Source organism: Polypterus senegalus, chromosome 10 (assembly GCF_016835505.1).
Source record: "Polypterus senegalus isolate Bchr_013 chromosome 10, ASM1683550v1, whole genome shotgun sequence".
In the NCBI taxonomy this organism is placed as follows: domain Eukaryota; kingdom Metazoa; phylum Chordata; class Cladistia; order Polypteriformes; family Polypteridae; genus Polypterus; species Polypterus senegalus.
The window spans coordinates 112372198-112435087 of NC_053163.1; the positions used below are offsets into that span (position 1 = coordinate 112372198).

Genomic DNA, 62890 nt, shown 5'->3' on the forward strand with positions numbered 1-62890 from the left:
ACAATGGGAATGACCCATTTTGAGATGAACCCAGGACTCTGCAGCTAGTAGGCAGCCCTGCTAACCACTGTGCCTCACTTTATATGTCAGAGTTAATGGAGAGAGGGATGTTGATTGGGGATGTACATCCATGCCTTCACAGATGCTGGTCTTAAGTCAGGCTGTTGAGGGCTACAAACAAGGCGTGACTCAGCAGCGTGTGCGCTGGAGAAACTTAAAGAGACTATCTGCAAAAGTCAACGCTCCTCCTGACTTCCCCTTCTAACTGAACAGAGTTTGAGCAAAAGCGGATGTGGGACACCCTGTGATCTGATAGCTAAATATGGCCATGTGTCAGAGTCAGCGATGGTTCCTGCAGATTGTGACACCCAAAAAGAGAAAATGCTGTCTATTAGCAGGATCGGCCATGATGTTAGGAGAAGTCTTATGGAGCTGCCTTACAAAAGTTGCAAAACGGAAGTGAAATTCCAAATTGGGTCCCCAACAAGCCACAACATGGGGAGATAGTGTGTATCTGAAACACCAGTAGGTAAAGGTCCACAAAAAAGGACAATCATTTTGGCGCTGGGGGTGGTCTCATTTCAAAGTGTGATTGTGTAACATGGACAGGAATCATTGAGTATGTGCAGCATGCAAATTGTTAGACGTAGTGAGCGTGCCATTTGTATGAGTGATGAGAAGGTATCCTAATTTGTAACCTGACGTCATTCTTTGGTCCTTGTGGTGGAGCGACAGGACCCTCGCAAACCCCCCCGGCCCCCTCCCTAATCAAGAGTTCTGTTTAAATTAGTCACTTCCTGTCTAATCTCTCATCTTAATCTGATAAGCAAAGCCATGTTTTGCTGAGAAAGCTAACACTTGCACACTCTAATTTTATTCACACTATGCTTTGACATTCAAAATGGTTATAAAAAAACCTTTACAAGAGAAATGGCTACTACTGAAGCTGCCCTGCTTATCCATCATGGTAGGTCCTTGAAGAATATAAAGACCTGACAAAGACTTTACTCTGAGATTGTGACCCCTTCCACTCACAACTTTTAAGAGTTTGGCCTAACAAAGCCAGTCCCATGACGGCACCTCATTTTAAATCACTGGTCAATGTATCATGAAGTAGACAGCTAAACCCATGTTATTGAACGAAACTTTTGTAAAGTAAGCTGCATATAGCGTGATATTTCAACACTGGATTCAGAACAGGGAGAACACACTTGTCCAACTTAACAACAATTTGCTAACTCTGAACTAGTGCCTTCTAGAAATGAGCACCCAAAGTGATGGCAAAGCAAACTCTCATGCACACACAAAATATCCTGCAAGTCTCCTGTTCGGCTTCAGCTTCAGAGGAGTCAGGATTTTCTTCAAATATTCAGGTTCTTAAGTTCAGCGGCATTGTCCAGGGGAGCGCTATTATACCTGCGGCCAAGCAAACAAAGAAAAGCACATTAGGAGTGTCAGTGGTCACTATTGTAGCTCTCCAAGGTGCTAGTGGGTGGATAATCAAAAGACACATCCTCAATAGCTTCCAATTTAGTTTTAGAAGAACGATTTGGGTATCAAAGAGGTCCTGATCTTTCATTGTCACTAACCTTCTGTCCAGATATCTCATTTATCAACCTCTTGATTTCCCGGTCAGCTCTTGATCCTCTGCTCTCTTCTGCTTTCATACTCGTGTCTCCCTTGTCTTCCATATACTGTGTGCACATTGTGTGCCTCACTCTCTTATACACATGTTATTTAAAGGAGTTCTTGCATACACTGTGCGAAAGATCCCACAATAATCATGGGGCTCAATTTGTGTTCCAGTGATGGCTGGACACTGGAATCTTACTCTGGTAGTTTGGAGTATATAATAAACTATCTATCAGTTAGGATGTGGATATCCTAAGTAGGTGAATCACAACATACAAGAATAAACAATTCTACAAACAAAATTCACAGCACCTTGTATGTCTCACAAGCACCACACAAGTCACTCTTCACAACATTTATTCATTGTGTGTTTATTGCTAAAATGGCTATTTGATTATGCGGATTAAGGTCATTGTACATCATGAACCAACTCGCCTGGTGCTGAAGCTCTAGCTAGTTAAGATCACAGAAGGCAGAATCAGGTCATTTCAAGGGTGCATTGTGAGCTCCTTCAGTATCAGCAGTCTCTGTCACTTTCTGCTATCCACCATCACACCCTTCAGTATCACTGAGATCAGGGCAAGCACCAATGGCTGTGTCGGGCTGCTGTTGATGTTTTTGCTCTTTTTTCTCGAATACTCTCAAGGTCCATCAAAGGACATACAGTATATCCTTTCTTTGCTGGATAGGCACCCACCACTCGAGTGTCTAGCCTGTGAAGCTGCATTCCCCCCCCAGCCTGTAAAGCCACTACAACATGTTTTTAAAATTCATTCAAGGAAATTCAAAGGGTTAATGAGGAGGTTCCCAGGTCCCCAAGTACTCTTTGTATTTTGAACCTTCCTTTCATGATCATTTATGGGGCATCTGGGTGATGTTTTCTTTAGGAGCTGCTATGGTTGAACACCTACTACCCCCTGGGGGCTATGAGGATTAAGATTTTTTGCAGACTGGAAGTGTTGCTATTATCATTCCATAACAGAGTAACATAACAAACGGTGTTACACTTATATTTGCTGTTCGCCTGCTCACCTAGTAATGGAGCCCTTTTTACGTTTCAGATTTGCTGGTATCCTATGCTTCCTCTGTAGATTTTGGTCTTTCTCTTTTGGATGTTTGCAGATATCTTGTTTTCTCGTCTTTCTGCTTTGTATTCTTTGATGTTCCCTTTACTTTACAGATTTATCCATCTCTTCCATTACAGAGTAACTTATCCCTTTGATTTGATTAGATGACCTTAAACTAATCTGACTTTTTTTGTTTCTGGCCAGATTCACATGCATTCACTTGTTCATTTTTCATAGCGATAAATTCCATTTCAGCATCTTCAGGCCCAGACAATTTACAGACAGCACTGAGTGCAAGGCCAGAACCAACTCTGGATGGGACGCCAATTCATCTACTCTGTGAATTTGCTTAATCCAGTTCAGGCAGGTGTCAGTCTTACCAGCAGCAGCAGTGTAAGAACCACCTCTCCAAAGGACAGTGGTCCAATGTAGTGGTCACTCTCAGACACAGGCATAGAGGAGCAATTTAGAGATGCTAGTCAACCTAACATGCACATTTCAGGAATGGAGGAGGAAATTCCTGAATATCCAGAGGAACCTTACACAGACATAGCAATAAAGTTGAACCTGAATACACAAACTCCACACAGATGGGACTGAGCAGGAAGTCAAGGCCAGGACATTTGGTTTTCGAGGTCGCAGAACTAACTGCTGAGCAGTTCACTCACAATGAAACAGTTTACCACCATCGAGTAACCTTAACACATTTTGGGATGTTTTGTAAAATGCACAGGAACGCAAGTAGAATCTGTAGTCCACAAACACACACACACAGCTGAGATTTGAACTCTGGATCAGTCATGCCACCTTACCACCCAGATTCCAACTAACAATTCCTTTTTAGTCTACCATAGTCAAAAGATTTATGGGCCTCTCACACTTTCCATTCAAGTCTCATCATACCTTGAAACAAAAATGTGATTTTCTTTTTGCTTACCCAAATTTCTTCTTCCCTGAAGAAACATAAAGAATAAAAAATATTAGCATTGCTGAAATCTCTGTGATCTGTGAGTGTTGATCATTTTTGTTATTACATGTCATCATTCTGTATTTATACCTTAAGCAGAGGAGATAAGAAGCAGAAGCAATACTGCTTTGTCGATCATGCAAGAGAAACAATACAATAGTGAGGCATGGCCTGCCAAGAATAAGAAATCAGCGTGTCTGGAACACTGGCAAGGGAAGATAGGCTTATACAGCATTACTACTGAAACATTTTTTTTATTTAATCATAAACCAGAGAACATTTGTACCTTTCTTCTTCCTCATGTAGATGCAGATAGCGAGGCTGATGAGAACAGCCAGCGCCACTGCACTGATCAAGGTGATAAAGATGACAGTCGCTAATGAAGAACGCAAGTGAGCTGCAAAAAGGCAAAAGAGAGACAACTTAGAGGCAGCCCTGTTAGCTGATTTCATTTTTTTTCTTACCACCCATCTTGCTAAGTTAAAACACCCACATTCTGGCTATGATGAACAAAGGCACTGTAGTAGCTTTTAATGTGCTTACACGTGCAAGGCACACTTCATTAAAATGGAATTTATGTACACTCTCCTCAACTCCAGAGTACAGAGTGTAAATCCCAATCCAGTTGCTGCCTTGGTGGGGTTTGATTGTCTTCTACGTGTCTGAGGGGGTTTTCTTCCAGGTGTGCCATGTAAGCTAACTGGTGACTCTAAACTTTATTTCATTTTATTTTTGTATAGCACTCTTCACTTGCTTGTTATGAGTGGGTGTAGGAGTCTGTGTGAGTGTGCTGGTTTGACGTCCCTGCCAGGATGTTTCCTGCCATATGCCAATGCGCTGGGCATAGATTACAGTCCACTTGATTTTGTATTAGAATTAGCATGTTAGGGCGGCACGGTGGCGCAGTGGTAGCGCTGCTGCCTCGCAGTAAGGAGTCCCAGGTTAGGGTTAGGGTTAGGGTTGTGTGGAGTTTGCATGTTCTCCCCATGTCTGCATGGGTTTCCTCCCACAATCCAAAGACATGCAGGTTAGGTGGATTGGTGATTCTAAATTGGCCCTAGTGTGTGCTTGGGGTGTGTCCTGTAGTGGGTTGGCACCCTGCCCGGATTGGCTCCTGCCTTGTGCCCTGTGTTGGCTGGGATTGGCTCCAACAGACCCCCGTGACCCTATGTTCGGATTCAGCGGGTTGGAAAATGGATGGATGGATAAGCATGTTAAGAAAATTAATGGAATGAAAAATTCCAGATGCCAGCCTATAATTTTTCATTCCATTTATTTTCTTAACATGCTTATTTTAATACAAAATCAAGTGGACTGTAATCTATGCCCAGCGCATTGGCATATGGCAGGTTGGAACCTGATGAAAAACCTGGTTAGACTAGGAAAGACCAGGATCCCCTCTGTCCTAAATTGCTTTGTGCAGGTTTCAAAATGGAAAAACTGATACATTCATTAAGGTCTGTTCTGGGAAGGCTTGTGTTCCTTCTCTATGAAGAGTTTACCAGGGGGCGCCTTTCTGAAATATTTTAGATAATGAAAAGAAACTGTGCCTTCATGCTGGATTCAGCTGCTGCTTTAGTGTGTGCGCAATTGCATTGTGTGTCAAAAAAAAAAAAGAAAGAAAACATAAAAGTGGTCTTCCAGATGATGCAACATGTGTTCAAACGTCCTGTTGCTTTTTGGAGAGGATTTTCACAAACTTCCTGTGAAATTGTGCTACAGAAATTTTTAAAAAGCAGAAGTAACCCATTTTACGGCTGGAGATGAGGAGGAGGAGGCTGACAGGATTTTTTAACATAATCACATTTTGACAGTCAATAATTACACAATGAGACTATGCCAAGAATGAGTGTCACCGTGATGGTTTGGACAATTTCACAAGTCAAGGCCTGAAGTGATTCCTGGAAATGTACTACATCACCTTATCTGTTAAAAAAATCTTGAGATTTAAAGATTCAGGGAAATAACATCTGAAAAAATCATTATTAATAATTAATTACATTTAGTCACGCGTCTCAAACCACTTTACATAGACAGAGGGGAAGCACTTCAAACACTAACAATGTGCAGCATCCACCTGGATGATGTGATGTCAGCCATTATTGTGTCAGTACGTTCACCATACATTAGCTATTAGGCGGTGAAGGGGTGAGAGAGATGGCCAATTAGGGGGTGGTGATTGGCAATTAAGCCAGGACATCAGGGTAAACCCTACTCTTTTTGGAAGATGTCCAGGGATCTTTAATGACCACAGAGAGTCAGGACCTCAGTTTTACATCTCATCTTAATGATGGCACCATATTTACAGCGCAATGCCCCTGTCACTGCACTGAGGCATTGGGATCCACACACAGACCACAGGGTAAGTACCCTCTGCTGGTCTCGTCAACTCCTCTCCCATCAGCAACTCAAGCTTTTCCTAGATGGTCTCCTACCCAAGTCCTGGCCAGGCCTGAACATGCTTAGCTTCAGGCGGATGACCCGTTCTGAAGTGCATGTGCTAAGGCTATAATTCATAAGTGTCTAAAGACACTTTATTAGGTACACACCAGCCTCACACAAGTTTATATTCCAACAAGGCATGCATCAAGCAGTATAAATCAGGCAGGCCAACATATATAGCATCAGTTAGTGTCAGCTAAGCTTTGGAATGGACAAAGTAAGTGACATTAGTGACTTTGAACATGGCATGGTAGTCAGTGCAAGCCATGTCAGCTTTAACATCTCCTAAACATATGTCATCATATGCTTGTCATGCACATCTGTTTCAAGAGTTTTACCAAGACAGGTGCAAAACCAAAAAGAAAACTTCAAGAGAGTGTGTGAAAATGTCAAAGGAGAATCATACAAACAGACCGATGGGCCACAACCAGCAGATCACATCCAGGTTCAACATACATCGGTGTGAAGAATGGCATCTCAGAACACACCACAACTTTGTCTCAGATTGGCTTCAGCAGAAGACCACCATGTTGGTTCCAATGTTCTCAATTAAAAAAAAAACAGTAAGTGTGTCCCCAGTGAGCACATAACCATCCAAATTGGACCACTGAAGAATGAAAAAAAGTTGTCTAGTTGGATGAGTTTAGGTTGGTTTTTCATCGTGCTCGCGGAATGATCAGAATTTGGTGCCATGAAGCCATCATGTTTGTTGTCCACAGATTAGGTCAACAGTGGTCATTTGATGGCGTGGAGAATGTTTTTCTGGCACACATTAGGATCTTAACTGAAGAACATCTGAATAGCAAAGTGTATCTGAACATCACTATCAACAAAGTTTACCCGTGTATTTCCAAAAGATACTGCACTATGTCATGTACAGTATCTGCACCAAATGGTTCCAGGAACATGATAGTGAATTTTCATTGCTTTTGTTCCCAGGGTGTCAACTCTATTAAGCATTAATGGGATGAGAAGAAAAGAGATGAGCAATGCAGTTATTTCTGCAGGGTACAACATACCTGCATGACACACCCAGCATCTGGTAGGATCAACCGCCAAAAAAATTCATGCTGTTCTGAAGGCCAAAGGAGATGCAGCATGCAACTAGATAGGTGTACTTAACAAGCTGACAACTCAGAGAATAAATATGCAATGACCTCAACCATTTCCAAAAACAGGAATGAAAGCCAATGTGTGATTTTTTGGAAGATTAACTACTTTCAAATTTCTGGGAATTATGTGAACTCTGAAATAAAAGAGTTCTTCTCTGTCTCTATTTGAGATGCATGTTTGGGGAGAGGTGATAGACTCACTAATATGCTACCTCAGTACAAAGATCCTGAATAAACACAATGGAGTGAGATAAAGGACTTCAGTTATAACCTATAGATTGCCCTTTGCAATGTCCTTAAGTCAGAGGGTTGGAGTCAGACAACTAACTGGTCATCTGTGTGTGATCAAGTGACCTCACTGAATTCCTGGGAAAACCATATTCTACCTGTGAAGGTAATTTAAGGGCAAAGGTCTAGAGGTTGGAACAGAAGGAAAGAGCAGAGTAAGCAGCTTTCTTAGTGAAGTTGTCTTTCTTGAAGCTCTCTGATATTATTTTGGGCCAGGCTAAGACAGCAGTACAATCTGGCAGTAATTCTTTGTAATTGGAGACAAAATCATGGCACCATGGGTCTGCTGAATATAAATATATTAGCATCAGAGCCAAAACTGTCTCTTTGGGCAAAAGTGATGCCTCTCTGGGCAATTAGAAACATCAAGACCAAGCAGAATTCACACATGGAATATTGACTATACCTTGGATGTTTAGTCTCATTCTTTGTTGCCTTTTGTATCTTTGATTTTTCTAAAAATGTTATGCTCTATCTCTCAGTGGTTTAGAACAGGGATAACTTTATGGGTTCAGGCTCATCCACACTTTAATATGTAATGCATATCAGTTGATATGATACCCATATATCCAATAGATATGGTAGAAGGAACAATTTCTGGCATAACGGTTCTTGTGCTCTAATGCCCCATTCACAGTTGACTTCTGCACTGCATCCATTGCTTCCCAGATAGGCTTATCCTGACCATATAATGAATAGATGGGTTCAAAAAGTGAACAGGTGGCTAGTTAGTGGAATTCCCATTAGGATGGGGGGATTAAGTAAGAGGAGTGGTGCAATCGTCAGGGTTGATAAGAAGCCTGTGCTCAAATAATTAATACTGGAGTTAGGTGGGTGAAAAGCTTATGAGGATATTAGAGAGTAGTTTGGTCTAGGATGCAACATAAGGATGTAGGTTCAGTTCTTTGTGTAAAACTGATATCTCCAAACAGTTAATGGATTTTTGATGCAAAGTTTTGGATTTTAACCAAGAACGTTGATATAACTATTCAGTATGACTAAGTGTGTGGCTGCTGTAATGGACGGGCATACCATCTAAAGTTTGTTGCTACCTTGCGCAGATGCCACAAGGATAGGCCCCCCCCCCCAATGATGAAAAATAAAACATTTTGAAAATGAATGGACAGATAGATACTTTAAAGATAATAGCAGTGTCTAGAAGAGAATTATCAAATGGTCGGGAAGCCAGAAGACCTCTTTGAAACGGGAATCTATAGCCAGCACATTCAGAGGCAAATGAAGTCTGCTAATACCTTTTGGAAGAAGACCAGTGAGGAGGAAGTTACAGTAATTCAGCTGAGAGGTAATGGATTCCTGAAAAAGTATTTCTACATCTGAGGTGGAGGGGTAATATCACGGTGCAGAGATGTTGCATAGATGAGATAATGAGATTTTAACGGCACTCAAGATACAGAAGTCAAAGTGTAAGCCGCTGTCAGAGATGATGTTGAATAGCAACCATTAATTAGCCTTTTATGTCCCCTTTTAGGGTGCATGCACTTTGGAAGAAAGTTGTAACTTGAGTGCATGGAGGTTATTCCATTTACTCAGGGATGCACAGTGGGTGTGCCAAGGGATCATCAAGTACAAACTCCTTAGGCACCTTGCCACACTGCAACATCTATCACACTTGGGCATCCTGCATATATACAGTACATATAACGAGGAGCTCATCCTCTCAGTACAAGAAGGGAAATCAGCTTCTTACTGGTAGCAGTCACAGCTCTGCTGGTGGAAGAGTACATGGTCACAGCTCCTTAACAAAAAAGAGCAAGTTAGTTAGTAACTGTCAAGCGTGTACTGCCGCTTAGAGGGTGTGTTCACAGGGCAGGGCAGAGCAGAGCTAACATGATACCTTTCTCGGCTGGGTTATGGTGTTCAAATATCTGGAATGGCACATTATACTGAACTGGTAGACAAAGAAAAAGAAACTGATAAGTTTGAGAGGGCTAGTCAGTGACAGGACACCTGAAAGTGAAGATCATTAGAAATGTTTACTCAAAATTAAATAAGTTTTCTGACAAGTGAATACATTTTAATACTGTCACTCCTACCCTGGCACCTATGACATTGAAAACACCATATATAACAGGCTTGGCATTTTATCCAGAATTATGGTACAAGAATTTTTAACACTGCATATCTGCCATAGGCAGGCCGTCTCAATGTGGAGGAGTTCATCCTCACATCCTCTCTGTTGAAATATAGAACAGAACATTTGCTTCTTACTGGTAATGGTGCTGGCTCTACTTAACAAAACATAGCCAGAAAAGATAATACTGTAACAGTCAAGTGTATACCGCCCCCTAGAGGGGTTTTACAGTTTAATGAGCCAAGATGATACCTTTGTCAGTTGCGGCATTTGTCTCAAATAACTGGGATGTTACATCGTACTGGGCTGGGAGAAAAGAAAAAAAGAAGTTGGTTAATTTGGAAGGGGCCCTCCATGGCAGAACACGCAAAAGTGGTGCTCAAAAAGAATGTTTATTCACAATTAAGCAAAGCCTTACAAGTATATACACTTTAATAATGGCTTCTACAATAGCACCCATGACACTGAAGAAACTTTATAAAACAGGTTTAGCAATACTTTCTTCTCATTTTAGTCTTCTATAGCAGGACACTTCAAACTGGTGATAAATATGAATTTTTATTCATAATCAAGCAAAATCTTCTAACGAGCAGACACCTTCTAATGCCACCACTCCTTCCCTAGCACCTATGACCCTGAAGACAAGGCCTATAAAAGATGAAGCTGGCCTTTTATGCAGTATAGGATCAAGTAAGACAGGTACTAGATCTTCACACTCCTGATACATTTCTGCACACTCCATTTTCTGCCATAGGCAGGCCTTCTTTTTGTAAAAAGGTTCACTCACACAAAGTGTCTCTTGAAGTGTAGGTAGGAAAGAAAACTTGTTTCTTACTGGTAATGATGCTGGCTCTACTTGAAGAAGGGTACACAGTCACAGCATCTTAACAAAACATAGCAAACAGAGTTAATATAACAGTCAAGTGTATACTGCCCTCTAGAGGTGTTATACAGGTAAATGAGCCAAGGTGATACCTTTGACAGTTGACTTATCCGTCTCAAATACCTGGGATGTTAAATCATACAGAGCTGGGAGAGAGAGAGAGAGAAAGAAAAAGAAGTTGGTTATTTTGGAAGGGGTACTCTATGCAGGGCACCCAAACAGGGTAATCAATTATAATGTTTATTCACAATTAACCAAGTACACTTTTATAATGCTGCTATTACTTTAGCACATATGACCCAAAAGAAACTTTATAAAACAGGCTTAGCAAGCCGTTCATCCAGTACATGTATGAGTGTGACATGAGTAGGTTCCTTAGACAGTGGTGCTGATTTTGCTTATGAAATGCAATGCAGTCACATTTCCTTAACGGAGCATAGCTATGGAGTAACACCAAGGCACATATTGCCCCCTAGAGGTGACTGGCAAAAATCAACCTTCTTTGTCAACCCGGTTATTATTTTCATATATTCTGGACAATTTATCATACCAGGCTGGGAGAAAAAAAGAAGGTTATTTTGAATGGTGGGTTAAGACATTTGAACTGGTAAGCAATGCTTTTAACACATAAACAAGGCCTTCTGGCAGGCAGACACAATTTAACAATGTCACCCTTATCCTATCCCCCTCTGAAGACCCAGAAGAAACTGCTTATAACAAACTACGGAGATTCTATCCCATGTAGGAATACAGCACTAGGTACGGTTCTCTTCTCTGTTCTTCTTGGAGATGGGGGACTTCCCCTTCTGTGCTTTTTACAGACAATGAAACATGGCAACGGAATCCATTTTGAATTCTGCTGTCCAAATTTACTTTGATTGCACTTTTATTGAATACTGCATAAAGTGTCTGAAAAATGGGAACAAACTTAACCAGTTTAGACATCCTGCTTATTGGAGTGCATTTACACAAATTTCCTTTGAAATTGTAACAAGAAATGTCCAAAAGAGAAAAGCACAAGTAGGCCCTTACCAGGTTTAGTGCTAGTTCTTGCTACAGAAGAGCAGAAGGAGGAGGAGGAGGAGGAGGAGGTGGTGGTCAGAGCTGCTCAATAAAACAAAATGAGGGCATTTAGTAACACTAAAGTATGCCTTCACGTTTCCAGGTGGTTGATCAGGACACACGGTACTGTACCTTTACTCTCATCCTCGAAGTCTGGAGATGTCGTTTCATGCCAAGCTCCAAGAAGAAAGGAAACTGGTCAGAAAACAGAGCTAAACTTAACACTTAATAAAGAAGCACATTAACACTGGCAAGGTTTTCTTCTATCCTGACAGTTTCATCTGGACACAGTGCCTTCACTCTCTTCAGTGGAGAAGCAACAAGTGAAGGTTTGTGGGTTACAAAACACATCTTTGTGGGTGTTTCTTATTGAGCTGTTATATCTACAGTACAATGAGTCTTCTCTTCCTGAAGTATAGCCACTTTCTCCATTTGGGTGGGTTTCTGTGTTTAAGTGGGAGCAGAGGACTTGTGCTGAGAATCCATGGAGATGATGTATAAAGTCAGATCTGATGTTGTGAGGTGAGCATCTGGAAAACACCAATCCATTTTCAGACAAGCTAAGGGCAGTTCAAAGATTACACAATGAGCCAAATAAGAGGAGCGGGGCCTGATGTAGTCAGGTAGACTGAAAATATACATCTAACAACAAATGACGCAGTGCAAAGTGGTAAATGCAAGAAATAAAAGAAGGAAAACTTGAGGCTGGACTCAGAAGCTACTCCATGAATCCTCAAGCAAGACCTAGGTGTCCACACGCTGATTGTTGTTGCTGACTAGTGTAACACTTTAGTTTAGGTATGGCTAAAATGCATGTCTTACTCATTTAAGTAACAAGACCTTAACAATGGCTTCTTTGGGGCTTAATTAAACTTGTAAAACATCAATAAAGTGGTTATACATCTCTTTGCAGTGTGATACATGAAAGCCTTTGATACGCTAGTAAAATGACTTATGAAGTTGAAGGATTCACAGGTCTTATACTGAAGTATCTAATTTTAAAAGGAATGTTCCACCTCTGAACGTTCCTTAACTGAAGCATTGTAAGGGTTATTAAATCCAAAAGAAGCCTTTGTTAAGGTCTTGTTTCATGAAAGTAAATCAAATTCATTGATTGTCTTATAACATTTAGTTTTATTGATAGGCGTTGCAATTTTGCGGAGTTTGCCTCGCTGTCTCCATGGAATTCTATCCAGGCGTTGCTTATGACATTATCAGGTTTACTAGTATAAAGGTCTTCCAAGTATCCAAGACTGGAGCAATTATATAGCGAATTTACTTTTCAACTTTGATTTTTGGTTTGTGTTTTGGCTCTGACAATTCTCTCTTTTGATTTATAATTTTGAGTTTTGTTTTGACTTTTACTTCAGTCTTTCTTCTGATCCTCAAACTCTCTTCTGGACACACTTGCCGTTTGCTGTTAGTACAACTACCTGCTTGTCTTTTAGTGTGTCATCTCAATAGGTGCTTTTTTGTACTGACTTGCTATATTTTATTATTTGTTTTCTTATTTTATCTCTCATGCTGATGATCTTCCAATGTCCAAGGTAGCAGCAATGTTAGACCTACTGTACATATGGGACTGACATCATTTTTCCCTGTGTAAAAGCAGACCTGAATGAATGGCAAGGTTGTCTTTTAAGATATAACATTTTTAAGTGTTTCATTTTTTATGCCAGTGGACGTTGTTATATTTCTCCCTTTTTTCTTTTGCTTGAGTCAGTTTTGTTTTGTTTTGTTGCTTTCCTTCTTTCTACACGTGTAATGATGTCTTGTTGCTCTTTAGGAGCTAGCTGATTTCAGACCATCATCTACCTATGTGTAGATAAGTGAGCGACACAAACACATACAAGTTTGTCTGAAAGGCCTTCTTAATTGGGTGGTTTTTATTCTTCATTTACTTGCCTGAATCTTTTATTGAAGATTAATTACAAGATCAGGACACATCACAGTGTTTACATATTTTATTGTAGAATTGAAGAATAAATGGGCTAAGTGATATGCTCAGCATCACACAATGAATCAGACGGAAGAACTGAACCAGTGACTTTGTCATTTTTAGACTTGCGTTAGGAGCTGTCATGGTTTTGAGCAGCTTGGTGTTGTTTCTGTTCTATCTTTTGCCTCACTGCTACTGCTAAAATCCTTTTGCAGCAATGACGAGCGAAACAGCAGATTCCTTTTTGCAGGCAGTTTTGCCAAATTGCCCCAAAATTTGTTTCACGTGTGATTTTACATTTGCAAAACGTAAAAATCATCAAAATGACATTTGGTGGTATTTTGCTTTTTTGGGGATCAAAGGCAAAGAGTAATGCTTCCTAATGGTTATTCCATGGCTGAAACTGCTAACTTTATCCTCAGCTGCCCTCCAGCGCCCCCACAACTCCTTCCAGTTGGTCCCATAATGGTCTCTTCTGTCTTGAGCACTGCCTGCCTGTACATTCACACTGGCAGCTCCTTCTCATAAAGCTCATTTGGGATCAGAAGAAGCACCATCTGAGTTAACATTCTCCAACTCCGTAAGTCAATCCAAGCCAAGAAACTTCTAGATGCTTGCCAGTGGCTACATAAGCAGGCCAATGGATTTTGAAGCAGAGAAGCACCTCTGGCGTTCTTGCAGGTACATGCACCCCAGCACCATCTCATATTCCACCATTTGCAGCTAAATATATTCTGCCATGCTATAGAACATGGAGAAAAAGCTTGCAGATGAGATGAAAATATATGTATTAATGGCACGACTTTTGCTTGTGACAATACCCTAGTTATTCTGAAAGTATTATCATGAAGCAAAACTCTAATTTCACTTCAATTTTCTGCAAACAGTTTTGTTCATTACTATTTGGAAGCTCATCAAAATTTGTCATGAATATTAATGTATATATTTTTTCATCAACCCATCTACCAATCTAACCCTTTATGACCTTATCCACCTAATCGTAGGTGTGAGAACAAAAGCCCAACTTAGGAGTTTCAGTCCAGCATGAGGTACCAATAAATGGCAGGTAACAATCAACCAGTGTGAAGCTAACATGCACATTTTTAGAATGTGGGAGGAAAACTGGATTTTTATTTACAGTACCTTCTGTGTGAACATACTGGTGTCGTTCTGCTAATCTCTTGGGTCACTGTGCTTTCCTCTTTTCCTAATTTGTTGCTTTTCTGATACTCATTTAGGTTTACAAAGTTAGGATATACATTGTGGTTTTTTGTGTGCTCTGAGTTGTACTTTCATTTTTAAATCCATTTGTCATCATTCTGTGGACTCCACTGTGGCCACAACCCTGCTGTTTGTAGCAACAGTGCTTGGTGCCATCACATGGTGCGGTGGCAGTGAAGCTCATGGTGTCAGTATGCTGATGCTTTAAATCTAGCATAGGGACAGAATGCAAGTAACGAATGCAGAAGTAACAAAAGAAGAAGAATGAAAGAGAAAAGAAGCAAGAGAGGAACAAGGAGAAGAAAGGAGAGGGGTTAGGGATTTTAAAAATCACCTCAAAGTTTTGGATAGTTTAGTAAGAAAAGGAAAAGAAAGAAGTTTAAAGTCTAATGAGCTTCAGGAATAGTTTGCTATTTAATAGAGAAAAGAACTAAAGAAAAGAAATTCATGGTTTATCATTTACTCTCGTGTTTAGCCCTTCAAACCATCCATGTTTAACTCAATCTCCAAAACTTTTCTCTTTTTGGACACTTAAACATAACGGCAAGGGTCTGCCACATTGGAGTTGCAGCAGATTTGTTGTTTCAGTTTTTTCCATTAGTGCAAATAGAACATTTCAGGATACCAAAGTGTCACACACTGAAGTATTTATTGAACATACTCTTTGCTGTATACTTGAGATACCCAATCAGAGTGTATGCTTTTTAAAACAGCTAAATCATTCAGGGTAGGACTCTTCATAAACAGTGGTGTCTACAGTCGTCATGTGTGTGCTGTTTAGGTGTCATCACCGAGGGTGCATTGTGTGTGCAGTGCAGCTTTTTAGTGCTGAGATTCCTGGAAAAGTCGAGCCACTGGACTGCACTATGATGTGTCACCTTAAAAAGTGCAGTTGTCAGTGTGACCATCCCATAATCTGGTGTACAAGCCAGAACAAGCAGAAAGGAAACCAAGATGAATTTTATTTTAAGTCCTAAATCCAAAAGATAATATCAAAAGACACGCAATAGGACAGAAAACAAGGTAGGGAAAAACAGGCAGCAGTATCCAAATCACTGGAGAAAAGGGAAAACTCGGAAAAAAATCCTGTTAAAGTCAAAATCACAAGAAACCATTGGTGAAAGGATTTCACCAAGGCAGGCAAGATGCTTCATTTGTCAGGAATGTATAAATACAATATATACTTAACGGTAACAGCAGTGAGATAACAGTAAAATCAAGTGAGATTTCTTTGAGCGGGGGTGAGAAACGTTGATATATATATTGTTTATCACTGCTTATTATTTTGGGTGCCACCATTGCAATGACTTATGGGCACTGCCATTTTATGTGTATGGTAACTATGATGCTATGCAGTTGCTAGGCATTTTAGTGCACGTGTAGCATGACATGTGACATGATGACTGCATAGTTAAAGCAGTGTCCAAATTTTGTTGGAAAAAAACAAAAGAAAAGAACTCATTGAAAGGCTGAACTAATATTTTGTATTAAGTTATGGTTATGACATTGATTTTGTATTCCAACTTTGATGTTAGTGTCCAAACCTTGTATGTGATGAACAATCCTTCTCTTTTCATGTTTTTGACCTTGGCAACAACTCTTCAGCTCTTTAATCTCTGCTACTCTAGTTGTTAAATTAGCCTGGCTAAATTCTCCTGCTATGTTCCACACAGGGTTCATTTTCTGGCTTGATTTTATTTTCCTTTGTATTTTTTATTCATTTTCATGTGTATTTTCTTGTTATGTAATTTTTTAAAATGTTGTTATGCATTGTGTATATGAGCATCAGGGCTACTGTATATTTTGTGCTTTGTGGGTTGAACCCCAGGAGGTGGGGCCACCATGACAACTGCTGAGGTACAGCCCTCCACTATTATATACTGGAGGAAGAGATGAGTCCCTTCATGGTTCATGGATTGTTGGAGAGTTAGCATCATTTTGTATTTATTGTTTTTAATTCTTAGTTTATTGGATTTTTGCTAATAGTTCTGGGATACTGGTTTGCACATTTTGATTTGTCAGCCTCGGGTTGCCATTTTAGGCATAACTATTTTGCCTTATATTTATTGTTTATTTTGCCATTTTGTGCTTCTTTTTGTTCATGTGGATGCATTCTTCATTTATATAGATTTATTACAATAAAGATACAGTGGTTAAGGTTTTGAAGTTCAAATCCTGAGGTTGTGGGATTAAATCCTGCTACTGACAATTTGTGACCACAATCAAGTCACTTCACCTGTCTGTGCTCCATTTGGAACCAATTGAATCTCAGATGTTGTAAGCTGCCTTGGATAAAGGTGTCAGCCAAATCAGAAGTAATTAAAATCTTTTACCTTGTCTTAACAAGCCATAAATATCATAGTTTACCCTCTCTTTTGAAAAGCATTGTTGTGTATTTGGGCTATTTAAAAGTATTTTGAATTTTTAAAGCCTGAGCTCTATTTTATACCTGAGAAGGCCTGGAAACCTTCTTCTTTAGATTGGGGTCTGGCTATCTGGGAAGTGGCCTATTTTGGGCAGACTAGTGAAGTCCTGGTCTGGCTTTGCATGTATTTTGTGGCCTGCAGCCCCTTTCACCATCCTGTGTGATTCATTTCAGACCAGCTCGCTTTTTAATCTCCCTTATCCTTCCCATTATGTAACTACCTCTTGATTAATTCACAGCAACAGGAAGGTCTGGGGGTAGAGACTAAGCCAACTGATAACACTAGTGTCTTTCAACTGCAAAGCCCATAAATTGCATGAGGGTGTTTTTTAATCTTTAGTCCCTTCTCTCTGTCTCCTGGTGGGGGCAGTTACTTCTATCTGTAAATATTTCAATTGGTAATTCACAGTGACCTGCATTCAGCATATATGAGTCTTGTAGTTTTTCTATACAATGACATATTTTGCTGCAAAAAAAAAATAGAATGTGTTTTACAACTTTTTCGTAACATCAACAGAACATCAGCTCTCTTTGTAAATAAGTGTCAAGAAGAAAATGAACAACACACAATGGAGTGGGCTTCACCCTAGGGGCCCTTTAAGAGTCAATAAGCTGTCCTTCTCTAAAGTGGAACAAATTATTATCCTTTTAGTGCAATTCCTAGGAGTAATTCTGAGATGCTTGATCAATATGGGCACAGATCTGGTTTCTGCATTGTGTTCAGTGGATCTGGGTGTGTGAACTTGTATTGGATTAAGCAGCTTCAGAAAATGGATAGATGGTGTCAAGTGCCTGAGTATTATGTGCCCCTTAAAGGGGCTGATGTTGAGGGTGCACAGAGGAAAGATCTGGGGGTGACACAGGCACTTACATGTTTTCTTGTTTCACCCCTTAACAGATGGTTATGACTTGGGGGATGAACCATAACCTCTAATAAAGCCCAATCTGTTCTGGCCGTTCCTCATAAAAAGACACAAGATACGGGAAATCCTCCTTTTTCTAAGGAAACCAGTGGCACACCACACACAACTATGGAGCCATTCTAGGCTTTCTGCAGATGAGGATTTTTTTTTGCCTTGCAAATGACAGTTACACAGGGTTACCACTAGTATCCAAACCCTTTTTATGATTTAATTGTTAAAACAATTACATTTCTAACCATATCTCTCACTTCTTACTTGGTGCTGGATTTAGTAAACTCATGATGGAAGTGGTTGTTCTTTCCTTTGCTGAAATATTTAATTTAAAAGACGAGGCTAGTCAACCTAATGCCCAAGTCTTGTCTCCATTATCAGTCAACACATTTTTACCTAGCACTGTGACCAACACTGGGTCACTCTTCCTGTTGATGACCTCTGGAGCCTTATTTTCAGCCGTGCAGTAATACTCGCCACTGTCGGACAGGGTAGCATGACGTATTGATAGAGAGCCTGTTAACTCCATCACCTGCTCGAAGCCATCTGACTTCTTCTTGTACCATCTGTATTTGACAGGTGGAGACCCGCTTGTTGTGCAGTACATCCTCAAAGCCTCTCCGTCAAAGATAGTATGTGGGGACATGACATTGGTGATCACTGGCTTTGAAACTGGCACTAAACATACATGAGAAAGAAAAGAAAATCAAGCTTGGCTGAGAGAAACTCAGTATTGAAGCCTCAGGAGGATACCCAGAGGATCATCAACTAAACCTTCCCTGCATCAGTAAAAGTGTTCAGATATTAACATGTGTGTGCAACCTCAGCTACAGTTCTTGCCAACAAACTGAAATACACATGACAATGTAATAGTTCCATACTATATATCGAGCACAAAGTACCACTTCTCTGTGGAACTAGATAAGGAAATTCATTTAAATACACTGGGAGAACATTGCTTGAACATCTACAGAAATCTACCCAGGACTTTAACTAGGGCTTCCTTGACAATTATAAGGGGTCCCTTGGAAATCTAAAGTCCTGTTTGAACTCATTATATCCTGTTTGTGATTTTCATGGACAGGACATAAAGGCGCAGTCAGGGATGGAAGGGTGTTCAGTTTGGTGGCCTTACAATTGAGTCACTGCTTTTTACAGATGACACTGTCCTTTTGGCAATGAACTCCAGATCACATTGGGATGGTTTGCATCTAAGTGTGAAGTGACAGGGATGAGGATCAGCACCTCCAAATCTGACACCATGATTCTTGGTAGGAAAAAGGTGGACTGTCCTCTCAGAGAGGGAGGTGAGTTATTGCCTTCAGTGGAGGAGTTTAAATTTCTTTGGGTCTTGTTCACGAGTAAGTGGAAAAGGAATGGTGAGATAGATCAACAGATAGGAGAATTGAGTGCAGTCATGCGATCACTATTCTCATCTGTAGTGGTGAAGAAGGAGCTGAGCCAGAAGACGAAGATCTTGATTTACCAGTTGATCTACGCACCTGCCCTCACCTATTGTTATGAGCTTTGGGTAATGAAAGAATGAGATCACGGGAATGAGTGGCCAAAATTAGCTTTTACAACTCAATTTAAATGAGGTGAGAAGAATTGACATCCATGAGTGTCTTCAAGGAAAGCCGCTGACCTCTCTGCATCAAGAGGAGCCAATTGAGGTGGTTCATGCATCTGATAGAGATGTCTCCTGGACGTCTCCCTGCATGGATTTTAAAGGATAGGACTAGCTGAGTGGAGACCACAGGAAACTCCAGTGGGTCGCAAAAGGATTATAACTCCCATCTGGCTTAGGAACATCTTGAGATCCCCACAATTTGAGTTGTGGCTGGGGAAAGGACTTATGGACCTCATTGCTAATACTGTGAACACTGTGATCCAGTTTCTGAATAAGCGGTGGAAAATGAATGAATGAAATAATGAACTCACTGTGGACTTCAGGACACTTGTGAGGGAATCCTGAGTAGTATAAAAACCTAACAGAACTCACTAAGGATACTGAAACATTTGCTACAGCTACCTGATTACCAGTAACTCAATAGGCCAGATACAGTAATGTCAGCACATTTTCTGTAAGCCCCTGGTTATTAAAGAAAGCTGCTTGGACTCATTTTGGACATTTGACCACTTGCAAATTCTTCCTGGCTACTCTACAGACCAGCTATAATTTACTAGGGACATCTGGATAAATGCTATATATGCCTGGGCACTCAAGAGTTCTATTGAATGAATTAAAGTCATCTAGAAATGTGCTAAATTACTCTAGCTATCTGTCAGTAATTTCTTCACTATGAAAACCTGGACACTTAATAGAAATCATTACAGACAACCCAACCCCATTAGAGACCTGTTAGATGTTATTATCCACAGCCTGACATTTCCTGCAGCTCACTGCCTTCTCTAGACATTTAATAGAACTCGCTAGTGCCATTTTCTTGATACTCTAGAGGCCTGTTGCATCTCATTATAGACATCTTTCACTTGCTGTAGGTCCCTTCATCATCAAAAGGCCAGTTAGAACCTACAAGGCATAACTATACGTTTATTATGGTTCCCTGGGTGCTCTACAAGTGTAATGTATATCATTACTGTATTAACAACTGGTCACTGGCTTGGCCACACTAAGCACTACCCAAACAATTTGACTGATGTTAACTGACCATTAGGTAGGGACCTTCATAAATTCTTAGAAACATGAGGACATGTCAGTGTTTACTAGAGTCTTCTAAAGACAAGCAGAACTTTACTAGGGACCTACAGGCCACATCCATAGACATTAGAGGCTTTTCTAAGCTAATTGTTCTACCTTATGGTTGGTTATTGAACACATTCGAGATGTTCCTACCTCTGAGTATGATGATCTTGGTGTGAGCACTCAATGGTGTTATCTGGCCATCTTCGGAGCGCAAGTCAACTTCACAGATGTAATCTCCTCGGTCCTCAAAAGTCACCTTAGTTAAAGTGAGGGACACGTTTCCCACTGTGCTGATGTCTGGCACAGAAGCACGTCCTCTGTATTCCAGGAGGGAAATGATGCTCTCATCTCCATGACGGGAAAAGATTGACTTTTCTCTTGTGGACTGCATGATTGTCCATTTCAGCCTGTTCTCTGAGTAACTGGAAGTTGGCTGGTAGGAGCATGGAATAGTTAGGTCTGAGCCCCATAAAACTGTGATCTCTTTGATGCTGATTAGCTCTGCAGTAAAAAAAAGAGCAAAAGATGTCAAATGCCTACTTTATATGGTGACATTTTACAGGGAATGTCATTCCCTTTCCTATCCTTTTGTAATTATATCTATTTATACATAACACCACAGGGACTGCACCTAATTTTGTAGTATTTGTTACAATGACAATAAAGATATTCTGATTTTGATTCTGATAAATTAAAGCCAAGCAAGTCCCATTTAAAGTTTTTTTGTGTAGTTTTTGCATATGCATTTTTTGCAGTGCAGTATAGAAATAACCTTGAACTTTTTTCCTTTGCTGATGGATAGTCACACAGCTGTTTATTTACATTCTCAGTAATGCTTACGTCATTGGCACCAGAAGACCCCCGTGACCCTGTGTTCGGATTCAGCGGGTTGGAAAATGGATGGATGGATGGCTTACATCAGTTCACGGTTGTGAAAGGACTGATGTTCCAGTCCATCTCAGGGTCTAATCACTCACTCACTCATACATACAATCATATAGTGTAATAAATCCTTTCACCATGAAGCACATAAAGGGAGTACAGGCCTCAAAACAATCAGCCAAACCAGGGTTTCCACCTTCAGCTGGCTCCCCAGTATTGACCTCACCAGTGGCAGTCAAACCCCAAACTCCATAGACAGACTTCACAACTGTCTTGGCCCAAAGATGGGGGGCAAAACCTTTAGCAAGCAAGCATAAAAATTGTACACAAAAGGAAATCAGGAAAACCATTAAAAACCTCTAATGCAATAAACCCCATAACTAAGTTCCTTTAATGCTTAATTATTTATTGGAAGGATTTAGAAATATTTTAGAAGGCAGGAGCAAAAAACTCAATAAAACTAAATAGGCTGAAGCAACCAAATACAAAAATAGAACCGGACAGGGCCATTAATATGGAGCAGGGGTCAAAGCCAGTACATCCAATATCAAAAAGAAGCAAAGACCACAAACAAGAAGCAAACACCAACTGTTCCAAAGCATGTAAATATCTGTTAAAGTTGCAAAAGCACGCCTAATCATGACCACTAGAGGGAGATATACTTCCAAACCGGTACAAAAAGCAGACAAACACAGGCACTGTATTAGTATAAAGAGGTTTTATTTCCACAAATGATGCTCTGTGATACTGTGAAGTTTGAGATAGCAAAATGGAGTTGCCTAAAACGCAAAACAATACAAGCAAACAAAGTCACCAATCACAAAGCCAGAAAATATTTTGAAAACAGCAAAAAAGTCAGCAAATCAGAAGAATATAAAAAAATCCACAAAAGCACAGTAAGACACAAGAAATCATCAAACTGAAATGAACCACCAGAAACTAATGGAGACCCTCTGGATTTATAGGGTAGAGGACGGTGAATGACAGGTTACCCCACCTCTTGGGGGAACCACCCATAAAACACACGGAGCATACAAAAATAAAGTCATGTAAATAATCAACAAAAGTAACCTAACAGGGTGGAGTGGTGGCTCTGAGGATAGGGATCTGCACTGGCAATCAGAAGGTTGCCGGTTCAAGTCCCGTTAATGCCAAATGGGACTCTGCTGTGTTGGGCCTTTGAGCAAGGCCCTTAACCTGCAATTGCTGAGCTCTTTAAGTAGTCAGAAAAGCGCTATATAAATGCAAAGAATTATTATTATTAACATAAATAAAAGAAACAAAAATGAACAAAGCCGACCTAAAACATGAATTTGAATCCCCATCAAGAGAAAAACCTTCTCCTTCCTCAGGTTTGGCTTAAATACTACTGGGGTCAGCACTCCAGCTGTCTAATTAGGTGGTCTCACCTCTTTAGGATCCATATAATTAAGCAGGGCAGACAACAAGAAATGCTAAGACTTAACATAATACAAAATAAAAAAATTATCAGCAAACAAAACAATATTAAATACATAAAATACATTCAGAACACAACCATGAACACTATTAATTACAGAATATGAAAAATATTACATTTAAATGTAAATGCAATGAAGAATAACATTTAAAGGACAAAAAGATTAAATAAAGATGGCATTAACCTGAGCCAGGGTAGCATTACTGACTGTACCATAACACCAGATATGCCAGTTTGGAATTTGGAATCACCGATGACTCCAACATGCATGTTTTTAGGATGTATGAAAAATGGAGGATCTGGAGAAAACCCTATGCGTATATGAGAAGACCATGCAAACCTCACACAGACAACAAATAGGTGTGAGATTTGTACCCAGGAGGCCGAGTCCATGAGGCAGCTGTGCAAGCATGTTTTAAAAGTACTGAGCTATAACACAATTTACAAAAACATGGCTGAAACAACGGCATTAAACAATAAGTCAAGGCAAGGACTGAGCCAGCACCCTTATAGTGTAAAGTCGAGCACCTTTTCCACTAGGCCAAAAAGACGTCAACAACAGCAGCGCCCTATGCTAGCTGAGATGTGCTCCAGCAGACCCCCCCATGACCCTGTTCAGGACTAAGCAGGTTAGAAAATGACTGACAATCGGTTGCGAGTCAACAGCCTTGGAACGTCAAGTCCAGTATCTTAGGCATTAGGCAACACTGTCAGGCCTGTTAAATCTCGGCCCGGGCACTTCCCAGTTGTGCATTCCTCATCTAGTAAAGGTGTTAATCTCTTCATGACATGTATGTGTCTGTCACTGCCTATCTCTGCTAAGTGACACACGAGGAGTGGCAGAGTGGCTTCATGAAGTGACCCTACCTCTTCATTGCATCACAGAGCACTCTGCTCAAAGTGTGTCATATAGTGCCTTTCATGCAAAAGGCCATTTCCGAGTGAAGGAGACAGACAAATGGACTTTTCTGTGATTCTGAACATTTTGTAATTACACTGGACAGAAAGAGTTTGCTCCCTGAAGTCTTTTGGGTGTATCTTGTGGATTTTGTTCTGCTTTTTGCAAACCTCAGCTTTAAATGCTCCTCTCACATACCATTTTATTATAATTTCCTCTTTTTGTGATTTCCTGGCATAAATATTGTAAGCATGCATATAGAGTACAACAACTACAACTGGAACATCTGTGGTGACCTAAAAGTAGCCCTGATCTTCTGAGTACTGGTGATTCTTTTTTAAATGGGACAGCCATGCTAAAGAGTCTCATTCCATTAAAAAGAACTGGCCGCTCCATATGCAGTTATTTCCAGGGCAGAAAAGTGTGGCACATAAACCTCTTGTTGACCAACCAAAGATATTTTTGTCCCCTCTTCATATAAAACTTGGACTGATGAAAAATTCAGTGAAAGCGATGAATAAGTAATGTGAAGGATTTCGATATTATGTTTCCATAAATAACTGACGTCAACATTAAGGAAGGATGGGATTTTGTTGGTTCCCCAATTCTGACACATTATCAATGAACAGCGATTTAAAGATCTGCTAGTGGGGATCAAGAAAATCACACAGAAAGTATGTTGTTAATAATAACGATAATAATGTATTTATATAGCACCTTCACTCTCAATAAAGAAACAGCAGGTATATGTAACATCCGCTACAGATGTTTCCTGAATAGAACATTAAAACTGATAGATACAGGATTGAGAATTTTCTTGCCACAGAGTGCCAAACTACGTCCTGCTGGTTGATGACATGCTTCAAGCAAAGAAAATCATGAAGTGCAACACGTCACTAAAGATTCATTTTCTGCCTTCACACTTGGACTTCTTCCCTGCTAATCTTGGTGCAGTCAGTGATGAACATGGTGAAAAGTTTCACCAAGACATTACAACAATGGAGGAGCAGTATCAGTACATGAGGAATAATTCAGTGCTGGATGACTAAAACTGGACACTGAAAAGAGAGGTATCAGATCAAGAGTACCAAAGAAAATCAGCAGCAAAACATTTCAGCTCAGTTGAACAAATGCAATGTGTCAGCATCATTAACCGATTAAACACATGAAAAGAAACAAAAGTTCATTTCGGGTTTCTCCAAATTCGTACGTGATACAGTCATTCTGAAAACACATTTGTGTTGTGTTGAGCTTAAAGCTATCTATCATAGTCTCCAAGACATTTCCAGGAAGCAAAGCCTTTGAGAAAATGTATCATTCAGAGTTGAACTGTACTGACATACAATCATATGAAAAAGTTTGGGAACCCCTCTCAGCCAGTATAACAATTTACTCTCCTTTCAACAAAAAAGATAACAGTGGTGTGTGTGTCTTTCATTTCCTAGGATCATCTGAGTACTGAGGTGTTTTCCAAACAAAGATTTTTCGTGAAGCAGTATTTAGTTGTATGAAATTAAATCAAATGTGATAAACTGGCTGTGCACAAATGTGGGTCCCCTTGTAATTTTGCTGATTTGAATGCATGTAACTGCTCAATGCTGATTACTTGAAACACCAAATTGGTTGGATTAGCTTGTTAAGCCTTGAACTTCATAGACAGGTGTGTCCAATCCTGAGAAAAGGTATTTAAGGTGGTCAGTTGCAAGTTGTGCTTCCCTTTGACTCTCCTGTGAAGAGTGACAGCATGGGATCCTGAAAGCAACTCTCAAAAGATCTGAAAACAAAGATTGTTCAGTCTCCTGGATTAAGGGAAGGCTACAAAAAGCTATCTCAGAGGTTTAAACTGTCAGTTTCAACTGTAAGGAATGGAATCAGGAAATGGAAGGCCACAGGCACAGTTGCTGTTAAACCCAGCAGGCCTGGGAATCCAAGAAAAATACAGGAGCGGCATATGAGCAGGATTGTGAGACTGGTTACAGACAACTCACAGATTACCTCCAAAGAAGACCTGCAAGAACATCTTGCTCCAGATGGTGTACCTGTACATCGTTCTACAATTCAGCGGAATTTGCACAAAGAACATCTGTACAGCAAGGTGATGAGAAAGAAGTCCTTTCTGCACTCACACCACAAACAGAGTTACCTGTTGTATGCAAATGCTCATTTAGACAAGTCAGTTGGAACAAAATGCTTTGGAATGATGAGACAAAAATGGAGTTATTTGGTCATAACAAAAAGCGCTTTGCATGGCGGAAGAAGAACACAGCATTCCAAGAAAAACACCTGCTACCTACTGTTAAATTTGGTGGGAGTTCCATCATGCTGTGGGGCTGTGTGGCTAGTTCAGGGACTGGGGCCCTTGTTAAAGTCGATGGTCGAATGAATTCAACCCAATATCAACAAATTCTTCAGGATAATGTTCAAGCATCAGTCACAAAGTTGAAGTTACGCAGGGGTTGGATATTCCAACAAGACAATAACCCAAAACACAGTTCAAAATCTACAAAGACATTCATTCAGAGGGAGAAGTACAATGTTCTGGAATGGCCATCACAGTGCCCTGACTTGAATATCATCGAAAATCTATGGGATGATTTGAAGCTGGCTGTCCATGCTCGGCAGCCATCAAATTTAACTGAACTGGGGAGATTTTTTTATGGAAGAATGGTCAAAAATACCTCCATCCAGAATCCAGACACTCATCATAGACTATAGCAGGTGTCTAGAGGCTGTTATATTTGCAAAAGGAGGCCCAACTAAATATTGATGTAATATTTCTGTTGGGGTGCTCAAATTTATGCACCTGTCTAATTTTGTTATGATGCATATTGCATGTTTTCTGTTAATCCAATAAACTTAATGTCACTGCTGAAATACTACTGTTTCCATAAGGCATGTCATATATTAAAAGGAAGTTGCTACTTTGAAAGCTCAGCCAATGATAAACAAAAATCCAGAGAATTAAGAGGGGTTCCCAAACTTATTCATATGACTTTATACAACATTCTGAAAGCCATTAGATCCAGATCAGGGTTGGGGGAAGCTGAGCCAATCCGCAGCATTAGAAAAGTAGCAATCAAATCTGGACAAGGTACCATTCTGTTGTAAAGTTAAATCATGAAGAAGGGCACTTTAAAACCACCAATCCACCCAAAATATTCATATTTTTGGTTAAGGGCAAAAATGTAGTACCTTGAGAAAAAAGCATGATGACATCAGGAGAGCATGCACACTCTACAGAGATGGTGACCAAGGCAACTTTTAAATTCTGAAGCTGTGAGGCAGCACAGTTTCACTAATCTGTTTTAATAAACAGTGCAGGCCATAAGCAGAAAGAGTGTTAGCAGGTTCCATTAGACTAAACAAACTTTTAAAGTTCAGGAATGAGAGAATCAGAGGTACAGTTAAAGTCTCAAAAACCTCAAAGAAAATACAAGAGGTTAAGGTGGGATGGGCATGTCATGAGAAGAGAGGTGAACAATGTGGAGAGAAGAATTATAGGTATGGAGGTGTTAGGACGGAAGAGAAGAGGACAGCCAAAGAGAAAGTAGAAGGACTGTATGAACGTGGATCTACAGAAGAATAGAATTCCACTGTCATTCTTCACAAAGATTAAGATTTGTCCCAGCAAGCTTCAATTAAAAGAGGCCACAAGTGCTGTCCAAACAGAGTGGCAATAAGCAACAACAGAATCATAAAAAGTCAGATGAAACACTGCTGCCACCTACTGGACAATAAGTTGACTATTCATTATTTTCTGAATTACTTTTTTCTACTGAAATGGCTGCCATGAACCAGAAGATCCTGTACTAAAGAGAACACAAAAGCAGCATTGTGGTTTTAAAGGAGAATGCAGCATCTACATTTATATTTCTACATTTAATCACATAAAAATTGTCTTTCTTCTTTTTATCCTGCTTGTTTTGTAATCTAATTCAGAGCTTTTAAGTATTTACAGTATCTATTATTTGGTGTTTAGTGTCTGGTATTAGCTTGTATCCTGTGTTACTAATGTCAGCTTTGCTTTTATTCCTATTGTATTCCTTTGAATATTTGTGAAGCACTTTGAGCGTGGAAAGGTGCTATATAAATTAACGGTAATATATAATAATAATAATAATAATAATAATACTATACAGTGTCATGAGTTCAGATTTGATTGCTAGCCTGGTCAATGTCTGTATGGAGTTTGCATGTTCTTCACGTGTATGTGGTCTGAGTGTGTGCATAACTTCAGATATTGTTTTATACCTGGATATTAGAAGTGTGTCGTTAAATGTCTCTTAATTGCCAAAATCTGTTTATTCTTACATGTGTTGTTAAATTGAATCCTCCCAGTTTGTCTCACACGGGGTTCCATATTTGCTTATTAATTGATTGATTTGAGGTGTTGCTATTACACTAAACTATCCATCCATCCATCCATTTTCTAACCCGCTGAATCCGAACAGGGTCACGGGGGTCTGCCGGAGCCAATCCCAGCCAACACAGGGTACAAGGCAGGAACCAATCCTGGGCAGGGTGCCAACCTACCACAAACACTAAACTAAAACTAAATAAAAACAAACTATGAAATGCTCTGAAACTATAAAAGCAGCAACTAACACCGTGTTTATCAGCCATCGGTACACCGATGAGGAAATATGAACTACAATGAGCCACAGACACTTCACATCCAACACTGACTACAACACAGGAATGTTCTTATCACTCGAGTTGGGGTCTGCTGTCCATGAAAGCAATTTTAATCACATAATATTGTATAATGAGATTAAAAATATTTAATGCACACTATTAGTAAACATAATTACATTCTGTTTTCACTGTTATTTCTGAATATAATTTACAGTAACAAAACTATGTCATAAAATTGTGATAAAAACTCTTGGATGAAATGACTACAAGATATAAAAAACCAGCTCATCAAGTGTCCAGATGCACCAGAAGGTCACACCGTGCTTACAGTCTCCTACTTGTTTGTACAGTGCATCCAGAAAGTATTCACAGCGCATCACTTTTTCCACATTTTATTATGTTACAGTATTATTCCAAAATGGATTAAATTCATTTTGTTTCTCAGAATTCTACACACAACACCCCATAATGACAATGTGAAAAAAGTTTACTTGAGGTTTTTGCAAATTTATTAAAAATAAAAAAATCGAGAAAGCACATGTACATAAGTATTCACAGCCTTTGCCATGAAGCTCAAAATTGAGCTCAGGTTCATCCTGTTTCCCCTGATCATCCTTGAGATGTTTCTGCAGCTTCATTGGAGTCCACCTGTGGTAAATTCAGTTGATTGGACATGATTTGGAAAGGCACACACCTGTCTATAGAAGGTCCCACAGTTGACAGTTTGATGTCAGAGCACAAACCAAACATGAAGTCAAAGGAACTGTCTGTAGACCTCCGAGACAGGATTGTCTCGAGGCACAAATCTGGGGAAGGTTACAGGAAAATTTCTGCTGCTTTGAAGGTCCCAATGAGCACAGTCGCCTCCGTCATGCGAAACCACCAGGTCTCTTCCTAAAGCTGGTCGGTGATCTAAACTGAGCGATCGGGGGAGAAGGGCCTTAGTCAGGGAGGTGACCAAGAACCCGATGGTCACTCTTTCAGAGCTCCAGAGGTCCTCTGTGGAGAGAGATGAACCTTCCAGAAGGACAACCATCTCTGCAGCAATCCACCAATCAGGCCTGTATGGTAGAGTGGCCAGACGGAAGTCACTCCTTAGTAAAAGGCACATGGCAGCCCGCCTGGAGTTTGCCCAAAGGCACCTGAAGGACTCTCAGACCATGAGAAACAAAATTCTCTGGTCTGATGAGACAAAGATTGAACTCTTTGGTGTGAATGCCAGATGTCACGTTTGGAGGAAACCAGGCACCGCTCATCACCAGGCCAATACCATCCCTACAGTGAAGCATGGTGGTGGCAGTGTCATGCTGTAGTGATGTTTTTCAGTGGCAGGAACTGGGAGACTAGTCAGGATAAAGGGAAAGATGACTGCAGCAATGTACAGAGACATCATGGATGAAAATCTGCTCCAGAGCGCTCTTGACCTCAGACTGGGGCGACGGTTCATCTTTCAGCAGGACAACAACCCTGAGCACACAGCCAAGATATCAAAGGAGTGGCTTCAGGACAACTCTATGAATGTCCTTGAGTGGCCCAGCCAGAGCCCAGACTTGAATCCGATTGAACATCTCTGGGCAGATCTTAAAATGGCTGTGTACCAACGCTTCCCATCCAACCTGATGGAGCTTGAGAGGTGCTGCAAAGAGGAATGGGCGAAACTGGCCAAGGATAGGTGTGCCAAGCTTGTGGCATCATATTCAAAAAGACTTGAGGCTGTAATTGCTGTCAAAGGTGCATCAACAAAGTATTGAACAAAGGCTGTGAATACTTACGTACATGTGATTGCTCAGTTTTTTTTATTTTTAATAAATTTGCAAAAACCTCAAGTAAACTTTTTTCACGTTGTCATTGTGGGGTGTTGTGTGTAGAATTCTGAGGAAGAAAATGAATTTAATCCAATTTGGAATAAGGCTGTGACATAACAAAATGTGGAAAAAGTGATGCGCTGTGAATACTTTCCAGATGCACTGTATCTGCTAAGAGCCTCATGTGTAAGGTAAGGATGGGCCAGTGCTGCCAAGTTAAGGTTACCGTACTCTGACTTTAATTAACCTCTGCTTTTCTAACTTGTGGTGGGTTTCAGGGCAGTTTGGACACTAAAGCGGTAAGAAGGGGTCCAGAATGAATTGCTCATTTGATTTGAAGTCTTGGTAGCAGGGGGCTAATTAAATAATAATCTGCATAGACAATTTCACAGCAAAGCAGATATTTTTAAATGAGTACCATTTGTTTATACATATATTTGAAGTTTATGTTTCTTGTCAGCCTGTTACAAGTGAGCCACTGCAACCAAAAAACTGGAATAAAAACTAAACTATAAACATTAACAGGTGTTGCAGATGGCTGGGGAGGCGACCCGGCCGGGACTCTGGTGCCTTTGGTGGCCATGGGTACAGGGCTTTGAAGCTCAACCCTGTAGGGGCCCGTGGTCACCGCCAGGGGGCGCCCGGATGCCTTGGGAGCCTTGGACCTCGGCACTTCCGCCACACCCAGAAGTGCCGGGGGGAAGACGAGCAGGGACACCCGGAGTGCTCCCAGGGATGGAGCCGGCACTTCTGCCACACTGGGGCGTGCAGGTTGGAGATTGCCGGAACACCCCTGGAGCACATCTGGGTGCTTATAAAAGGGGCCGCCTCCCTTCATATGATGACTTGAGTCGGGTGGAAGATGGATGAGGTCTGGGAGGAGGCAAAGATGCGGCCTGAAGAGAGAAGCAAGGCAAAAGTATGAGGCCTGGACTTTGGGGTGAAGCGGGTTGTGTGCACTTTGGTTCTTTGTAAATATTAGTGTAAATAAACGTGTGGTGGTGCTTTTCAACATGTCTACCTGTCTATGTCCTGGGCTCGTTCCACACAGGATAGCAGCTTACTTTTTGGCATACTTAGAGGATGCCAGCTTGATGCAAGACTGTCCAAAATATACCCAATTCCATAACGTCCCATCACCTCCTAACTGCTATACTGCCTGTTGAGCTCCTCCATCATGCAGCTGCTTGACTGCTGTTGTCATTCCTGCTGTCTCTCCACTGGCTTCCTGTTACTGCAAGGATTTAGTTCAGATCCCCTGTCCTGACCTACAGCTCACTGCATGACTCTGCTTCTCAATATCTTCTGATTTTAGACTCTCCAAATGTCCCTTCAAGAAGTCTCCATTCTGTCTGTCTGCTGACTGTTCCTCCTCTTGTCAGACATGCCAAGACTGGACAATGTGTTTCCATTCTTGCTCCAAAGCTGCCCATGATCTCAATTTCTCTATTTCAAACTGTTCCCAATTTACTGATGTTTAGGTGTCTCTTAAAGACACACATTTTCATTAAATATTTTAGAATTGCTCCTTCTACAGGATAGCTGCTATTGTACTGACAAAGAGTTTAGGATATGGTGTTTCTGTCTTAGTCTCGTTGCAGGTATAATTATATTGCAGTAGAAGTAGTATTACTCTGCCTTGCTCAGATTTCATCTTGTTCTCTGTTGCTTTTGATGCTTACACCTTCTAATCATTCTTGTGTGTATTATAACTTCCTATGTAAGTCACCTTGGATAAAGCACCTGTTAAATAAATACATTATTAATAATAATAATAATAATAATAATAATAATAATAATATAATAATAATAATGCCTTTGTAAATGTAAACAGTAGCCTGGATGCAAATATTCTGGAGGGCAAAGTGAAAATGAGATGACAGCAGATGGAAACATATTAAATAATGGTTTGTTGCTTAGTATTCTTCTCCAACCAGGCAGATAGTTCTTGCAAAGCAGCCTCTTAAATGACAGTTTGGGGTCTTGTGTATTACGGGGGCCCAAAAGTTCTTAAAGTCCCTTTCGTCTTTAAATGAAACAGAACTCCGCAGTAACTCTGTGGTAGGTTTTAGATGTCCACCACCTGACAGGGCAAAATGAGTGAAGTGAGGTTGGTGGAGCAAAGTTGGAGGTGAAATGGTTGGTGTTTAGGCAGGTAGGTTGTGGGTGGCAGCCATTCCTATTATAAGGAAGAAGTTATAAAAGAGTAAAATTTAATTGTGCAGTAGATTTTCTCTTCACAATTTTTTTTTACGACAGTCTAGGTGAGAGCAGGCCATTCAGCCCAACAAAGCTTGCCAGTCCTATCCACTTAATTTTTCCAAAATTACATCGTCTAGTTTTGAAAGTCCCTAAAGCCTTACTGTCTGCCACACTACTTGGTAGCTTATTTCATGTGTCTACAGATCTCTGTATAAACAAAACACTTCCTAATGTTTGTGCAAAATTTACAATTAACAAGTTTCCCATTCTGTTCTCGATGAACTCACTTTAAAATAAGATTCTCGATCCAATGTACTAATTCCCTTCATAATTTGAAACACCTCAATCATGTCACCTCTAAATCTCTTTTTGCTTAAACTGTAAAGGCTCAGCTCTTTTAATCTTCCTTCATAATTCATCCCCTGAAGCCCTGCAGTGAGCCTAGTTCCTCTTCTCTGGACCTTTTCTAACACTGCTGTGTCCTTTTTGTAGCCTGGAGACCAAAACTGCACACAGTACTCAAGATGAGGCCTCACCAGTTCATTATAAAGGTTGAGCAGAACCTCCTGTGACTTGTACTCCACACATCAAGGCGCTATATAACCTGACATTCTGTTAGCCTTCTTAGTGGCTTCTGAACACTGTATTGCAGCTGAGAGTGTAGAGTCCACTACGGCTCCTAAATCTTTCTCATAATATTTACTTTTGATTTTCAGACCTCCCATTGTGTATTCAAACCTAACATTTTGACTTCCTACATGTAATGCCTTAAATTTATTTCATCTGCCACAAATCCACCCAAGCCTGTATGCTGCTCAAGCCCCTATGTAATGATTCAATGGATTCCAGATTATCCACCAAGCTTGGTATCATCTGTAAACTTAAGCAGCTTGTTGCTTATATTCCTATCCAGATCATCTATATATATATAATACACTAAGGCAAGACAACCATGGAAAGCACGCCGGAAGGGGTGTGGATTCACTAAGCCGCCGACAAGTAAGACACCTATGGCGCACGCAGGAAGGAGCCACGCCGGAGGTGAGTCGCCATATGCAGCGTGTTAAACGGTTTGCGAGGGGTATCCCATGGGATCCTTAAAACAATCCTTTACAACAGAGGTTAAAACACAATGAAGTAAGCAGTCTTTAAAAACCGAGTTTTCGGTTACGACGCACGACCGCGTGCACCATAGCAAACTGTTTTACACGCTACATACAACAATTCGCATCCACGACAAACATGCGTCTTCTTAGATGCTCCTGCAGGAACACGGAAAGTCTACGTGAGTCACAGGTGCATGTGGACTGTGCAAAGACGACAACGACTCAAGTGACGAGTTGGAGGTGGGCACATGAGCGATGGCGGTCCGCCAGTTTTCAGTCACGGACGATGGTGTGTTGGTTCGTTCCGTGCATTGTTACAATGTTGCTTTTCTTTCTGATTTATTACATTACAGATTTTTCAAATGTTAATATTCTCCCTGTGCTTAAAAATCATTAAAAAACTGGCCTGATTATGCGGCGTACAGTACACCGCGGGTTGGCTAGTTTATATATATTAAAATAGCAGAGGCTTGATACTTTAAATACCTTTAATCATCCCTTTTTGTTCTGCTCAAGATAAGCATCACTTTCTATATTTTTAGTGTGTCAGTTATTATGTATCTCACTCTACGCAGAAGGTCTCTTAAACTAAAATGGATATGTATCATTTATTGGATGATAATAAATTTACCATCAGAGTGCTGATGTTGAAACACCAAGATGGAATATCCTACTCACCCAGAAGGCACCTGTTTCAGGATGCAAATTGAATTGATCATGTCTGGGAACATCTCCATAGCTAAACACATTATCAAAAATGAGAAAGTGGCATTTAATTGGGGAAGTCTGTAAAGTTCTTAGAAGAAAATGGATGTGTTATTCATCTTTATTCATCTTCTATTCATATTCATGGCATGGACAAAGCAAAAGGCCATTTGAAAAACATTTCCTATAGGAAGACTCACAATCTTCGTATTTTGTCGTAATGGAATACACACAAAAAAGAAAGAAAAAAAAAAACCCCAACAACTACTGGTGTTCATTGTCATATGGCAGTATGGCTCCAAACCTCCATTTCTTTAAATAATGGCTTTCAGCACAAGCGGCTCCGTTGGATACAGCTGTGCTCAAAGAGGCATGAGGGGCTGTAGCAGAGAGCTGAAGTGATCATTGCAAGGCGGACTTGCTTATTCCCCGTGAGTGCTGTGCTTTCATTCACTTATTTCTTTTCATTTCCAGGCTCCTGTTGCGTGTAAAGCAGTAATCGCATTTCCGAGGAGTTTCATTGGGATTCAGTCCACATGCTGGGCAGAGCAGCAGGAGGCCAGCTAAAAATGGAAAACACTCACACATGCACAAAACAAATAATGTGTACCAATGTGGGCTGCAAAGAGTACAGAAAGAGTGGGCAATGAAAAATGACCAGCTAGAATCTACTGTTTCAATGAAAAAAGCAATCTTTCCTTTTGCTTTTGGAGCCCTTTTTTCCCAAACTAATTAGGTGGGACATTAGGCCTTAGTTACATTCCCACATACTATAGAACCCAGGCCATTGCTAGGCTAGCCACACCAGGAACACACTTACTGTGATAACCCAGGAGAATAGCACTGGGACAAAATCATGAGATGGTGAATCCCAGAAGAATAAAATATTCATGATAAGTGTGAACCTTTATACTACACTAATCAGCCACAACTTTAAAACCACCTGCCTAATACTTCATAGGTCCCAAAGCAGCTCTGACCCATCAAGACATGGACTCCATAAGACTTCTGAGGCTGGTCTTTGGTTTATGCTACCAAAATGTTAGCAGCAGATTTGTTAAATTCTATAAGTTGTGAGGTGGAGTCTCCATGGATCAAATTTGTTTTTTGCTGTGCAGCCCACAGATTCTCAATCAGACTGAGATATGGGGAATTTGGAGGCCCAGTCAATACCTTGAACCCTTTTATCATGTTCCTCAGACCATCCATCCGTCCATTATCCAACCCGCTATATCCTAACTACAGGGTTAAGGGGGTCTGCTGGAGCCAAACCCAGCCAACACAGGGTGCAAGGCAGGAAACAAACCCCGGGCAGGGCGCCAGCCCACCGCAGTCCTCACACCATTCCTGAACAATTTTTGCAGTGTATCAGGCTGCATTATCCTGCTGAAAGAGGCCATTGTCATCAGGAAATATCATGAAGGGTATTGTACGTGGTCTGCAACAATCTTAAGGTAGGTGGTATGTGTCCAAGAAACATTCACATGAATGCCAGGACTCAAGGTTTCTTAGCAAACATCACACTACCTCCGCCGGCTGCCTTCTTGCCATAGTACACCTTGCCGCCCATATGATCTAAAAGAAAATGATTCATCAGACCAGGCCACCTTCTTCCATTCCTTCACGCTTCAGTCCTGATACTCACATGCCCTCAGGTGGTTTTCATGGTGGACAGGGGTCAGCTTGGGCACTCTGACCATTCTGCGGCTATTTAGCAAGCTGTAATGCACTGTGTGCTCTGTCTGTCACCTCTCTCTCTCATGGCCATCATATGTGTTACAGTAGCTCTTCTGTGGGATTGGACCAGACAGGGTAGCCTTTGCTCCCCATGCACATCAATGAGCTTTGGGCACTCATGACCCTGTCGCCTGTTCAACAGTTGTCCTTTCATGGACCACTTTTGGTCGGTTCCCACCACACTATAAGAGACCTGCTGTTTCAGAGATGCTCTGACCCACTCATCCAGTCGTCACAATTTGTCCCTTGTCAAGGTCACTCAGATCCTAACGCTTGCCCATTTTTCTCATCTTCCAGCACATTACCTTGAAGAACTGACTGTTCACTTAATGGCGAGTACATCCCACCCCACAATAGTTGCCACTGTAATGAGATAATCAATGTCATTCACTTCACCTGTCAGTTATTTTAATGTTGTGGCTTCTAATTTGCTCATATAGTATTATAATATGAGCTCCATAACAACTTTCTCCTAAGACTTTAGTTTGAGCAGCTCCCTAATTTCAGATCAAATCAAACTGTCTTCAAATCGGACCCTTATTTGTGAAAATACTCAAGCTAGTCACAGAATGAGCCTCAACTGGTGGTCTGTGTGTGCATCTTACCTATGATGATATTTTATGGGCTTAACCTAAAAACTTTATATTAATCAGTTTGAGTAAATTCATGAATATTTGGGATTAGCAAAAAAAAATCATACAGAATCAGATTTTGAGAGCAATTCCGCTTTGCTTTGCAAAAAACTTTGGCAAAACAAATGGGGTTTTGCTTCCAGTGAAATTTGTGCCATTAACACAAGAAGAAAGATGTTTATTTCCTGTCTAGAACATTTCTCATGCATTATTATCACATGCATCTGCCTGCCATTTAGTATTTAGATAAAGATCTCTTATGAGAAAAAGAAAATCTCTGCACTAATTTTCTGTCACATGTAAATGTCTTCTTGAGCTGCCACTCATGTTTGTTTGCTATTCGATTTCCTTTTTCAGGAAACTCTTTTGCCTTTTGTCCTCTTTGGAACTTTAAGCATTTTTGTAAAATATATCTTTTTAGCTGGAGCTTGATGGATTTTGCCCTCTCTAGGGGACACTTTTAGAATATTTGGGTCTTTGTGGACCTCAGCAGAGCCTGGAGTGTGGATATCTTCAACCTCTTCTGTAGACATCAAGGCACCATTGCCAACTTGATGCTCCATCTCTATTTTGAGTTTATTTTAGAGATTTTTAGGGTTGATATGGGATTGGAGCTGCACAGTGAGTTTAAATTCTAGCCCTGCTACCGTTGGTATGGAGTCTGCACACTCCCCCAGTGTCTATGCTTTTCATCTAACTTCCCAAGTACTTGTATCCATTGTGGAGCCGACCCGGACACAGACAGGCGGACATGTTGTTTTTCCACCACCACACGTATTTATTATAAACAATATTTACAATAATGGTCACTCAGACCCAGTCCAAAATCAGTGCACAAACCCCAAACACAAATGCCTTCTTCTCGGGCCGCCTCCACTCTCCTTTCTTGCCTTGTCGACTCTAGCCACCCAACTCTAGCCGACTCTAGCCCTGAATGAAGGGAGACGGCCCCTTTTATATTCTCCCGGATGAGCTCCAGGTGATTCCCGACACTCCTTCATTGGCCACGCCCCAGTGTGGCGTAAGTGCCGGCTGTTCTCCCGGCAGCTCTCCGGGCGCCCTTTTAATTCTGGTGTGGCGGAAGTGCTGAGGTAACAGGTCCCCAAGGCATTGGGGCACCTCCTGGCGGTGACCACGGGCCCCTACAGGGTGGGGCTTCCATGCCCTCAACCCGTGGCCCCCAAAGCAACCAGGAAGGCGGCCCCCATGTGATCCAGGGTGGGCGTAGACCCACATCCGGTCCCTCACAGCATCCCGGCCGGGTCGTTGCCCCAGGCATCCCTGACACCATCCATCCATCCATTATCCACCCTGCTATATCCTAACTACAGAGTCACGGGAGTCTGCTGGAGCCAATCCCAGCTAACACAGGGCACAAGGCAGGAAACAAACCCCATGCAGAGTGCCAGCCCACTGCAGGGTGCACACACACACAAAGCACACAATATAGACAATTGAGAATCGCCAATGCACCTAACCTGCATGTCTTTGGACTGTGGGAGGAAACCGGAGCACATGGAGGAAACCCACGCAGACACAGGGAGAACATGCAAACTCCACATAGGGAGGACCCGGGAAGTGAACCTGGATCTCCTAACTGTGAGGCAGCAGCGCTACCCACTGCGCCACCATGCTGCCCCCAAGTACTTGTAGATTAGGTTAATTCATGACTTCGAACTGGCCTGACGTGGGTGAATGATCATTTTCTGCAATCGACTGGCATCCCATCTAGGGTTTGCTACCACCTTCCTTTCTATGTGCTGAGATTGGCAGCAGCTCCCTGTGATCCTAAACTGGATAAGCAGGTTAGAGAGTTAGACAGATTTAGGATTAACAGAATATGTTTATTACTTGATCTAATCTTTATGAAATTACAATTTTAAGGAAATTGTATGAAAAGAAGGAAACGTTCTGAAAGTTACATAACTGTACCTTCTCATCAATGTCAGTGTCAAAATGGCCACCACACAGGTGTTTCTTCATCTCATGTAGATGCCAGCCTGGACAATAAGGAGGGTGGGGCAACAGTTTCAAGTGGCATTCTTGCAATGTTTCGACTGACACATGCACTCTGTGTCATGGCGCATCGTTGTGATAAAAGAGGACTCCGAAGGACAACTTTTCTGGATGTTTTTCAGCAACCAAAACGGCTGCTGAAGTGAAAGTTGATGGTAGTTACAAACAAGGTCTGGTCTACTTAACAAAACAAACACCATATACCTCATGTTACTCCTTCATTGGTAGGCTCGCTCCTATCAGACTCTCCTCGTATGTATGATTTTCATATAAAACAGACAGGAAAATGACCAATGTTAGCCTCTGGCCCCAGATATACTGCAATGTATAGAACTTATTAGGGGAATAACCATTGCATTATAATATTATATTTCATCTGATTAAAATTTGGGTGTGTTGGAAATGAAAAAAAAAAGTGAACATGCTTTTTTGAGAGAAATCAATATACTTAGACAAACATTTGGTTTTCTACTTATTTTACAACAGTTGGAATGGACAATTCCAGAATATGAAGCTGAATAACACACAAAGGACAGATTGTGATCCCTCACGTTGTTAACATGCAAGGATAAATCAAAAAAACAAGACAATGTGTGAAAGATTAGATGCATGCCTCCAAGATGATCTTGCCTACTACACTCTGGGGTGAGTCTTAACAGCAGCCTGCACATTTAACAGTCAGGATATTACTCTTTTATTACTAATAAACATAATATTGATACTAAGACAAGGTGTTGATTGTGTGCACCACCCTTTAGATATCATAACAAATGTATACCTAATATATTTATACCAGGCGGCACAGTGACACAGTGGAAGCACTGCTGCTTCGCAGTATGGAGACCAGGTTTCACATCTCAGGTTCTCCCTGTGTGGAGTTTGAATGTTTTCCCCAGGTTTGCATGGATTTCCTCCTGGGGCTCTGACCTCCTCCCAGTGTCCAAAGACATGCTGGTTAGGTGGACTGGCAACACTGAATTAGCCCTGGAGTGCTTGGTGTGTGGGTGTGTATTTTTATCCTGCAATGGACTGGCATCCTGTCCAGGGTTTGTTTCTGCCTTGTGCCCTGTGCTAGTTGGGATAGGCTCCACCCACCTTGTGACATTGGTCTGGATTAAGCTAGTTAGAACAAGATATAACATATTTATAGGGCAGCATGGTGAAGCAATGCTCCCTGTTTGGAGTTCGCATGTAATCTCAGTGCCTGCCACAGTCTAAAGACATATGGGTTAGGTGGAGTCCTGTGTGTGTGTGTGTGTGTGTGTGTTCATCTTGTGTTGACCTGGAGCTCTTTCCAGGAATTGTTCCTGCCTTCACTTGATACTTGCTTAGATAGGCTCCTGCTTTCCCACAACCCTGCTCTGGATTAGTGGGTTTAAAACATAGATGAATGGACAACACATTAATATCAGAGGACTCCGAAATATTGTTCTCTTCTTACCTCTTCTAAGACATTTAAAACACAATTTGTGACGTTTGAGACATTTTGAAATTACTTCCTTTGAAAATGCATTGTCTGAATGGGATTTCCAGTCTTTTTTAAGGTATTACGAAATGCATAATGGCTATTGCAGTTCTTCTCTTACTGTAGGGTAACGTGAAGTCAATTTGCGTACTTGTGTGCCCTGTGGTGGTAGTAGTATTTTTGCCATCCTTGTGCTTGGTGCCACTACAATATGCCACCAGCTTAAGGGAACCATAAAACTGAGTTTATGTACTTCCACTAAATGGCTCTTTTTAATGGAAGCACTTCTTTGCAAGATGGCTACTTTGTGTAAGGAGTTGGCACATTCTCCATATTCCTGAGGGGGTAACCTCCCATAGAGGTAATACATGACACCTTCTTTATGGCAAACGTGGAATTAAATCCATCAGGAGAAACTGCACAGTAGGTGACTTCGGTAATAACCTATGGGGGGTGGGGGATATGTGACATTTTGAGGGGTTGATGACATTTAAAGTGACACAAAAACTACTGAAATGAATTTACGGAGCCACTGATTAATGCCAGACAAATGACAGAAAAACCTGCAGGTAATGTACTGTATATGCCATCAACAAATGATGAGTGCTAACCACACTAAACTACCAAAAGGAATAAAAAGAGAATAACTCAATGAAGGTCCATCCATCCATTTTCTAACCCGCTGAATCCGAATAGGGTCACGGGGGGATCACTGTCCTAACAAGCATAATATAATCCAGCTTTACCTTATTAAAGTTGCAGTCTTCTCTCCGTATCGGGTCCTAACCTGGACCCCTGAGTCGGTTTGTCATGTGGTGGGTGCAGCAAGGCACTGTATCAGCATGTGCTCCTATCCTCCTCCTATCCTCCTCCTTCTTTCCGTAGAGCTACTTTTCCTAAGCACGCTTTCCTTCCATTCTCCATGAAATTTGCTGGATAAGTCCCTTTCAAAAGCCAGTCGAATCACTGAGCTTTCCTTTTGTGTGCTGGATGCTTCACCTGTGTTCCTAAAATATATTTTTTTAAACATAGAGAAGGAATTCTCGCACATTGCAGTGGATGCTCCAAATGTTAGGACGTGTCTGAATGCAGTCAGCACAGAGGGCATTATTTTAAGAACGCTGGAGTAAACCGAACATATTTTTCTATTGTGTCTTTCCTCATTTGGGCCTATGAGCAGTGTCTTCTAAAACTGACGAGCAACAGCAAACTGGGCCTCTACCATATTAGTTTTTTTTTTAAATCAAGTAATGGTTTAACTTATTCAGCATCCAGAAAGTTTTGATTGCCATAATCTAGTGCAGTTAATGCATTAATAAATTTGCTGTTACATTTGCTGAAACATGCAGCCATTTCTCCAAGAACCGAGTCTAGAGTGCTGAATAACAATTATTTATACTCCTGCTTGCTGTTTTCGTCCTCTTGCCCAAGAGTCTCTTCCACTGTGTAGTCTTGCAGAGATTTTGGCATTAGTTGTTTTCATTTTGTGGGATTTGCATCAGTGCCTTCACAGTTTTCCCAGTTTTTCAAACTCGTCATAAATTTGCAAACTTCCTATGCAATTTGTGACACTCGTCCCCCGCTCTCCTGCCCTGCCTACTGAAACAGCCATATAAAAAAATTCATTTATTGACCACTTACAAATTAGAAGATTCTATTACTGATTGTGCAAAAAAGAGTGGCAGATAAGTGGCAAAAATGAGGGGGTGAAGAGGGACAATCCAGGAAAGGGGGAGATACCAGCTCTGGATAAGAACCAACCCTAGACGTGGCATCCCTGGGTCAACACTGAGTCACTAACTAATCTTACTTATCGTAATATCCAGTTCATGGCTTTTCTGTTCATATAGAATAGGGTTGGTGAACTTTGCTGGTCTCTTTTTCAGAGGACAACATTGCAGATGCAAATTACAACATTAAGGATGGGGTTGGTGAACTTTACTGGTCTTGAGTGGCTGGGTTGGGGACTAAATGGCAACACTGCAGATGAGGCCGGTGAATTCCAACTTACAACATTCAGGATGGGGTTGGTGAACTTTACTGGTCTTTGTGGAAGTAGCAGATGACAACATTGCAGAATTCAGTCACAAAAGTTGCCTTGTCCTTCACAACCAGGGCTGAGTCATGTTCTGAAACTTAAACTGCAACTTAGTACTTCACAAGATGTATCATGCAGCAGACGTTAATCTGAAATTGTATCTAATTGTGTTATTTATTGAATTCAAAATTATTTCACCATTCCATTGCTGAACTCTTTTTATTCAGATCTAAGGAGTAGCTTGTCTATCCCAGCAGGAACTGGAACCCACCCTCGATGGGGTTGTAGTCTACTTCAGAGCACACTTGAGCTAGTTTTGAGCTGCCGGTTAATGTAACATGAATATGTTTCTGATGTGGGTGGAAAGCCGGATCACCCAAGGACAACCAACACATACACAGAGACTCATGCAATGATGGAGTCTGGAGCTGAACTCAGACTTTTTGTGCCTTGAGTCAGCTCCTTTAACTGCAGCTTTCACCACCTTACCCGATTACCACAGAGTTATTTGAAAATCTCAGATCAATGGAAACAAGCCCATAATGCCAGGGACTGTCAACTGTTCAGTCTGTGTACACAGGTTATGGGGCTTCATGAAAATGTAGAAGTGAGAATATGAGCGCATGTCCCTTCATTATGACTTTTTACATTTTTTCCAGTGAAACACATCACATATTGTCAAATCAGCAGAAGCCTAAACTGAGCTATTTTTGCTTTTTCTCACTGATTCAGAATTAATGGAAAACTTGCAGACTTCTCAGTTTCACTTCCATAGCTGGTATAACAGGACCATAAAAGACAAAGAAGAAAAAATGTCATTGTTTGATTGTGACAAGGGAATTCTCTAAACTGTTGGTAGACTGAATTAAAAGAGCCATTCCTCACGTTTGGACCCTGGCACTCATTTTTCAGCTCGTCTAATGTAAGAAGCTCGCCAAGGTTCTGCAGAGTCTGGATCTTAGTAGAACAATTTAGATGATTTGTTTTTGCTTTCTTTAAAGATGATTCTTTTAAAGTTGCCACCTGAAAACTATACAAGGGCACAATAAAACACCATAAAGGCAGGTTCTTTGTTAAACGGATTTACTAAAAATCCACCCTTTAGAAACTATTAAGAAAGCAAAATTATAAGCAGAAGAATCAGAATGTGAAAAAATAAATAAATAAAAGGAACAAATAGACTTGATTGAATTAGAAGGGGTAGCACACTAGTTAGTGCTATTGCCTCACAAATCCAGTGACTTGGGTTTAAACTTGAGATAACCTAACATGCACATCTTTGAGATCTGGGGAAGAACTGGAGTCCCTGAAGGCAAAACCCACATAAACATGAGGAGAACATGCAAACTCCATACAAGCAACAGCCAAGCATAGAACTCAAACACAGCAAAATCACCAGTGTAAAATGAATTCTCGTGGAGTTAAAGCAACTCTTAAAAGTCTACATATGGAAAAATATGTAAAAAAAGTGTGTGCGTGTATATATATATATATATATATATATATATATATATATATATATATATATATATATTGCGGACGGCTGGGGGTGGTACCCGGCCGGGATGCCCAGGAGGACCAGAGGAGGACTTGCGCCTCTTCCAGACCGCGAGGGGGCGACCACTCTGGTTGCACTGGGGACCACGGGTGCAGAGCTTGGAAGCTTAACCCTGTAGGGGCTTGTGGCCAGCGCCAGGGGGTGCCCCGGTGCCTGAAGAACCCTGGATCTCAGCACTTCCGGGGGAAGAAGACTGGGGACACCCGGAGGGCTTCCATGTGTGCAGCCGGCACTTCTGCCACACAGGGGCATGTCCGCGGAGGAGTGCCGGGAAGCAGCTGGAGCCCATTCGGGCTGGTATAAAAGGGGCCGCCTCCCTTCATTCAGAGTCAAGAGTTGGGTGGAAGAGGACAAGAGAAGAGAGAGAGAGGAGTGGAGGCGGCCAGAAGGAAGGCACTGGGAAGAGAGGCCTGGACTTTGGGGGATCGGTGCTGGAGGCACTGGGTTTGTGCACGGACTTATAAACTATTGTAAATGTACAGAATAAACATGTGTGTGTTGGGTGATAAACCATTGTTCATCTGTCTGTGTCTAGGCCACGTTCCACAATATATATATATATATAGTGTTTCCATTAGTATACTTTAGGTGTTAATTTAACACTGGAGATGTTGCTGTGAGCCCAAGATACAGTTAATGGAGGTAAGTGTTTCACCGTCTTGTATTCCAATTCTAAAAATTAGGGAAGTTGCTATTATGTCTCCTGTTCTTGTAAAATACCTTGGATGAAATCATCTAATTAAATACCTTGGATAAAGTCATCTAATAAACACTAAATAAAAAGAACATTTTCAAACTTGCTTATGTCACTTCAGGGATGCAGGAAACCAGAGACTATCCCAGCAACATTCGCCACCAGACCCATTCAGCTCTTCACTGTTGCTTTCTTTCCTTAACCCATTCTACACACATACCCAGGCAAACTTCAGATGGTATAAAATAAAGATTATTTGATTAATGCGTGAAACACTTCTCCACTTCCCGTGTCCCTTAATGATAACCTTTACCACCTTGGCTTGTTGCAGTCACATCCTTCCACCACCTTCGTTCTCATTCATGCACATGTACTCCATCTTACTCCTACTGACTCTCATTCCCCTCCTCTCCAGTGTGTACATCCACCTGTCCAGGTTCACCTCAACCTACGGCCTACTCTTAACAACAGATCACAATGTCATCACAAAGTGACGCACACTTATCTACAGTGGGCTCAAATGAACTTTTAGAAGCTATTCTACAATTTATATATTGATTGAAAATTTAACTTTTTATGAAAATGTCCATCCTTCCACTCACTTGCTGAACCCACATGATCTAATTTACAGTTGCAGGAGACTTCATCTTAACCTTGATAACCATCTGGATGATATGTGATATAAAAATGGTGGGTTTTAGCCTGTTTCAGCCAGAACAAACTTTGGATGGGATGTCAGTCCATTGCAATGCACACAAATGCAAATGGGGCCTATTTACAGTCACCATTTGACTTAACCTGCATTCTGCATCCCAGAGATGTGCTAGTGGAGCAGATCAGCCATCTATTATCTCTACCTGCTTTATTCAGTTAATGTTTGGAGTAGAGTTAGGGTTAGAATTAACAGCAGCAGTGAGCACAAAGAATTGCCAGTCCACTGCAGTGTGCTATTATATCAGGCTAGGTATGTAAATTTAAAGTTAATGGTGCTGCATGGTTAGATTATGATTATGTTGTCACCTTCACCGTAATCTGCCTGTTAGACTGTTGGGTTAAGTAGAAAGCTATCCTTCCAAGTATTTGTTATACTACTGTTAAATACCTGTACTAGTTTATTTTTTCATTCATGTGACAAAGACTCAATCTTTTTAGGGAAATGTGAAATACACAAATGAAAAAAATCCCACCAATACAGCCCAGTTGCTCTGTGTTTAATGAAGTGCATTTATTTTCCCAAGACAGTCTTCCTCATTGGCTCCACTCTCAAATCCACAGGCTTCTATGTGTACATTTAGCTGTGATGATTATTCTTGAAGCATTTTGAGTAGTTGGCCATTGTGAGCTAACAAACTCACAGATGTCCTGCACTGTAAATAATTTGTGGTCTGCATGTACAGTAGGTGATATTCTTACTTGTTCATTAGGGTAATTGTGTCTGCAATGAGAAGTCAAGCAAAATGTCACCTTTCATTGGCTAACTGAACAGATTACAATATGCAAGCTTTCTAAGCAACTCATACCCCTTCTTTAGGCAAGATGTAATACAGAAAATGGAGTTCCCCATTACATGAGCAAGGCCTATGGTGTGATTTGAACCCATTATCGTGTAGCAGCAATACTTATCATTGGCCATGAAGGAGGACTATGCTGCTGTTTCAAATACAGAACATGTCAGTTAAACCATAAAATAATATACAACCAAAACAGCACACTGCACACAAACGCAGCATGTATTGTGTTGACAGACTAAATATACATTTGCCAAAATATTCAGACTTTTTAACTTTCTTTACTCATAACTTAATAACACTACATAAAGAATAAGTCATTTCAATCCATCCAGTCATTTTTAAACCTGCTTAATCCAATTCAGACTTGTAGTAATTGTCTTGGTAGCATCAGACACAAAGCAGGGACCAGCCCAAGATGGCACCCCGGTCTATTTTAGAATATGGACACATCCACATTGGGATTGTTAATAAAACTAACATAAGCGCCTTTGGGATACACACACACACAGACACACAGAGAACATGCAGACCCCACAAAGGCACTGTGGCCACTGTGGCACCAATGCTGGAAAATGATAGATAGATAGATAGATAGATAGATAGATAGATAGATAGATAGATAGATAGATAGATAGATAGATAGATAGATAGATAGTGAAAGGCACTGTTTAATGATAGATAGATAGATAGATAGATAGATAGATAGATAGATAGATAGATAGATAGATAGATAGATAGATAGATAGATAGATAGATAGACAGAGCGAACACTTAATCCAAATCCGCGTCAAAGCGGGCTGGTGCCTATCCAGCAGCACTGTGCACAATGATTATTAATGATCATTAACAGATAACTTATAAAGGCTTTCATTAATTGAGGCAGTCTATAGCACCTTTCTGTGTGGACTTTTTGTTTTTGTGTAACAGATTTTCCTTAAATGTCAATACACGCACGCAGGTTATTCCTCTCTGCTTTTCAAAATTTAGGCAACAACTTTAAGATTAGAAAACTAAGCCAGGGGGTTTAAACTTGCCTGAAAGTAAGAATGCAACAAGCCAATCGCTTATTAGGAAAACAACCAGAAAAAAGATGACTGCTCAGTCGGAAGCCCCATTTGATCAGCCTCGTTCAGGTTCAGCACCAAGCACCACCATCACGGCAATGACAGCAGCATGTTCAGACAGACAAGGAATGGCTAAGACGGCAAAGAACTCACCAATGGAGAGAGTCCCAAGGAGCAGGAGCTGCACTAGTATGATCAGTAGCCAGACTCGGAAAGACATTTCTGTTGTGGAGGAGCCGGTGATTCCTGCTTGTCAGTCACTTTAGAAGTGAAGCAGAATTCTTGTTTACATTGCTTCACCATCCACTCTTGCTTCCCTTTTCCTAGTCCACTATTACAACACAGACCTTATCGAAGCTCTGATACTAAAATGACACACCCTCACAAGTACTCAAAGTACACATTTTATCAAACTTTTGCACATTTGTACAGTTCAATGTGTTGTCATATCGTGTGCATCTTACACAACCCTTTTAGTCTCATGCACTGCAGAAATGGGCAGTTTACTAAATAACAAGCCAATTTAGCTCTTAATTAAAGAGAAAAAGGAGTCCCAACATGTTAGCCATGCAGCATCACCCTAAGCACCACAAGCAGGGGTGTCACAGTTGTTGGTGATGTCGCCCCATATCTTCTAATACCAGCCTGGTCATTGTGTGCGTGCGTTAGACTAACTGGTGACTCTAAACTGGTACTGAATAAGTGAATGCAGATGTATGGAGGAGTGTGCCCTGTAGTAGTTGGGTGTCCCACTCAGGGCAGGTTCCTACCTTGCGCCTCTGTCACTGAGACTGGCTCCAACCCATTTGTGAATTTGGCTTTCATTGAATGAGCCTAACACAAGCTCTGATTATGACCCCTGAGAAAAGTGGTGTCCCCTTGGAGACTCTATTGTTTCATTGAGACCAAGGAGGGATGGATAAGTGAAAAGGCCCCTTACCTGATAGTGGATCTTCCTCTTCACTCTTAAAAATAAAGGTGTCAGAGATGGTTCTTCAAGTGATGCCATTTTTTGGTTCCCAAACGCAGCATTTGCATGAATGCTCCATTTATTTTGATTAGTAACGGGTTCCTTAAATAGCCATAATTATAGATAATAATACTTTTATGAAATACAAATGAGTTCCTGATTTCCTGCTGCATACAGTAATACAGACTGAGTCCAGGTTTTCTTAGCGTCGTAGGCTACAATACAATACAATACAATAAGTATTGTAGTATTGTGAAATATGTTTTCATCACTACCTAAAGGACTGACTTTATATGAAAAGAACACTTCCGACTATAAAATGATTTTTCCCTCAAGCAATGTTTCTATGAGGAACCACAAAACCCAGTCAAGTGCCATTAAGAAACCATTATTAAACCATTACGAAACCATAACCTCAGATACACTTTTCCATATATTTTTTAATAACCCCTTAGCACATTTTAATACACTTAAAATTAAAATTAGCAGGAATATAACTTCTTTTAGGAACTAACAAAATACTCCAATTAAAGGTTGCATGTGACGGCATAACAATTACTATTTGAACACATTATGTGGTAAAGAAGCAACAAAATCATGGTGGTAAATGAAGTTCCCTTTGTGTGGTTTAAAGGCAAGAAACTGGCTTCAAATATCTTCACTTTTTCACTAATGAGCAGAATCGGTTTAATTTAAGGCCAGTTTGGTGTTTCATTTTGTCTTTTGTCTGTTATATCTGACAGCAGCTCACACAGAGTTTATTATCTGCAGGGCTGCTGATGACTGGAGTTTGTGTTTTTATCTCCACTATTTTCAGCAATAATATTAATGGACACTCACTGTAGGATAAGTTTTGTGTTGATTGCTTTGAAGCTTTGCTCATTGTGTTTTAACTAATCTGTATTTTGTAATTCTATCTTCCCTGTGAACTCGTTGCTCTTCTGAGCCTCTACTCAATGTAAGCATTGCCAGCAAATCCCGAAACACCTGAAGTGCCCGGCTAATTCCGGCTGCCATGTATCTGTATGGAGCTCCGGAGAGGACTTGGGTAGAAGCAGAAGAACTGGTGTCCACAGCGCCAGGTTGACATTTTAGTGTCTCAAATATTGAAAAAGAAGAGGGTTCCGATGTGAGTACACTCCGTATGCATCAAGTTATACTCATGCAGTCCTCAAACAACTTCTAACTGATCAGCAATAAAGTGAAGAACGTCTTCAGTGTTGGTGTAGCGTCGTCGGTCGATCCCATTAGCCCCGAGAATCCTTTGCAGCTGCCGCTTGATCAGACTGGGAGCTCATAGTCTCTACAAGGCCGTTATTAACTCATTCCCAAATCAAAAATCTGCACTATCACCGAGTCTCCATCCATTAGGTTGTCCGTATATAACGACAAACGCAGCAGGGCTATGCAGAGCTCAGGCGCACTCATTCATGGAAATGTTTTAATTAAAATTTGTGCATGGTGCTTAAATCGAGGGAACAGTTAAACGTGCGCACGAACTGCAAAATCATTCCCACAGTTGATGTTTTTACTTACTCATATGTTCTCCTAGGTTCCGTGGTATGTAATACGAAAATCTATACATGGCAAAACTCAGAATCTGGTAATTGTTAGGCTACTAGTTATTTAAATAGTTATTTAAAAACGAACGAAATCGCCACGGTTTTGTACAAACGATGAGTGGGCCACATTTTCCATCCAGACTAATAATGATAAAATTACCTCTTTATATTTGGAATTGAGTAACCATGACCTATGGGCAATGTGAGTCAATGTTTTGTACATTCGGCATCGGTTTTTGGAAATGTTCATCCTATTCGTCGTTATGATGTCCGTTATTAAGTCGTGCCATAGTGCAGGGTCAAAAAAATCATTCATATCAGAATTATTCCTACTACTCTAATTCCAGCACTTCGGCTTCAATCGACTCCGCGGCGTTGTCGCTGTGATGTGCCGCTTTGGTGGGCGATGTGCTGGCTAAACGGGTGCTACTCTGGGAATCGTCGTCTGCCGACTAAGTTTGGCATTCGGTAGTACGTGCTACTGCTACATGGGGAACCGTAGTCACCTTGGCGTGTTTTCTAATTGTCACATCTGTTCTTTACGTTTTTCACTGCTCGACTTAAAACATTTGCATTCACCTCCTGTTGCAATCTGTCAAAAAATAATAAAGAATAAAATGAGGTTGACTGATATTCCGTCTGACAAGGGTACATGTCACGCATTGACGTAATATTCAATAGTAGGCTAGATAGGCTAGTTACTTAGTCTGGATGGAACGCGCTTCTAATAGATCGTCACTCGCTTTTATTTTAAAACGTGCCGAGCTAATATGGCTATTGGATTAAAACACGCCAAACGCATTCAGTATCACGGTTATTTATTCTCAGATCAGGCTCGAGTGCAGCTGCATACCACTTAGAGCAGGCACTGATGAGCTCTATACAAAAAATAAACCGACTTGACTGTGACGGTATCGATGGCTCCCTGAACGGGTAGGGGCACAGGGGCCGGCGGGGTAAGGGGGTTGATTTAAAGAAAAGAGACGTTGGGAGCATGCGCTGATTACAGTGCGCTGCCGCACCCACCACACGACGAATCGCCCGAATTGGAGACCCAAGTGTAGCCGTGCAACGTGTGACACCTTAACACCATATTGGAGCAGTATTTTTTATTTATTTATTTTTTTTTACAATGGCTGGGGTGCCAATCCTGCCGCCAACCCCCAAGTTTTCCCCGCAGTTTGGAGGACCTGCTTGCAGGTTAACGTCATAACCAGAACGAGGCAATTACAGGTTAAGGGCATTGCTCACCTGTGGCGTGTACGGGCTTTGAACCGACAACCTGGCCTCAGAGCCACCACTCCGCTCGGGCTGATTTAGCTTTATGAAAGATTAAACCAGATGCATTTTGAAAGCTTGGTCCTGGCACACTGCTAAAAAAATCGGGTCCTCTGAAAGGTCAGGTTTTGGGTTAAAAAAAGTCCCTGTACGGTAGGACATCAACTTTATGAAATATTATTTGATATTTAATCTCACGTTGTGTTTTCTACTTTATATACTGGTTGTTTGGTATGTCGGGTGGCGCAGTGGTAGCGCTGCTGCCTCGCAGTTAGGAGACCCGGGTTCACTTCCCGGGTCCTCCCTGCGTGGAGTTTGCAAATTCTCCCCGTGTCTGCGTGGGTTTCCTCCCACAATCCAAAGCCATGCAGGTTAGGTGGATTGGCGATTCTAAATTGGCCCTAGTGTGTGCTTGGTGTTTGTGTGTGTCCTGCGGTGCGTTGGCACCCTGCCCAGGATTGGTTCCTGGGATTGGCTCCAGCAGACCCCCGTGACCCTATTCGGATTCAGCGGGTTAGAAAATGGATGTTTGGTATGTCATAATGTTGATGGCTATAGCGTTATTTTTTAATCAGTTAAATTATTTGTATTAATTATAACACATTTTACAAAGGTTTACATAAATAAATAAATAGAAACAAAAGAGCACTAAAAAAAATACAAATTTAATGAACCTACATTCATTAACATTATATTCCGAGGTAATGAATTAAACATTTATATAACCAAATTATATTTTTACATAATTCAAATGTTTTCTTTGCATCTGCTTTTTTCAGAACTTTGATAGCCTAAATAGTATTTGAAATCCACTTCAAAGGAGCATTTCGATTTATAAATATTACATTTATCCAGAATAACAAATACATTCATAAGAAATAATTTTTTGTTCCTCTTTTCTCTAACACAACTCAATAAAAAAATATGTCAAGATCTTTCAAATTTCAAATACACCCTTAATTGCTTAAAAACACTGCTTTGCAAATAAGCCAAAAATCATTTTGAGAACACAGAGCAAACGAAGAGATTCACCACAGAGACTGCCCTTCAGCTGTATAAAAAGTCACATCATTGTATAAAACCTATGAAGAATTTGAAATGATATCTCTTTAACCTTTTTTATAATATAAAACCTATCAGGAATGAGGGTCCGAGTGTCCATGAGGTTGAGTTCTGTCCCAGTGTGCAGGTCACACATTTGATGGTAAAAATACAGAAAGCTGCCCATTATTTCATGTGCGGTGGCGGGTGAATCCAACGGCAAAACGTTTTATTGGCACCATTACTCTCAACAGGAGCTGGTGGGCTAGCTTGTTTTTGTTTTTCTTCCTCAGAAAAAGTTTTTGTCCCTTTGTGACCATGCTGTGTGGCAGACGGGCAGCCCATCCAGGTTTCATTCCTTACTTGCACCCATATGGTCTAGAGGTTAGGATTCCTGGTTTTCATCAGGGCACTCCGGGTGTTTTTTTTTTTTTACTGTCTCAGCAGAACTCTTTCACCTTAGGGCTGAATCACAAGCTCGAGGACACCAGTTGAGATTAAGGATAATGCATTTAGGACTGAAGCATGGAAGCACTTCTTTACAGAATGAGCTGTGAGAACTTTTTACCAAGACATGCAGTGAAAGCAGAAACCTTGACAACCTTTAAGATGTGTCTGGATGAGATATTGGGACAGCTTAACTATTAACAAGCCTGATGGACTAAACTGTCTCCTCTCGTTAGTCAAGTACTGACTGGATAGGCTCAAAGTCCTCTTACATGAGGTTGAAAGCAGATGGGTGGAATCTTTCTGAAACAACATTACTGGCTAATGCACTGGACACAAGGTTGCTGGTTGATTTCTGATCTGTGACTGTGAGACCCTCATTAAGTCACTCATCCTTCCATTATTGAACTTGTCGTGTCCACTTTGCTGTTATGTAGGATCAGGGCCTGTCTCAGTTGCATTAAATGCAAGCTAAGAAGTATTTCTAGATGGGCTCATTAATTCATGGGCTCCAGTTGTAAAAAATATTTAGTGTAAGTGCACACAACTGTAAAGTCCTAAATCAGGCACTGTGACAGGGTGAGGCCCACTTTACTGTGTGGCTTAAATCTCAGCACGTGACTTGATCTTCTGTATTTGTGTCCTTCTAAAATGGAAGACGTAACCCAATAATTGTACCACTAAGAAGATGGCTTGGGACAAACCTGAGCAGTGACTACCTGGCAGAAAGAAAGGTGATACATTGAATGATGGCGCAGTTTAGTCCAGGACTCTTTAGGTTGTGCCACCCAAAAACTCAGTAAATTGGTGTTCAAGAAAACAAGTCACATTTTACATTTTCTACACATTCTTTTTTGTTATGCAATATTTGTTATGTGCAACACACACTGTATATTAAAATGTAAGTACACAAATAAAAATGTGTTTGAATTATTTGTTTTAGAGGAGTAAACATGTCTGAATGTGGAGTTTTAACTGTGTTGGGCAGACAGACTATGTACAGGATGAAAACATTGAATGCATTTCATCAATGTTCCCATAAGTCATTTTAAAATAATACTTCAATTGCTTTAATGTGAATAAATTCATGTGAATAATTTAATACAAGTAAAGTTATTTTTAGCATTTGCTCACCATTTAATGATCTATCTATTTATTTATTATAGAATTTCTGCAAAAAGCTAAATTTGACTCTGAGAACCAATAGAGTTTGATTGCAAGATCGTTATATAGTGCCTTTATTTATCGGGAGGTAGTAGGAAAGGAGAAAATTGAAACAAAGCTGAGTGCCATTATGAACAATGCTGCACATCCTCTCTCTGACACACTGGCACTGAGGACTTTCAGACAACTAATCCTTCAGCCAAAGAAACACTATGGGGGCTTCTTTATAACAACAGCAATATGGTTTACATAATGCATCACTGCGACTGGTAACTGCCAAGGCAGAACTTTTCTTTCTAATTTTCTTCCAGATTAGTTGTTCGTGTGTGTTCTGACTATTGTGTCTGTATATATATCTCTATATATAAAATCTTCATTTGGATCTTGATCTTTGTTTGTCCACAAATGAATTAGAAGAAGAAGCACTAGATGGCAGTAGAGAGACAGCTAAAACATAGGCATTGCATTAGAATCTCCTCCAGGCTTATACTACTGAAGACTGTAGTACGCCAGTCACACCTCAAAACACAGACATTCAAACTAAACAAATTGTTGTGCTTTAAATTAACTAAAGAGATCTTCATTTAGATCTTGATCTTTGTTTGTCCGCGAATCCCATGCATGCGTAGACCACCTTCCAGTTTAGTACGTTGTTGTTACTCATGGATGTCAACAATGTGGTAGAATAACGAAAGGGGTGGTGGACAGTGTTACGCTGGTTAGCTCCTGAGGCCTGGTTAGAGAATGAGATTGCTGAAGATAAAAGGTACGTGCCTACGTAACATATGACTGAAAGAAAGACAGTGGATAAAATGAATGACAACGTAACAGCATGTTCCGGAAATTATTATTGTTACGTTGTAGCCGGCGAGTGCTGCGCATCTCACAGTTGTACCGTGGCTTGTTCACATGTCAGTGAAGTGATCTCTATTTATGCTTTAAAGAGCCTGGATACCTATGTGTCCCCCTTTTATAACCATTGCTCCGTGTATATTGCCTTACTCTTTGGATTGCCACAAAGCAACCTGCGAGATTGGAGAAAGGTTGAGAGGAGATCATGAGAGGAAACAACAGCATCGTGAAAACGAGACGGACTGTGGACGGACAGAAGCAGAAATGCTCCTACATCACCACATAATTACGATTCGGACAGTGATTCCGAGTAGGCCGTTCCTATCGAATCAATGTCCAAGGGTTTTCTTTTGTAATTTTGTATCCCTTATAAAAAATCATAATGCTGTGCGACGAAGGCCCAGTTCATGACTGGGAGCCACGTTTAAACAGGGAGCCCTTCACAGACAACTTTAACACGTGCAACGTAGTTGGGCGCACATGGCTAGTATATATATATATATATATATTTATTATCCATTTATGTATTTAAAGTGCTTCTTTAAAAAGCCAAATTTCCCCCTTGGCACAAATAAAGTGCTATCTATCTATCTATCTATCTATCTATCTATCTATCTATCTATCTATCTATCTATCTATCTATCTATCACATAGTGCCCTTATCTATTCATCTATCCATCCATTCAAGTAAAAACGACATTAGCTTATACTGGTGCCAAGTAAAAAGATCTAAAATCGGTAACAAAACACAAGCTGGAACAATTTGTTTTTTCCATAACAGCTATAGCAAGGGAAAAGAAAACAGCTGGGAGTGTTTGTATGTTTCCGTATAACTTAACCCATGGGACCATGTCAGTGACTGATTGATCTGAATAAGTAAGAATTGGTTTGCTTAAAGAAATCAATTTATCACAGCAAGAACACATGGACACTGTTTTCTTGTGATGTGGTGCAATCTCCAATTTCCCATAACTGTACTTTTCTTTATTGTACTGTATGTGACACAGTTTCCTAAGTATTTGTAGTGGTATCATGTGGCATTTGATCTTTTTATTGCCTAAATTGTAAATGTTGTTGGGACATCACAAAATGGAAGTGGCAACTTTTAATTTCCAGTAAGTCATCCTGAAATTTTCATTATTGTGTCATGTTTCACATAGGGAGGTTTTGTTCAAATGAAGACTTGCATTCTTATTGTAAGGAAACGATTAGCACCAACCAGAAAACATACAAATCTACATCATTTTTCTTTTCCAATTTTTGTTGCAAGTTCATTTGTAATTTTATTCCCTCTATTCTAAAATTTTTATTATGCTGTCTTAAGGAATTGTTCTGTTGTGTATATTGTATTGTATTGACCCCCTACTTTTGACACCTACTGCATGCCCAACCTACCTGGAAAGGGGTCTCTCTTTGAACTGCCTTTCCCGAGGTTTCTTCCATTTTTCCCTACAAGGTTTTATTGGGAGTTTTTCCTTGTCTTCTCAGAGAGTCAAGGCTGGGGGGCTGTCAAAAGGCAGGGCCTGTTAAAGCCCATTGTGGCACTTCCTGTGTGATTTTGGGCTATACAAAAATAAACTGTATTGTATTGTATTGTATTAAACAATTTCCTAAATGGCACAACCAGTACCAAGGCTGAGATGTCTGCTCATATTCTTAACATTGTTGGGTGAAATTTGACTGCAGGTTTTATGGAACCAAAGCAGTTTTTGGACGAGAAACTCTTGTAGGATTGGACATGACCAAAACATTTCTGTACAAAGGCATCCTAATCAGACACTCAAACCACCTCAAGTGACTCCTTTGAGGTTGAGGAGCAGCAGCTCTACTTTGAGCTCCACCCAGAAGTCTGTACGTCTCACCATAACTTTATTTAGAACATTAGAACTCTCTAGATGAGAACAGGCCATTCAGCCCAGCAAAGCTCGCCAGTCCTCTCCACTTATTTTTTCCAAAAAACATCAAGTCGAGTTTTGAAAGTCCCTAACGTCTTACTGTCTACCACACTACTTGGTAGCTTATTCCAAGTGTCTATCGTACTTTGTGTAAAGAAAAACTTCCTAATGCTTGTGCGAAATTTACCCTTAACAACTGTGTCTCCGTTTTCTTGATGAACTCATTTTAAAGTAACAGTCTCGATCCACTGGACTAATTCCCTTCATAATTTGAAACACTTCAATCATGTCACCTCTTAATCTTCTTTTGCTTAAACTTTAAAGGCTCAGCTCTTTTAATCTTTCCTCATGAATCAACCCCTGCAGCCCTGGAATCAGCCTAGTTCTTCTTCGCTGGACCTTTTCTAGTGCTGCTATGTCCTTTTTGTAGCCTGGAGACCAAAACTGCACACAGTACTCAAGATGAGGCCTCACGAGTGCATTATAAAGGCTTAGCAGAACATCCTTGGACTTGAACTCCACAAATTGTGCTATATAACCTAACATTTACTACGACTCCTAAGTCCTTCTCATAAGGTGTACTCTCGATTTTCCGACCGCTCATTGTGTATTCAAACCTAACATTTTTACTTCCTATGTGTAATACTTTACATTTACTGACATTAAATTTCATCTGCCACAAATCTGCCCAAGCCTGTATGCTATCCAAGTCCTTCTGTAATGATATAACAGATTCCAAATTATCTGCTAATCCACCTATCTTGGTATCATCTGCAAACTTAACCAGCTTGTTACTTATATTCCTATCTAAATCATTTATATATATTAAAAATAGCAGCGGCCCTAGCACTGACCCTGTGGAACACCACTCTTAACATCGGCCAGTTCTGATGAGGTTCCTCGCACCATCACCCTCTGCTTCCTGTGTCTGAGCCAATTCTGCACCCATCTAAAAACATCACCCTGAACTCCCACTTCTTTTAACTTGATGCCCAACCTCTCATGTGGCACCTTATCAAATGCTTTCTGAAAGTCCAGATAAATAATATCATAAGCTCCACTTTGATCGTATCCTTTTTTTGCCTCCTCATAGAATTCTAGCATGTTAGTAAAACACGACCTCCCTCTTCTGAACCCATGCTGACTGTTCAGAATAACTCCTGTCCTTGCCATGTGTTGCTCAATCTTATCCTTAATAATTCCTGTGATGCATGTTAAGCTTACTGGCCTATAGTTGCTTGGATCTGCCCTGTCACCCTTTTTATATAATGGGATGATATTTGCCATTTTCCAGTCCTTTGGAATCTCTCCAGTGCACAGTGACTTCCTAAAAATATGTGTCAAGGGTTTATATATGTACTCACTAGCCTCCTTAAGAACACGAGGATAAATATTATCTGGGCCTGGTGATTTGTTTGATTTCATCTTATTTAATCTGAGCAGCACTTCTCCCTCTACAATTTCCAAATCCCTCAGTACCTCCTTAGTAGTCGTTTACTGCTGGGAGGTTATCCACTTGCTCACTTGTAAACACCTCAGAAAAATGTAAGTTTAGGGCATCTGCAATTTCACTGTCTGTAGTCTTTTAATTCCCTTTACTATTCCTGATGAACTTGACCTCCTCCTTAACTGTTCTTTTACTACTAAAATACTGAAAGAATCTCTTGGGGTCTTCTTCGCCTTATCTGCTATATTCCTCTCCAACTGTCTTTTAGCCTCCTGATATCCTTCTTAATGGTTGCCCTCATGTTCTCATACTCTACGATTCTCTTTGCAGTCATTAGTCTTATATGCCTTATACAGCAGTTTTTTTCCTTTGCAACTTCTTTTTTAAATCTTTATTAATCCATCATGGAGTTTTTTTAGTTTCCTATTAATTCCAAATTTAGGTATGTATCTGTCCTGCATTACATGTAAAACATTTTAAACCTGTTCCACTGCTCCTCGACTGTCTCCACATTTAAAAGCTTATCCCAGTCTATCCTACTTAGACTTTGTCGCATCTGCTCAAAATTAGCCCTACCAAAGTTCAACTTAACAATTTTAGTCTTTGCATCTGTACTCTTACAAAATACTGAGAATTGTATTACATTATGGTCACTTGACCCTAGTGGTTCAATCACCTCTACACCCTCAATTCTATCCTGATTATTACAGAATACTAAATCCAGACAGGCTTCACCCCTGTTGGTGCTTTAACATGCTGTGTTAAAAACAGTCACTGATTACTTCTAAAACTCCTGCTCTTGTGCTCCTCCATCTGCAAAGTTATCCCAGTTAATATTTGGATAATTAAAGTCCTCCATGACTATAATATCCCCTTGTAAACTTGCCTTTTTGATATTACTAAAAGATGTGTGTTGAAATTACTGTCTGAATTGGGTGCTCTATAACACACTCCTAAAATAAGACCTGTTTCCCTAATATTTTCCAGGCGAAGCCACATGTCCTCACTAAGATGGGGCTCATCATCCAACTGAAGATGACTTACATTTAAACCCTGTTTGGCATAAACAGCAACCCCACCTCCTTTTCTGTTCTGTCTATCCTTCCTAAAAATGTGTATCCCTCTATGTTACACTCATCCCCATCTTTGTTATTTAGCCAGGTTTCCGTTATTGCTATAATATCATAATTATGCTCTGCTACATACAACTCCAACTCACTTACCTTATTTTTGATACTTCTAGCATTAAGGCAAGCTATTTTTAATGTGTTAATCCTTCTACTTTATGTTTGCTTAAATTTACATTACTATGCATTTTATTTCTACACCATTGTTTGTTCTTCCATGTATAGATCTAAACCTGGCTTGTCCTAAACTCCCTGCCCCCCATTCCCTAGTTTAAACAATCCTCGACTAGCCTTATACACCTCCCCAATACATTGGTGCCCCTCCAGTTCAGATGTAACCCGTCACGGCGGAACAGGTCCCAATGCCTCATAAACCTATACCCTTCTACCCTGCACCAAGATTTGTGCCACGCGTTAAGCCTTCTAATCTCCTCAGTCTTACCTGAACTGGTGCGTGGCACAGGCAGAACTTCGGAGAAGACTACCTTGCCAGTTCTGCTCCTCAGCTTGGCACCTAACTCTTTGAATTTGGACTGCAGAACTGACTGACTACCCTTATGTATTTAGCATGAGATATAGAGTATTTTCAATCTGCAAATACAATCTAGGAAGCAACACATTCAAGGCAAGACCCAACGCTGGATGGCCTGCATTGCTGGAAAAGGCTCTTGTTCTTTGATATCCTGTATTGGAATTTTGGAACAAAAAATAATACCAGGGTCTTGCCTCAAACAAGATACTGCAATCACATTACTCCTCAGCTAGCTCATCTGCACGATACTGAATCGTCTTCCAAACTTTGCCACTGATTTATGTTGTAGAAAGCTGTTGACTTCAGGTCTCCATAGCACAGGTCTGAACTGCACACCGTCTAGAGAACTGATAGTAGAGACTTATTGGACTCCCTGCTATTCCATTATCATTCACATTAACCTTCCTACTCCTTGGTAGGAAGGACAGGGTGGGATGGGGGAGATCCTTGGTCTACTTGTGAAGCTTTGTCCATGTCAACATGCAAATCCAGACTGAAGACCACTTTTCATTTGTGGCTTTTTAATTATTGTTCCCTTCTGTTCACCGCTAAAATGATGTGAAAACATTAAAAGATGTCTGCATTTGATCAGGTTATCGTTCACTGGTATTTTGTCTAACTCTACCATGGCATGCTGAATCCTTGTTTTTAGTTGTAGCCATGTGTGAGTTTTTTGTGTTATTACGCTTCAGACTAGACCTACTACTTAATTGTTGCATTGCATTTATTTCTACAACTGCAGCATTCAAGTTTTGATACTGATGGGGCGAACGTAACCGTCATTGGCTGGAAAATTAGTTTTAATTGTTGAAATAACAAATGAGAATACCATGAAAACAAAACAACACAAGAAAAACAACAACTGAACAGTAAGTACTGTCACCTTGAGTTACTCTGGAGAGTTGTGACTGCTGTAGGGTCGGGTCATGGAGATGTGAGTAGGCCAGCAGCAGTATGGGAGGTAGATCTGATTCAGTCTCTCAAATGGGCCACCCAATCTGATAGGTCATAAAGGCAGCATAAAGAAGAGGGATGCCTCATGCCTGGACAAACTCGTGAGGAAGGCAGGGCTCTATTGTAGGCACAGAGCTGGACAGTTTCACATCTGTGGCAGAGCGACGGGTGCTGAGCAGACTCCTGTCAATCATGGAGAATCCACTGCATCTACTGAACAGGATCATCTCCAGACAGAGGAGCAGCTTCAGTGACAGACTGAGGAGATCGTTCCTCCACCACACTATGCGACTCTTCAGTTCCACCCAGGGGGTTAAACGTTAACATTATACAAAGTTATTGTCTGTTTTTACCTGCATTTTTATCACTCTTTAATTTAATATTGTTTTTTATCAGTATGCTGCTGCTGGAATATGTGTATTTCCCCTTGGGATTAATAAAGTATCTATCTATCTATGTCAGTCCTGTTCTAGTGTAGACACTCAAAGGCAGTCAGATCTTAGGAAGTTATTGGTTTTACTGATCTACTAAAAGCTTGCGTACAGTCAGAATGCAGTGGAGTGACTCAATCCAGAGTGTCTAGAAACGATTTCCTCGCTACAGCATGCTTCTTACCTCTGGAGACATCTGAGGCACTACAGAACAGAAATAAAACTGTATGGCCTCCGAGTTAAGTTCTTTCTTAAAGACCTTATCAGACTTTGTTTCACTTTAACCTCACAAGTAAAAGTGTACCTAAGCAGCTTTGGTGTTTATGGCAAATACGAGCTACACTACTGGTCAGCAGAAAAAAAAAAGACAACTTTCCGTGAAAAGACATGAGAGAAACATTACTGGACATGTTGAGCTTTGCCCCAGTACTCATGCCCCCACCCCTAAAATTCAGTAAATATTTGAGACTGCATTTAATTCTTGTTTACTTGGTTAGGTATCTTGGACAGGATATAACATGACATGTTTAAGTCCACAACTCAATTTAGGGACATGGCATTGGTGCCTAACCCAGCAGAACTGGATAAAAGGTGGGAATCAGCCCTAGTTGGGGCACCAGTCCCTACCAGGGCCCTTTTATTAGCACAGGTACAATTTTCAAGAACTGACAAAATAAGCATGCTTTTAGGGATGTGGGAGGAAACATCCAGGGTGAACTTCTCCAGGCTGGTAGTAAGGCTGTCCTCCTGGCGTTGCAAGCAATCTTTGCTTCCATTTGGGAGACGGGCATCATCCCAACTGACTGGAAAATGGGACTTATGGTCCCTATCTGGAAAGGGAAGGATGATCGGCTGGATTGCAGCAATTACAGGGGGATAACACTGCTCTTAATGCAAGATAAGGTCCTTACTCAGGTCGTCCTCAATAGGATCTATGATCACTTGCTCACATACCAGCAACCGGAGCAGGCTGGTTTTATGCCTAAGAAGTTTACCATTGACCATGTCCTGGCACTGAGGATTCTTATGGATCACAAGCATGAATATCGGCAGTTTCTTTGCAGCCTTTGTCGATTTTCCTAAATCGTTCGACTCAATTGATCGAGTTGCCCTGTGGGACATCCTGAGACTTTTCAGGATCCCCTCAAGGTTGCTGGATATCATGGCTGGTCCTATACACTAGTACTGTGAGTGCTGTGCAAAGTGGAGGCAGAACCTCTATGTTTCTCCCAGTTGATTCTAGGGTTTGTCAGGGGTGTTTTTGCTCCTACTCTGTTCAGTGCTTCCATGGACTGGGTGTTGGGCAAGGTTGTGGGGTCCAGGAGCTGTGAGGCATATGTTGGTGAAGAATGGTTCACTAATCTTGACCTTGCTGACAATGCTGTGATCTTCATGGAGTCAATGGAGACTCTGATTGGGGTGATCGAGAGACTGAGCAAGGAGTCAGAGTGTCTGGAATTGCAGGAATCCTGGATAAAATGATCTCTTGGGTCATTCATGTCTCTGGTGACTCTTCCTATGAAGTCAGTAGACAAATTAGGAGAGCATGGGGGCCATGAGGTCACTGGAAAGGGGTGTGTGGTGCTCCCGATATCTATGCAAAAGGATGAAGGTCCAAGTCTTTGGAGTTCTGGTGCTTTCTGTCTTGCTGTATGGTTGCGAGACAGGGACGCTATCCAGTGACCCGAGACGAAGACTGGAGTCCTTTGGTACTGTGTCTATTCGGAGAATCCTTGGGTACCGCTGGTTTGACTTTGTACTGAATGAGCAGTTGCTCATGGAGTTCCGAATGAGACACGTTACCTGCATTGTGAGGGAGTGTCAGTTATGGGACTAGGCCATGTGGCTCGATTCCCTGAAGGTGATTCGGCTTGCAGGACGCTCATTGTTGAGCACCCAACTTGCAGGACCAGGCCAAAGGGACGCCCAAGTAACACCTCAGATAGAGGGTTATTTCTGGAGGGTGGAACATGAAAATGTGTCTACTTTGGTGGTTGCCAACCAGGATCCCAAACTGTTTCATTGTGTGGTG

General features: G+C 40.9%; 1 protein-coding gene across 5 annotated transcripts; it reads right to left on the minus strand.

The window, feature by feature from the left end:
• Window positions 1-852: 852 nt before the first annotated feature.
• Window positions 853-47462, minus strand: LOC120537423 (V-set and immunoglobulin domain-containing protein 4-like). Of its 5 annotated transcripts, none has more exons than XM_039766347.1 (13): window positions 47312-47462; window positions 20902-21252; window positions 18441-18722; window positions 11678-11740; window positions 11516-11587; window positions 10576-10629; window positions 10436-10483; window positions 9853-9906; window positions 9364-9417; window positions 9217-9264; window positions 3953-4063; window positions 3637-3652; window positions 853-1416 (listed from the first exon to the last, which is right to left on the minus strand). In XM_039766347.1, the coding sequence occupies exons 1-13, from the start codon at window positions 47376-47378 to the stop codon at window positions 1362-1364; spliced, it is 1275 nt and encodes a 424-aa protein (XP_039622281.1). In that variant the 5' UTR covers window positions 47379-47462; the 3' UTR covers window positions 853-1361. The 5 variants fall into 5 exon arrangements, with proteins under 5 accessions (XP_039622281.1, XP_039622280.1, XP_039622283.1 ...); XM_039766346.1 differs by having other exon boundaries at window positions 10388-10483; XM_039766349.1 differs by lacking the exons at window positions 11516-11587; window positions 11678-11740 and having other exon boundaries at window positions 10388-10483.
• Window positions 47463-62890: the final 15428 nt, after the last annotated feature.

Coding starts and splice junctions, on each gene's coding strand:
- LOC120537423 (XM_039766346.1), bottom strand. CDS start 47,378: ATGTCTTTCCGAGTCTGGCTACTGATCATACTAGTGCAGCTCCTGCTC. Junction 10,484..10,575: donor GGATAAGTCAACTGTCAAAG/GTATCACCTTGG, acceptor TGTTTTGTTAAG/ATGCTGTGACTGTGTACCCT. Junction 9,265..9,363: donor CCATAACCCAGCCGAGAAAG/GTATCATGTTAG, acceptor TTTTTTGTTAAG/GAGCTGTGACCATGTACTCT.